The 66,310-nt window shown below is 42.1% G+C and overlaps 1 long non-coding RNA gene across 1 annotated transcript; it reads right to left on the reverse strand.

Annotated features, from left to right (window-relative positions):
- Positions 1-34,268: 34,268 nt before the first annotated feature.
- Positions 34,269-60,277, reverse strand: LOC306638782. Its single transcript, XR_013757559.1, has 4 exons — positions 59,689-60,277; positions 56,033-56,097; positions 55,483-55,666; positions 34,269-38,477 (listed from the first exon to the last, which is right to left on the reverse strand). It is a non-coding gene; the product is annotated as an uncharacterized lncRNA (long non-coding RNA).
- Between the last annotated feature and the right edge of the window lie 6,033 nt (positions 60,278-66,310).

Genomic DNA, 66,310 nt, shown 5'->3' on the forward strand with positions numbered 1-66,310 from the left:
CCAGAGCAGCTTCTAGGGGTGGGAGCGATTGCCTGTCTCAGCTGGGAGGGAGACGCGGAGGAGAAATGGGTCTTTTAACAACTGCGATGGGGCCGCCACCATCACTCAGACCCTCCTCCGAGCCCTGCGCACTTGCCAGGTGAAATGGAAAACATTTTGATTAGGCCTAACTGGATGATAAATATGGGAGTCCAGCCCACACAGACGCTAAATCCCCTTCCTGCCTCAAATGAATGGGCAGGCGGCCTGATCAAAATTTTCCTTGGCTGAAAGCGGAAATGAAGGCCCCTGTGCCATCGCCCACTGAACTCCTGGCAACGGCTATTTATTCAGCTTTTATGAGAGCATCCTGTCCTCTGCGTAGGCCCCCTGACTGTAGCTGCAACCAGGGTGAAGCTGTATCTGTTATTTCATGATGTTATAGAATCAGAGCTGAAGAAAAGACTGTGAGAGTCATTTAGACAATAGAGTTCAACTTGCTTTTGTTTTATAGCATTGGAAACTTTCTTTGTTTCTGTGGGGGTTTTCTTTGTTTTTTTGTTTTTTTGGTTTTTTTTTTTTTTTTTTTGCAAATAACTCCTTACCCAGTAGCTCAGTACAGGACAGGGGAAAATAAAGTTTCTCTGGATAAATAAACTTGAGGTTTGAAAAAGGTCTTTGAAATGCAATGTTTCATTCTAATCCTCAAGCATCAGAAGCATCTGTTCTCTAGACCTGGGAATGCCATCGCTGGCTTGATTAGTTCTGATTATGAGAAGGTCCTTAGGTTACAAGTAATATCACTTCCCCAGCTCTGATCTCTCACTGTGGGTTATGTGACAATGGACCCATTAATCAACCTCTCTGGACCTTAGCATCCTCATCTTGAAATGAAAGAGAACAAGAGCAACTGCCTGGTAGAAGGAAAAGAAGAAATACTTAAAACTCAAGAACTCAACAGGCACACTAGTGGAGCAGGCAACATCTTTAGGTGAAAGGACTAACTTGGAGTCAGCTCTTACTTCAGACTTGACTCTGCCACCTAGTAGCTGTTTGACTTTCGGCAACTTACCTAACCTCTCTGCCTCAATTTTATGCTCCATTTCATCATATGGCTCATTGAGATGCTTTGAAGATTGAATGCATGACATAAAAGGCACTTTATAAAGCATTAAATATGAAGATGATTATTATAGTATACGAACAGGAAGACAACCCTGGACACTTTGACTAGCTGCAAGGACAGTCCTCTGAGGTTGATTCCAGTGTCCTGGGGCCCAGTGCTGTGTCACAAGGGTAAGGAAAACCATCTTTGGGCACAATGCTTTGATCTTGATGTGCAGGAGATTGTTTAACTCCTGTTTGCAATCAGACCCTTCTTAGGTTTCTCTCCTCTCTATCACATGAGCCTAACCTCTGCAAACTGTATTTGCAAAGTCCTTGCCCACAGAATTTTCCTAGGTTCAGTCAAGGGGAGGCAAAACAGGGAGGCTGAGAGGAGGAAGGGAGAGAGAAGTCAGGATATTTCTCGCCTCTCCCCTTGGCTTTAGGGAGTCTCCAGCAGAAGCTGCATCTCCCCCAGCTTCCAGCAGTCAGCCTCTCACACCATGACCTGAGCTCCTGCCAGGCAGCCTCACCAGTGACTCCAGGTCCAGGTTGGCTTTCCTAGGACTGGTCATCCTCCAAGTTTCCAGCTCTCAAGTCAGGGCTCTGCAGTAGTGTCCCCTCTGTCCCTCCAGCTCTAGGGCAGGTTATGGGTCCTGCTAATCCTAGGATGCCTCACCTTTCTTGGTTTGCCCCATTAGTCCTTCTAGCACCTTGTGACCAATTTTTTAAATGAGCTTTCATTGTTTTGAACCATCCATCATGGATTCTGTCTCCAACAAAACCTTCATAAATATACCACCTGACAACTCTAGGAGGATATTATTTTTCCTATTTACCTTTAAATTAACTTAGTATTGGAGAAGCTAAACTATGGATTCAAAATTATAAAACTGTGCATCTGAACTGAATCCAGGCTCAGACTTTCAGGCCATTTTATGCTTTTTCCACCAAACCATTTACCTTTGAGTTTTTGGATAATGTGAGGCTGCAATTCTCTACATGCTGGATAAATCTATGTCTATGGTTATAAAAAATAAAAATAAAAAAATGACTGCTGATTTTGTTTCAGGCTTCAGTTTCTTGGTGCTGATAGCAGTTGCTCTGTTTGAGATGCACATCTGCTTTTAAAAGACAGACAGTGATGGAGTTAAAAGAATGTTGAGGGACTGGGGTTGTGGCTGAGTGGTAGAGTGCTTGCCTGGCATGTGTGAGGCCTTGGATTCAATCCTCAGCACTGCATGTAAATAAATAAATAAAATAAAAGTCCATTGACAACTAAAAGATATTTTTTAAAAAGAATATTATCAAGAACATAAGCAATAAGTGTTGGTGTGGATGTGGGGAAAAAGGCACACTCATACATTGCTGGTGGAGTTACAAATTGGTGCAGCCACTCTGGAAAGCAGTATGGAGATTCCTCAAAAAACTTGGAATGGACCCACCATTTGACCCAGCTATCCCACTCCTTGGTTTATATCCAAAAGACTTAAAATCGGCATACTACAGTGATTCAGCCACATCAATGTTCATAGCTGCTCAGTTCACAATAGCTAGTTTGTGGAACCAACCTAGATGCCCTTCAATTGATGAATGGATAAAGAAACTGTGGTATATATACATAGTGGAATTTTACTCGGCCATAAAGAAGAATAAAATTATGGCATATGCAGGTAAATGGATGAAGTTGGAGAATATCAAGCTAAGTGAAATAAGCCAATCCCAAAAACCAAAGGCTGAATGTTTTGTATGATAAGTGGATGATGATACATAACTGGGTGGGGGGCTAGAGAAGATTAGAGGAACTTTGGATGGTACAGAAGGGTGGGAGGGAGTGGGGGAAGGAAAGATAGTGAACTGAGACAGACAGTATTACCCTATGTACATGTATCATTACATGAATGGTGTGAATCTACATTATATACAACTATAGAAATGAAAAGTTGTACCCCATTTGCATGCACTGAATCAAAATGCAGTCTGTAAAAATAAAAATTTTAAAAAAAGAATGTTGAGGATTATGAAACTATGGCTAGGGTCTACCTCCAATTTAGCTATGAGACCCCAGGCAACACACTTGTTCGTTTTTGTCCTAGTTTTTCAATCTTTAAAAGAAGGTTTTGGACTCAGTAATTCAACATTCTGATTCTGTAATTCTAATTTTTAATTGTGTGGTTTAATAGTGATTTTTGCTTTACTTGACAATGAGATTTTATACCCATACTGGAGTTTTTTTTTTTTTTTTTTTTTTTTTTTTGCATGCAAAACCCTTAAATTAGAATGAATAAATGAAGTCACAGGCATGCCACTCCTAAAGGGTTTTTTGAGTTCAAATTGGAACGTGCAAAGGGAGGCTTGGCAGAATACCTCAGGAAGGTGCTCAACCTGGGAAGAGAGTTCAGGGGTCAATAGGAATGCCACGTTGTCTTTGTTGTGTTGTCTCATTTCAGACACGTCTCCGGCTGGCACAACTTGCATTTGTAAGGCCCTTCCTCCTCTGAATGCACAAGAATTGTTGATTTTTCTTTCCAGAAATCTCTATTTGACTCCTTGCGCTGAGGTGCCTCACCTGCCTCCTCTAACCTTCTGTGATGGAGATACAGTGAAGGGAAACAGTATTCTGAGTGCTCGTGCCAAAGTCTTCTACAAAATGCTGTGCTCAATATCCCATCCGCAGCTCAAACTTTCTATTAGCAATACTAATTGTTTATTGAATATTGAAAAACTGTTGATAAAGAAGTGGAATTAGTCACCTATCAATATGCTAAAATTCTGAGTAAACAGACATGAGGCATACATCTAACCCTTGCAGAGAAAGGGACCATCATTTAGAGATGAATGAAGTTTAAATATTTGATCAAGGGCAGCTGCTAATGGGTGCCATGTCTGATTCTGCACACTGCACCTTCTACCTGCATCCAGCACAGTAACAAGAGAAGCCAGTCTAACCAAGGCCAACATATAACAGTTCCAGGGCTACCATTCACTTTGCATTCTACTGCTATGGTATGAATGTGTTTCTCCTAAATTCTTAGGTTGAAATCTTAACTCTCAAAGTGATGATATTAGGGGGTGGGAGAATTGAGAGATGATTAGATAATGGGGCTGTGACCTCATGAACGGGCTTAGTGCCTTTATGAAAGAGATTCCAGAGACTCCCTACCTCTCTGCTAAAAGACAGCCTGTGTGAGTCAGGAACCAGGTCCTCCCCAGACACTGAGTCTGTGGTGTCTTGGTCAAGCACTTCCTCGTCTCTAGAATTCTAAGAATAAATTTCTGCTGTTTATTAGCCACCCAGTGTATAGTATCTTGCTTAGTCAAATAGACTAAGATATCTACATCAAAATCACGCCCAGGGTTTTGCAATGTTGCAAAATTAGCCCTACATCAAGGAACCCTAATTCCTCTTCCTCCAAAGTCATTTTTATTTGCTCCCTCATTATAAACTTTGTGTCTTAAAAGACTTAGTTTATCAAATAGACTGAATTTTTAAGGTGTAAGTAAATTATTTTCTATGGTTTTAAGTGAATCAAAATACACCAAAACATTCATCAACATTTTAATCACCAGGAAATAACAAAGTTTACTATTTTTAATTGATTTCATTCCAGGAAAACACACATGAATTTGACATTTGAATTAGCACATGAAACCTTAAAACAAGTATTTCTTTTCCTATCGGCTTTCTGACACCCTCAAAGCAACTAGAGAAGCCCCCTGCTACCATGACATTAGATGTTGTAGACCGTAGTCTACAGGATCCTGCTTTAAGAATGGCAGACTTCACCATACTGGGATGACAAGGCTAGTTGATTGTTTACTGAGTTTGAAATTAGTTAAAGGGGAAGGAAAAGAAAAACAGAAATCAAAGTCTTTGTAGAAAATCCCACATATTCAAAAAGACTTTCTATGTTTTAATTAGATTTAACATGAACAGAATAGAATGAAAAGTAGAGAAACACCGACAATTTTGCTTTCTTCTTTGTTAGTCAAAAAGGACAAAGTGAAGGGAAATGGAATTAAAATGCATTTTATCTACTATGTGCCAGGAAATGTAAAAGGATAATTATTGCAAGCATTTCCCTTGTTTAATAAAAAAGGAAACAGAAGTTCATCCAGCTAGATAAATCGCCACATATCTAGTAAGTAATAAAATCCAGGATTTGAATTCAAGATTTCCTGGCATAAAGTTTACCTCTCCATGAGAAAAATAATTCAATGAGCAATTTTCAAGCTCTTGTGTCCAGCAGCCATTTTTACTCACTCAACGAACATTTATTGAGCCTCTAGTATACCCCAGGCATGGTGCCCAGCATCTGCTAGTTCATGTGCTAATGGGAAAAGCAGCCTCACAGGGCAACTCATGGGAACACAGTGGAGGTGGGAATAAACTTATGTAGCTCTGCAAAACACACAGCTGTCATAGATCTTTTTATTTTTCCTTCCAGTGAAGGTTAGCTCAGTGTTCCCAGATCTATAGAAGGGATGGTTAAGGCCAAAGGATGACACTTGAGACATATCAACCCAGGCAGATTCCCCTCTTTCTAACATATTATAAAATATGGGGCACGTAAACTTGCCCCATCAAGGGAGCCAGCGTAATTGGTGCACCTTCTTTGGTAGCATTTAAGGTGTTATCTCTATAAATACGGTGCATTTTGCTTTAATAAAAAATGAATTTTCCAGAACAGTGACAGTATTGACCTTACATATTATCCAAATAGAAATTGTAATGAAACAAGTCGAACAGTGAGTAGTTATAATAGATATGCAAATATTGGTCTTTTCTTAAAGGTCTTTCGGCCTACTCACACGTGTCTCTTCTGAGTCTGGGAGGGTGGATTTGGCCTGTGTTTTTAATCTAGGAGGACATGGAGGAGGAAGAAGAAAGAGGAGGAGGGGAAGTGGTGTGGCAAACAATCACAGGAGGTGGAGTCCAGGAAGACTGTTTCTGAGCCCACAGCTTTGAAAACGCAGTTTGGCATAACTTCTGTATGTTCAGATGTGTGCTCTTTTGCTCTTTGTGATACAAGTACAGTCATTGCTGTGCTATGGGTGAGATGACCAAGACTCAGAAAGTGTGTGATGTGTCCAAATTCATACAGCTGGAGAAGAGCATCATTAGACTCAGACCTCTGATCTTCCTAACCTTAAGTTGGCGAGGTTGCTTATTTAGCTAAAACTCATTTGGGCCAAGTGGAGTTATAGCAGTCAAATGAAATCTATCCATTCATTTTCTCAATAATTCAATGGGTAGTTATTGAATGTTCAAACATTTTCTGTATACTCTTCTAGGTGTTATAAGAAACTAAAAAATAACTAAGAAGTGGTTTCTGATGTGAAGAGTTCACAGTTTGGTTTGGGAGATGTTGTGCAGACTCCAAAGACTTGACAATGAAAAGGAGGGAAGCAGATGTACAACTCGATTCTCCTTAATACAGCACTACACAAACCATCATCCAAACTCATTGGCCGGTGTCCATCTGTAAAGAGGTACAGTCCATTGCAGAGTTTTCGTGCAGCGGCTAATGTGGATTAGAAAGTCGTATTGTTCAATCCTTAATGATCTCTGGGTAGATTGCACATTTCGTGATCTCCCGCTGGAAATGTGTAGCTGATTTTTTTGACCAGAGGATTGAACTTGGTGAGATGCAACCATGGAAGTTTTATTTTTCTCCCATTTCTCTCTTATCTGAATCTCCCATGAATCTGTCTCCTAATAACATGTCTGGCAGACCTCTCAGCTTTCTTGTCACTTTCATGAATAAAAATGTCCAGTCCAGATTGGATGGGTTTAAAATTTAATCTCATCCAGTTGCATGCTCATTTCTCCCTCTCACTCTTGCCTTGGCAGGCCCAGGTATGAGGCCTCCTAGGTGAGGAGAAGGAAGTCCATTCCCTGGACACCTTCTCTGCCCACTTGTTCCCTTCCTTCTCTGGGAAGGTAGAGTACAAGGAGAGATGATGAAATGGGCTAAGGATCTCTTATTTCAGCTGTTTCCCTCATTTCCCATCAGATCTCCTTGCTATAAGAAGCCCAAGGATACCTCTAACACAGTCAAATGAAAAGTCTCAAGGGCACCTTGCTCAGATCAAGGCTGGGTCAGACCAGCTCACCTGAAAATAAGATGCCAGTGTTCCCTTCTTTAAAGCACCCCAATCTCTATAAGGAATTCTCCTGTAAAGCCCCTCACTTAGCTGGAGAACAGCCACTGGGGAGAGGAAAGAAAAGTCAATCTTCCTCCCAAGCCAACAACCTCTGACCCCTGGCCATCCTTCTCCCTCCTCAGCTGTGTATTTACACCAGTTTTGTGCACACAGTCGGAGGTGGGGGAAGCTATGGATGGCTGGGAGCTTTAGGGTCGGCCTTTATTTGGTTGGTTCTTTATTTCCCTGTGTCCTCAGTTTGGGGTTCCACTTGTGTTTTTGCTGCTGTGACTGAAAGACCCAACCAGAACAATTGTAGAGAAGAAAATGTTTATCTGGGTGCTCATCGTTTCAGAGGTCTCAGTTCATGGATGGCAGGCTCCATTCCTCAGGGTTCAAGGTAAGGCAGGACATCACGGCGGAAGAGTGTGGTAGAGGGAAGCAGCTCATGTGATGATCAGGCAGCAGAGAGAGACTCCACGCACCAGATTCAAAATATATACCCCAAAGCCACTACCCAAATCCCCACCTTCTCTAGTCACACCCTACCTGCTTTCAGTTACCATTCAGTTAATCCATCAGGTGATTAATTCACCAATTGGATTAAGGCTCTGGTAAACCAATCATTTCTCCTAGAACCTTCTTGCATTATCTCACACGTGAGCTTTTGGGAGACACCTTACAGTCAAACCATAACAAGGTGTAAACCAGAAAATTTGTAGTTGACAATCTACTTGTAAATTGATAGCATTGGCCTACGTATATCTTAAATAGGCAGGAAGCATATCTGTGCACTATACCACTATAAATGGCATAAGCATACTTTGCCACAGGGAGCTTAAATTTTAGGAAAGATAAAAATATATGCATGTATAAGTAGCACTAAACAATACAAAATCAATAATGTATACTGTGCAGATTATTATCATAGGAAGTAGAAAGCAAATTTAGATGACAGGACCAGGAAAGACTATGCTAAAGAGATGACGTTTGAGTTGGATTGAATGACAAAGAAAGAACCAGCATCATAGATCAGAAGGAACATTTCAGACAGTGAGAACAGCTCGTTTAAAGTCCCTGGGGTGAAGGACCTGAGGGTGGAGCAAAGTATAAATGCACATTTGGGTCAGTCAGGGAAGCAGATCCCACAGGAATTTTTCCTTAAAGATCATATTTAAGATGAAGCATGAAACTACTGGAAAAATTTAAGCATGGAAATGACAGGATGCATGTTTTGAAAAGATTTCTCCAGTAGCTTTTTGGCAAATGGATTGTATGAAGCAAAAGTGGAAGTGAATAGTAATTTGAACAAAAAATGCTGGGTGATGTGGGCTAGGAATCTAGCCATACGAATAGAATGGGAGAATGTGTGTACTTAGAGAAATGAAGCACAGGACTAGCTGGTAAGCTCAATGCTATAGTGAGGAAAAGAGAGAAATAAAAAATAACACACAGTCAATGGTGGCACATGCCTGTAATCCCAGTGGTTCTGGAGGCTGAGGCAGCAGGATCTTGAGTTCAAAGCCATCCTCAGCAACAGTGAAGCACTAAGCAACTCAGTGAGACTCTGTCTCTAAACAAAATACAAAATAGGGCTGGGGATGTGGCTCAGTGGTTGAGTGACCCTGAGTTCAATCCCCAGTACCAAAAAAAAAAAAAATAGAAGAAAATAACATGCACATTTTTGGCTTGAGGTAGTGTCATGGGAAAAGGAAAAACAGAAGGAGTTTAGAAAGTCAAGAGTTATCTCTTAGTCACATAAAATTTGATTTCCAAATAAGAAAGTCCATCAGGCAATGGGAATTTAGATACCTGAATCGAAAGTTCCTGCAAATATCAGAGTTAAGCATATTTAGGAGTGTTTAGATGGCTCGTGAAGCTTGTTATAAAGGATAAGAGTTTTCTAAAACAGTATGTTAATAAGCATTTGAGTCACCTGGGAATCTTGTTAAAATGCAGCTCCTGAGGTGACGGACCTGGTGGGAGGCGGATAGTGGGCGTATCTAATGCACTCCTGGTGATACAGCTGCCAAGGTCTGTAGACCTCATTTTGCATTGTACGTGTCAAGGGGGAAGGAGTCTAGATAGAGAAGTTGGTTCAGGACAGACACCTGTGAAATCCAAGATCTACAGCAGCAAAAGATGAACCAGTAGTGGAGATGGCCCTCCTCACCTCCCTCAATTCCTTCTAGCCTCCCTCCCTGCCACCATCACATTTATGAGTCAAAGTAGGTGTCAGGAGCCCCGTTGAACAGTTTTCTGTGTTCCTCTATTGACTGAAGGTTGCCAAACCTTAATTCAGTCTTTTATTCTGCAGGTAAATTTCCTACTCCCTGCTGTGAAGACCTTTCTACTGAACTCAAAAGCTGTTTACTTGTTTCTAGAACTATCCAGATTAGAAATTTAAGAATGTAAACACCTGTTTGGTAGGACCCCTCAGGAGCCTTAACTACCTTAACTAACTCTATGCAGATGGTGTAAGGGGAGTAGGAAAATGTGAGGATAGGATGCTTGGGCTAAGCTTGACCTTGGGGATGAACGCAGCTGGGGATTTAGAAGTTCAACCATTTTCCAAATGCAGTCAAGTGTAAAGTAGCCCCTTCTGATTTCAGGAAAGAGGAGAAGGATTGTTTTCTCCAAAGCCAAGCGTTATATCCTAACAGAACAAATTCTGACTGTGCTTGACAAGGGGAAGACAATGAAAGAAAGAAGGAACACACGGGAAACAGCACCGCCTCCAGCATCTAGTTAAAGGGAAACAAGGCAGACTGAACAGACGCACCCAGGAGCAAACAAGTCAATTAGACAACGATGTCTCCCAAGCAATCCTGTCCCCCTCTAGCCTCGCTACTAAATCGCATCTTGCTTACTCCTCAGCTCAAAGACAGAGAGGAAACAGAAGGTGGTGATGCAGGTTGGATTTATGTTTGAAGAAAGCGATGGTGATAAAAGACAGGGCTTTGAAAAGCAATCAGCGCCGCCAGCCTCCCAACTGAGAAATGTTTAAAATAGCACCATCAAATAAGAGCCGCATAGATACATGTCAGAGCTTAAGATCCCCTTTGGACACGATTTCCAGAATGCCAGAATAATATGGCTATGTCTCTTTTTCTTTACTCTGTCTCTCTGTCTGTCTCTGTTTCTCTCTCTCTCTTTTATACATACACACTATAATCTAGGATAGGTCTGAAAAGAGGAAAAGTGAGCATGAGATCTAGGATTTGGCCAAACACTGGGTAGAGTAAGGAGAGAAGATGTGTCATTTCATCAGCTCCTGAAACCATTCTTCCACTATTTTTTTCTTTTTTCTTGTTTTTATTGGTACATTAAAATTGATCATGCCTTGCCCTTGTGGAAGAATTCTACACATGGAAAGCAATTCCACACACATGACCCTGAGTAGGCCTTTATGCCACACCTGTAAGGGGAGTCAGAAACATTACCCCTCTTGTTTTCATATAGGAAGAAACAAAGACTCAGAAATATAATGGGATATAATTAAGAAGAATTTTAGTCAACTAAAAGTCTAGCATATAAACCAAGGGCTTTGAAGTTCATGTTTGAAGTTCTTTCCACGGCTACACTCACTATTAACGTAGTTTGCAGATGTGAAGAGCAACAGCTTTATCTGCAGGATATGGCCAAGCTTGGGCTCAACTCCTCTGAGGTGCACTGAGTTCTCCACTGTGAGCCTTTTCCTTAGTCTAGAACTTGAAGTCCACCAAGTCAATTCAGGGAGTCTATGGCTCACTGTTGATATGCCAGAACTGTGACAGCCCCCACAGAGGATGTAAAGAAACGTCAGATGCACCTAACACCCAGCATGCTTCAGTAGTCTGCACACGGTGACTCATGGAAGGAGGTGTAAGAGGAGTCACGACACAGGCCGAGAGTGATAATAATGATGATGGCCATGATGCATTTAGTATGAATATTCTTATGCTCCTGGCTCAGTGCTGGCACTGGCAAGATGGTGATGGTGATGATGAAGGTGGCGGGGGTAGCGATGGTAGAGATGATGGAGATGACTGTGACCATATGCTGAGAGAGCACAAGTTTAGAAGTTGAACTGACTTAGGGTCAAATCCCAGCTTTATCATATACTAGTTGAGGGATTTTCAGCAAGGTGATGCCTCTCTCCTTGTGATTCAGCTTACTCCTCTCAAATGGAAGCCCCGCTTACTGCCTTGTTTGTCCTTGAAGGGAACAAGGCTGCAGCCATTTCTCCCCTGATTCTGCCCCCGCCACACACCATTTTAACTTCCTCGTCAGTCATTGGTCTGATTAGCCCACAAACTTCCACTATTCTCTTTCTCTCTCTTCTCTCCTCTCTCCTTTCCCCTCTCTCCTCTCCCCTCTCTCCTCTCTCTTCTCTCTCTCTTCTCTATCTTCTCTCTTCTCTTCTCTCTTCTCTCTTCTCTTCTCTCTCTTTTCTTTCTCTCTCTCTTCTCTTCTCTCTCTCTCTCTCTCTCTCTCTCTCTCTCTCTCTCTCTCTCTCCCCCCCCTTCCTCCCTCCCTCCCTTCAGGGCAGACACTCTGCTCGTCTGCTTAATAAAATCTCTCGTGTGAGTTCCCACATCTGGAGTGGTTTTCTGTTCGTTTTCAGTCCTTACTGGGTTGTCTCCCCTCAAGTGTTCAAGTTGAACACTGTCCTACACTAGCCATAGTGTTACATGCTGAGTACACAGAGATGAGGAAGACTCGGTCCCTGCCTTTGAGAAGGTCATACTCCAAAGGAGAAGACAGAGCTATATTCTAATACCTACCTATGAAATGGCAGGCATGCACAATGTGTCCTGAGAGCATAGAGGAAGGGTTCGTTAGTCCTGTGAGGATTCAAGAAAGGCTTCAGGGTGAGGCACTTGAGGTGAAACACAGAACTTTTAAAGGAAGAGCACACAACAGCAAAGGCAAAGGCTCAGGAACTTGAAATCATGGCTGACTGCGGGAACCGCAAGCTGCTGACTATAAAACTTGTTTGTGGATGCGAAGGCATTCTGCAAGCCATAAAGCACCATCTCTGCACACTTAAGGGCATGTTACATTTATATGGATCCATGACCAGCGTGAAGCACCGAGACCAAGTCCTGTCTTGCAGCCTTTCATCTTTATGTCTGCTGTTACCCTGCTCTCTGCTGCAGTGTGGAAAAACACAGCCTTTCCTGCACAGCCATGGAGCAAAGACAGAAAACATGAGATGGTGTAAAAGGATGCAGAAGAATCACTCAGAGGCACACTGCAAGAAGACAGGCTGTGCAAGTTGCCAATAAGAACCACCCAGGGCATTTGCAAAAAATCAAATGCTGTGCTAACAGGAGGGCTTCAGGCTCAGGACCTATCATGACTTGTTATCTGATATAAAAGAATGCACATGCTTTATAGAATATTTGGAAATACAACACAATAAAAAGAATACTAAACAATCTCATCACTTAGGTAAATAACAGAAATTTCTTACTTTTTATTGTCTTACATACAAAACAGAAATTTTTCTAAATATATTGCTTTGTAACCAACCTTATTTCAACTACAACTATTTCATTAGTATTCTCTCTGTTGTTATCTTTTGGATCTGAAAAGTCACCCAAAGGCTTTTGTGTTGAAGGGTGGGTCCCCAAAGCAAGAGTGTTCAGAGGTTGTGCTCTTGGTAGGTGATTGGATTATGAGAGTCCTGGTCTTGTTTTAGTCAGTTTTTTCACTGCTGTGGCTGAGAAACCTGAGAACAACAATTAGAGAAGGAAATCCTTATTCTGGGACTCATGGTTTCAGAGGTCTCAGGCCATAGATAGGTAACTTCATTTCTTAGCTGGAGGTGTGGCTGCCCATCATGGCGGAAGGGTGTGGCAGAGGAGAGCAGCTGGGGATACTGCTTCAGGAAGCAGAGAGAGCTTCACTCAACAAAGATAAAATATATAACCCAATGGCACACCCCAGGGACCCACCTCCTCCAGCCATACCCCACCTCCCTCCAGTTACTACTCAGTTAGTCCCTATCCAGGGATTAATGCACTAATTAGGTCAAGACTCTCATAACCCAATCAGTTCATCTCTGAACTTTCTTGCATTTTCTCACACATGAGTTTTTGGAGAACACCCAATGTTAAGGCCTCATCAGTGGTTTCATTCATTCATATCATACATTGTCGGCATTATTGGAAGGAGTTGGGAACTGTAGGAGGTGGGGCCTAGTTGGAAGAAGCATATGTCATTGGAGGAACATGCCCTAGAAGGGTATATCTAGTTCCCTGCCCCATTTCTCCCTCTCTTTCTCTCTGCTTTGTGGCTGTCATGAGGTGAGACATTTTCCTCTGCCACTTCCTTCTGCCATAATGTTTCCATCTTGGAGCCAGCCAACCACGGACTGAAACCTCTGAAACCATGAGCCAAAATAAATCTTTCCTCCTAAACTGTTTTTCTTAGGTATTTTGTCCCAGTGATGAAAAGCTGACTAATACACCCATGTTGTAAAATCCCTCTACAACATGGTTTTTAAAATTTTGAAATATTTCAAATCTAAAAAATCATTTAGAATACAATATACTATGCTCCAAATACCCACCACCCAGTCTAGGAAGTGAACTGTTCAGATACAGAAGCCCCAGTGTTCATCATGATTGCTGAGCCTGCTGAGCTACGAAGAGGCACTGCAGTCCCTTCTAACACACCAAAGCCCAGTCTTTGGTCTTGCCTCCTGAGTCAGCCTGTCTCCTCAATACCAGGAGGCTCCCACACTGGCCCAGTCAAGGTGTATTGTCAGAAAGAAAATAGCTCTGTGGTTCACCCCAACATGGTAGGTGTAGGGTATCCCCACTATGTGTTTTCTGCTCTTCTTCAGATTGGACCATTAACAAAAAGTTCTCATTGTGCCTACAAACACCTACTATAGAGCTACAACACTTGTGTATACCTCTGTTGGACTGTTTTCTCTTTTGTGGGGGAGGGTAGACAGGGACCTAGACCTTCTTGTTTATCCCAGTACTTACCATGGGGGCTGGCAAAGGCTTATGAAGAAAGGGGATCAGGCATGTTCTGGTTGTGGACCTGACTTCTAACAATCAGACTCTGGCTTCTGGTCTCATCTTTACAACGTATTAGCTCACTCTCCAAGGCTTAGTTGTTTCATTAATAAAATGAAGAGATTGCTAGTGCTATCTGCCTTCTCTGCCATTTTCAATTTTTGAGTCCAACATCCCCATTCTTGTGGCCACTTCATTGTGACCTAAAAAGTCTCCCTTAAAAATGCACCCCTGTGTGACAGTCATGTATCTGCAGAACATTGAAGAGCCTCATCCCAGTCTCCATGGATACTAAGTGAGATTTGCTGTCTAAATTCTCTAGACCCCCCCATCACAGCTGATTGGTTCAAAGGTAGCATCTGAGCCCAGCTGGATTAGTAATTCTCTTCTCTGGAGTTTTGAAAACTTAAACTCAGAATACCAAGGTTAGTGCCTCAAAGATGTAAAACTCATTGTTTCCCGTTATGTCTCTGTTGTGGTTTAGATATAGTTTGAGTTTGTTCCCCAAGAGTTCTCGTTTGGACACTTGGTTCTCGGTGTAGTGATTTTAGGAGATGGGGATCTCGGTCCCTAGGTCATTGAGGCTGGGCCCTCAGGAGGCATTTAGGGGTTCTTGTGGGATTCCTAAGTTAGTTTGTGTGAAAGAGTTGTTATGAAAGACAAGCCTCTCCCCAGCCAGACCACTCTGGCTTCCTCCCTCATAATGCAATCCTATCCTCCCACATACGCTCCTATCACCATGATGTCCTCTGCCATAGGCTTTCACCAGAGCCCAGCAGAAGCAAGCACCAAACTGCTTTGTTACCCCTATTGTATTTCACACAGTAATAAAAAACCGCCTTAGTGAGGAAAGTGAAACAGGAGGTATCATAAGACCAGACCTTAAATTATATTATAGAGCTATAGTAAAAAAAACAGCATGGTATTGGCATCAAAACAGCCATGAAGACCAATGGTACAGAATAGAAGACACCAAGACAAACCCACATAAATGCAGTAATCTCATACTAGACAAAGGTGCATAAACATACATTGGAGAAAAGACAGCCTCTTCAACAAATGGTGCTGAGAAAACTTGAAATCCATATGTAGCACAATGAAATTGAACCTCTATCTCTCATCCTATGCAAAACTCAACTCAAAGTGGATCAAGGACCTATGCATATGACCAGAGACTCTGCATCTACTAGAAGAAAATATAGGCCCAGCTCTTCATCGTGTTGGCTTAGGAACTGACTTCCTCAACAAGACTCCTAAAGTGTAAGAAGTGAAAGTGAGAATTAATAAATGGGATGGTTCAAACTAAAAAGTGTGAAGAGAAAGCTTTTAGAATGGGAGAAAATCTTTACCTCCTATACCTCAGATAAAGTATTGACCTCCAGGATATATATAGGAACACGAAAACCCTAACACCAAAAAAAAAAAAAAACCAAATAACTCAATCAATAAATGTGCAAAGAAACTGAACAGACAATTCACAGAAGAAGAAATACAATTGGTCAATAAATATATGAAAAAATGTTCAGTATATCTAGCAATTAGAGAAACATGAATTAAAATTACACTGAAGTGCCATCTCACTCCAGTCAGAATGGCAATTATCAAGAATACAAGTAACATTAAATGTCAGTGAGAATGTGGGGAAAGATTATAGTCATACATTGCTGGTGGGACTGCAAATTGGTACAACCACTATGGAAGGTAGTATGGAGATTTCTAAAAATACTCGGAATGGAACCACCATTTGATCCAGTTATCTCACTCCTTGGTCTATACCCAAAGAACTTAAAATCAGCATACTGCAGTGTTACAGCCACATCAATGTTTATAGCAGCTCAATTCACAATAGATAAGCTATGGAACCAACCTAGTTTGCTTCCAGATGAATAGATAAAGAAAATGTGGTATATATACACAATGGAATATTACTCAGCCATAAAGAAGAATGACCTTACAGCATTTGCAGGTAAATGGATGGATCTGGAGACTATTATGCTAAGGCAATCTCAAAAATCAAAGTTCAAGTGTTCTCTCTGATATGCAAATGCTAACACATGGGGGATGAGGGGTGGGAAGTTCAGTGGATTAGGCAAAGGCAAATGAAGGGAAGGGAGGGGCAATAGGAATAGGGAAGATAGTAGAATGAATCTGACATAACTCTCCTATGTTCATATATGAATATAATACCCGAGAAATTCCACATCCTGTACAAACACAAGAATGGGATCCTAAAGAATAAGTTATACTCCATCTATGTATAATGTCAAAATACACTCTACTGTCATGTATATCTCAAAAGAACAAATAAAGAAAACTTGACTAATACGTTTCCCATCCCGTGGGAAGAAAGAACTCACCTACAGCAAGGGTGAACGGGGTAAGTATATGAAAGAAAGCAGAAGGAGGGACCAATGTTCTAGAAGTCCCTAAGGCTCAGCTGCTTCCCTGTCCTTCCTGAATGTTGACAGTTAGACCATTTCTTGGGTTGTCTGGGTTTGCATCCTCTCATGTTCAAATTTGCTTTTCTATCACCAGAAAGAGAGAGAGAGAGAGAGAGAGAGAGAGAGAGAGAGAGAGAGAGAGAAGAGAGAAGAGACACTATTACTGCAACTTTTTTTTAATTGAAAATACCCCTAAAAGAATAATGCATTCCATCAGAAACACCTTTAAGTAAACTGAAATAAGGGAACTTCAAATGTGGAAAGGACCTTTAATCTGATCTAATTTAATCCAACCTCTTCATTTACCAGTGAGAAAACTACGGCCTAAGGAAAGGAGAGGGCCGATTCACTCTGTTAGGCAAGGTCTTATCTCACAATTACAATGCACTAGCAGATTAGACTGCCACAAGAAAATATCACAGACTGCTACTTAAACAGTGGAATTTATTTTCTCACAGAACTGGAGGCAGAAATTCCACAGTCAAGGTGCTGCAGGGTTTGAGCTCTGACAAAGGCCCCTCTCTGGCTTGTAGATGGCTACCGGTGGCTGTGTGGTAGAAAGGAAAAGCACAAACTCTCTGGTGTCCCTTCTTATAAGGACACTAATCCCATCAGATTAGGGTCCCACCCTCGTGACCTCATCTACATCTAACTGTAACTATCTCCCGAAGTCCAATCTCCAAAGATCACATTGAAAGTTGGAGCTTCAGCACATACATGATAGGATACGATTCAGTCTATAACATATAGCTTTAGAATTCATAAGGTTAGAAATGTCCTTAAAGATAACCTGGTCCAAATCCCCTATTTGCAGGCAGTGGGAAAAGTGAGGTCTATGGAAATGTAGAGATTTTACAAAGTCCACAGTGACTTAGTGGCAGGTTTAATCTGCTAGGTTATTCCCTGATAGACTAAAACAGTCTAGGGACAGCAAGAAGCATGTGAGGCTGTAGGGGTACTACTGGCATGGCCTGGCTAACGGGGAGAGAATAATAATAATGAAGCACAGACAACTGAGTTCAGCCAATTCTGCAAAATTTAAGCTCTGTTAGGGAGCAGTTGATCCTCGCAAGTTAGTACAGTCACCCCTTGGAGTCCATGGGGGATTGGTTGCTTTATATAAAATGGCATAGTATTTGCACCTGTACCCATCCCCTTGCATACTTTAAATCATCTCTAGATTACTTATAATACCTGATGCAATGTAAATGTTATGTAACTAGTTATTATACTGCATTGCTTACAGAGTAATGACAAGAAAAAACATCTGTACATGTTTTCAGTTTGAGGCAGACAAGGACCCTATGCCTACAGAAAGCCAAGTGCTTACAGGAGAGAAGACGTTGCAAGCTTTGCCCTTTTTTCTTCTTCTTCTTGTAGGCAACTACCAGGCAGCAATTAGTTGTCTGCTTCACCTGGCCCTGAGTGTTTGGATATGCAAATCAACTGTGTCCATGCATAATTAAGACAGACACTGTGGAAAGTTTCATTTTCCAAGGGAAAGGCTGTCAGATGGCTGGAAAGAAAGGTCAGTACGGATCACCAACTCATCTTCTGTCCCGGACTGTGAGCTGAAGATAATGGCATCCAGCTTATCCTGCCCTTTGTTCTGTTCTGCTGAACACATTGGGGAGCCTCAGGGGGAGCCCTTGTCTTCCTCCTGGGCCTAGACAGACCCTGGGGTTTTCCACAGAACATACTGGGACTCAGTATTTTCTGCCTCAAGTAGGAGCAGAGGTGGGTAACCACATGCCTGGAGGCAGAAGCTTGCCCTCTTTCTGGAGTCAGCAGGCTGCCTTTATGATCCAGGAGGGAGGAGTTATTTCTGAAAGACAACGTTTGGGGAATATTTGTGTAGAATGTCTAAGTTGTTAAGTCATTGCCTCCTGACTCCAAATGCACCTCCTGCTTGCTGCTCTGTGACACTGAAATAGGACTCAAACCCCAGAGGAGAGAAGCATGTCCCATCTGGACCTGGTACCTCTGAGGAGGTGTGAAGCGGTTGACTCCAGAAGGTTGAAGAGAGTTTGGAAACTAAAACCAAATGCTACTGGAACCAACTGCTGACTCCAGGATAATGAAGTATGGCTGGGGGAACAAAGATAGAAAGTCCCTCAACCTTCTAGCGGGTCTAGCAAGAAGCCAGACAACGACAGCAGAACGCGTGTTCACACTCCCAGCTCCTGTGAGGCAGCACCCACATAAAAAAGAAGTAATGACAGCTTAGAAATTAGCACAGTCCACCTGTCAGCCACCCAGCATCCATACCCGCTCCTCCTCAGATATCTGAACTTACTTCACAAAGTTGGTCCCAGTTATTCCTGAGTATTCTGTAAACTGAACACTACATTGAAATGTTAATCACCAGCATCCACCCTTATGCTAACCAATAAGGGAAGAGAGAACAAGAAGACAGTCTCTATTTACATAATGTGTGTGTGTGAGTGTGCACGTGTGTTCATAACAAACAAGGGATTTATAATGACTGCTATGACATCTTGTTGCCTTGAGCCTCAGCCAGGATCTCACCTGGGTCCTTCCCCAGAAGAGTAGTGTGACCTAAAGCTTCCTTTTTGAAGATTCCAAATCATTTGTCCTGTTCTACATTTTTTTGCTATCATTTTCCATTAACTTTTACTCTTGGGTATGCACTTACCAAGAGGTGTGTAGAGAATTCCGACTTCCAGTCCTTGGCTTCATAGTCCTCCCTAGCCTCCTTGCACAATAATCACCCAATTTCTCTTTGGAGATTGGACTCGTTTATTCCAATCAGTACAATAACCCTCTGATTTTCTGGGGTTGGCAGCATGAGGAGACTAAAGTAAAATGGGTGGATTCAACTTCCAAGTCAATGAATGTATTGTCTTGACCCTTGGTGGAAGTATTTCTCTAATGGGAATAAAGACACCAGAACTCAAAGTACAGAGATTAAAAGAAGAGAGTCCACAGAATCATAGTAGTTCTGGAGCTATACCTCCCAGACCCCTTCAAGGAAGTCTTCCTGCCCAGTTGTGAGTACAGTCTGCAGAGTATGCAACTGTCAGCTTCAATAGAACCATATCAGCTACAAAAAACCACTTTATCAAATTTACACCCTGCGTAGGACTCCAGGTATCTGGGGAACAAGTGAAGTAGGGACACAAAGATCTGGCCATCTCTGCCAAATACAGAGCAATTCTGATGGACCATTCTTGCTTCAGAGTACCCTGCCTGGTTAGTCAAGGCTTTCTGAGGCCTGCACTAAAGTTTGAATTTTTCCTCTATCCCATCCTGCCTTTTCCTCCTTCTTTCCACAGCTGTTGATCTCATGATCCAAATTCCATCTCAGAGCAACTTTGAGAAAATTCAATGTCCTAGGACCAGATGAGGATGAGGCAAAGATACAACCTGCGGTACAAACTTTGAGGAGGTGTTCCCTTTTAAGTGCTGACCCTGCATGCACACGAATCTAAGATCAAGTACCTCCTTAAATTTTGTGCCCTAACCCTCTGGTCCTGATCATGTAACTTGTGACAGTTCATAGTGAAAATTGATTCCAGCAGGAGAGCAGATGAAGTTTTGGAGCTAGATCATTCATTGACTGGTCATAAGAACCCTATCACTGGGAGGAGGTGCAGCAGATAGTCCCTAGAAAAAACTAGCAGTGACTACAGCCAACATATGCCCATCCTGTCAGTGACAGAGATCAAAACACAGAGCTCTCAACATAGCACTGCTTGTTAAGAAAACCAGTCAGCCACTTGGTGGGAGGAAAATTGGTTATACTGGGTGTGTTTCTTCCCAGAAGGGCCAGGTTTCATCCTCATAGTGATAGATATCTTCTTTGGGTATGGGTTTGCTTTTACTTCTTGCAGACCCACAGCCAGATCTATGATCCAAGGGCTAAGTGGTGTTGGTCTCCCAGCATGAGATGCTACCTGTCATTGTGCCAGGACACGGAGAACACTTTAGAATAAAGTACAGGTAGGAAAGAGGTCAAAACTAAAAGACCCACTGGCCATGTCACGTACCAGAATCTTCTGGCCTTATACAGCATTGGAATGACCCTCTAACAACAAAGCTAGAGCACCAGTTAGAGGAAATGCTCTGTGAGTATGTGGTGCATCCTATAGAAGGTAACAGAGGCATCAATCAAAGATTTCTACATGCCTGTTTCTCCAACAGGAGGAATACATGAACCCAAGAACCTAACGGCCTTCCCAATGCCTCAATGGAGGACTCTGTGCTTTCTAACCCCACAACTCTAGGCTTTCAGAGTTAGAGGTCTTGGTTCCCAAAAGGGCAATATTTTTTCCAGTGGATGCAGTGAAAGTCACAAAGTATACACTATAACTGCTGCTTTGGTGCTTTGGACCCCATGTGTCCAGGGACCAGTAGGTAGGATGTAGTCACTGCCTTAGCAAAGACAATTTGCTTGAAACAAACAGAAGTGCATATTTGTAGAATTGCACCAAGGCTATGTGAACTTGCCTATTTTTTGACCTAATGCAGTTGGAAGGAAAGTTGATCATCTAGACATTTCACAGAATAGCACACTGGCCCACTGTGTTGATGACCTCTTGTTAATCCAAACTCCAAAACAGGAAATAGCTAGTAAGTAGGAGGTCCTTATGTGACTCATGCCCACTGTAGGGTAGCAGATAAATGTAATAAAGATTCCAGGCCTGCCACATCCCTGAAATTAAGAGATATAGTCAATTCTGCTATAAAGATTCTTTTGAAAACAAATTTGTTCCAATGTGTATCTAAGGATACTTTGAGCTTAACAGGAATTTCATATTTATTTATGCATGATTTTATCCTACAAGAAACACTGGGTGAACTAGAAGAACAGGTGGGTGCTGATAGGAATAAACAAACTGCACACATGGACACACCTCAAATATGTGCCCACCACCTCATTTCATGTTGTAAACCACACCCACCCATTTCTGGTGTACAACTTTATCTTAGTCCCTTTTCTATTACTATAACAGAGTACCTGAGATTGGGTAATTTATAAAGGAAAAAAAATTAATTTAGGCTGAAGATTCTGGAGGATGAGAAGTCCTAGGTTGGGTGGCTGCCTCTGGGGCAGGGTGGGGTTATGCTACTTCATAAAAATGAGGAAGTTGAAAGGGGAGAAAGTGCATACAAGCACAAGATGAAAGGTCCTGAACTCTTGAGAAAACCGACCTGTGCCTTCAGGAAAGTTATTCATCCATTCATGAGAACATAACCTCCATGACCCAAACACAAACTCCCAACAATGTCGCATTGAGGAATTAAGATTCCAACACATGAGCTTTAGGGGTCTACTCTCAAACCAAAGCAAACTTCATGTACAATTTTAGATAATCCTTCTGCCACTGCATAACAACTCACAGGCTATAATTTTTGAAGTCTACTTTCCATAAGCAAATTTCTTTCTTTTCCAAGTAAAGTTTCATATTAATGGTAGTAGTTAAGTCACCTACCTCTGCGCCACAACACCTCTTACTCAGCACCCTATGGCTTTTCTGGGAATTCCCCGTTACTAACAGAATAGGAAAAACTCAGGCCAGTTCAAGATTGGGCCAACTCATACCCTGGTGTAGGCTGAAAATACATTACTTCTGTAATATATTCGTTGACTCATACCAATGCCCACACAAATGAATTCACCAAAGAATATGCTCTGAGCAGCCATATGGATAGGACAATTTAACCCAGGACAGCAGCCAGCTTCTGTCCTCCGCCACCCAGCACTGGCCCAATGGAGTCATAAATCAAGTGCCCAAGTGTTGGAGTGGAGGTTGTGCCTCACAGGGTATCTTTCAGCAAGACTGACCTACCTACCGCCACTGCTAAGTGTCCAGTCTACAAAAGCAGAGACCAAGTGTGAGCATTCTGCATGACATCATCCCTTGAAAAGACTAACCAACAACCTAGTGGCAAGCTAATTATAACCAGTCTCCTTCCACCCTTAGGGGAAAGTCATTTGTTCTAATTGTCATTGATGTCTATTCCAGTTACAGGTTTGCCTTTCTTTCCCACAGTATCTCAACAGCTCCACCATCCAAGTGATCCAGAGCCCTTCATAATATTACCTTGAAACAGGTGCCTATTTTTTGTCAATGCACAGGCTATGTCACGTGATCTTGAACTCCACTGATCTACGAATTTCACACCATTCAAAGTTGCTGGCTTGATAGGATTTTGGAATGGCTCTTACAGGAGCGAAGGCCCAGGCTCTGGGATGACAACTTGCAGAGTTGGAGTGCTGTTGTGCTGGAATGGTATGTACTTTGAACCAAAGCCCATTACATGACACTGTTTTCCTAATAGGCAGCATTTGCCTGATCCTGAATATGTCTTGGATTTAGACATAGATCCAAGAGCAAAAGGATAGAAGCAATGGCCTCTGTCCACCATCACTTGGAGAACTTTTACAGTACTTTTGTTCTCTAGATATTTTTAACTCCTACGAAGATTTTTTTAAAAATGAGTTACTATTCTGGCAGGGGCAACTGACTATATTTATTTTAAGGGTGTTGTTTGGTGCTACTGGTAAGTGCATAGAGGAATACATCTGGAATTGGAGGGATTTATTGGGACATTTCTTAGTACTTCCATGCCCGGTGAATTCCAGTCTGAGCAAAGCATGGTAACAAAGAGTTCCAGCACCTCAGGGGTGAGTCTGGGTTACCCCACTAGGCAAGCAATTCAGACTAGAAGAAGAGCTAAGCAAGGGGAAATGAAATTTAGAATGGCCATTGGAAATGTCTCTGTTCACACTTGGGGTGGGCAGAAATATCAGGAGATGAGCAGATCCCAAAGTAATCCTCAACCAAGGACTAATAGGAGTTGATGCATGAATATGTTAGCTTCCTTGCACTTTGGGTAGAATAACTCTGAAAGTGTATATTCAATACTGGCTCCTAGAATTTCTCAGTGGAATTATGGTTCATTTCCCCACAAAAGTGACTTATTTGTTATTGGCTTTCTTTCCTTTCCTCTTTTACATCATCCTTCCCAACCAATGTGTTCTATATTGCCTCCCAAATAAAACATTAACACCTGAAATTTTGTCTCAAGTTATTTCTGGGAATCAAAACAGACAATACTATGATTGATTGGTTATAAGACAGATTTTTCAAACCACATTTTACCATTTCTGAAATTTTGATGAGTTTTACAATCCATGGTATTTCATCATTTAATGAACTGAACAGCAGTTTTCTTCCTTAAAGGTAAAAAGAAAAGTACTTCTTTTAATCCATGACATCGTAGAGTCAATGAATTACATATACTACTATATGTTCCAAAACTTCTAATATCATTTAGATAGTTTAGATGAAGAGAACAAATGTTTATTTATCCTGCCAAATGTCAAGCATGGCAAGAATTTTCATACTTAATTTAGTCTTCAAAATGACCTAACTGGAAAAGAAATATTTCTATTTTACAGACTAAAAAAGTGAGGAGAAATGAATTAAGCTATTTACTCACAGATTTGATGATGGTCAAGTTCTTCCACTGGACTATACAACCTTAAACCATTTAGCAAAATAATATTTATACACAGTGCATTAATGCAAGAAATGAGAGAATTTTCTTGGTTTTCTTCTTCCCTCAGCTCAGTAGAATTAAGAATATTAATAACAAATGAGCAAAAAAGTTAAAATATGATCATATCAATTATTAAAAGGATGTGGGAAGTGAGACTGCTAGTGAAAGCATAAGTTGTTACAGCCCCTTTGGAAAATATTTGACAGCAGTTAGTAAAAACTAATTTTTAACATGTATGCTTTAGGACCCAGGGATGCCACTTTCAGGTTTATGCCCCAGGCAAACATTATCAAGGGTACACAGAAAGGATGTACACTGCAGCATTATCTATAAAAGCAAAAACCTGAAAACCTTCCAACTTCCATCGATAGGGGAATGGATTTTTAAAATCTGGTAGGTGCATGGAGGAATACATCTGGAATTGGAGGGATTTACTGGGGCATCTCTTAGTACTTCCATGCCCAGTGAATTCCAGTCTGAGCAAAGCATAACAGTGTGCCAAACATAAAAAGAATTAAATCCACAGATCAGTCTTGACAGGTTCCCAAAACAAAACAAGTGAAAAAAAGTTATAGCATGATAGGGAAAGCAAAGAAGTATTTACATAAAATCTATCAATATGAAATGATGTTTTATGTCACTTATGACTACATATTTGTATGTAAATATACTTTAGGAAATGGACTTGAGGAATCTAAACCAGTCTCAGAACAATGACTGCCTTTGGAGAGCAGTGGGAAAGAATGGTTTAAGTGGGGAGTCCAGGGAATTATTAGTGACCTTTTGTGGTTTCTCTTTTTCTTTCCCTGTGAGAATCTATTAGGATATTATTCATGTAAACATACACATGCACACAAGAAGAAAGTCTGAAAGTAAAAATGGAAAAATGTTAACAATTCATAGTTCTCTATGGAAGGAATAGGAGTATGTGTTAATTTTATACTCCTCAGTTTTCCTGTTTATTAAAACAATAAAAATTAATGAAGTCTGCTAATGCTTTTCTAACCAAAAGTTTCCAACTATTTTCTTCCAGTCATGGGTATCTTGGAAGCAGCAGTGAATTGCTACATTATGTGTGAAATGCATTAAACACTCAGGTTGTTTAAATCAATAATTTTTAAATCATCTAGTATAGGTAGCAGTACAACGTGCTGCTACTAATGTCTCTGTGCAATATAAAATCCATTTGGTACATGAAACCACTCTCCATACCCTCTAGCCATGGACTCCAACCCACTAAAATGTATTAATATCCACTGGAGGTGTTCCCACTGGGAACTTTAATTAGCTAGCCTTTTATATCAACATATCAGGTCAAACTAAAATTCAAAGTTAACATTACACCTAATAACCACTTATTATGACAAATTATATGAAAATCAGCCAAATCCTTTATTGTTGGTTTACTTAGCAAATATGTTTTGAACAACTACTCATGCACTCACCTAGGTTCTTGAGATACAGCAGTAAATAAATGGATCTGTCCCCCTGAGCAGATACTCTACAGAGTGAGGACAATAGAATATTAACAAAGAAGCAAACAAACACATAAGGTCAAGCCTGATGAGTGCTATGAAGTATGAGAAGAGGGTGCAAAGAAGCTGGGGTGTGTAGGCAAGGTAGAGACTATTGTCCTCAGGACCCATTCTCCCATCTTCCTTTCAGTATAGAACCTCTGAGTTTGATTAACTAAGCTCAAGGTCACCCAGTAAGAGATGATATTTCCCAGTCTCTCTCTCAGTTAGATGTGTGTATGTACCATGTTTGGGCTAATGGATTGCAAGTGACAGTGAGTTCTATTGTTACCTTCCTGAGACAAAACCACTTGCCTTGGATTTCTCTTTTCCTGTTGGCTGAGAAAGGTCAACAATTACTGCATCCTTGGGAGACACCTGGAAGGATGTCAGAGATACCCCAGGGGTCCTGAATTTTTAAATGAAAAATAAATGTGTATTGTGTCCAAGATACATGTTGGCATCTCTTTGATGCAGTAGGCAGTTCTGTCCCTTCACTGGAACAACAGATATGTGTATTTTTGGAGTGAGTCATCAGGGAAGGCCTCTCTGAGAAGGTGGGCATTGGAGCAGAGAGTTAATTAAAATGAAGGAACGAATCATGCACAGGAAAGCATCTTAGGCAGAAAGGATGGAAGTACAGGTTCTGGGGCCAGGATGAGCTCCGCGATTTGAGGAGTATTAAAAAGATCACCATGACTGTTGTGAAGAAACAAGTTAGGAAATAAGGTGGGAGAAGTAGGTGAGAGTCAGTCAAGCAGGGCTCAGTTTCAGTGAGGATTTGGAGTTTGCTTTATAGGAAGAAAGTGGAGTTTTTGAAGAGGGAAATGATGATAATTGGTATAAACTTTTAAATCTAATCAGGCTGCTGTATGGAAGACAAATGATTGGGTAGTAAGAATGGAAGGAGAGAACCAGCTGGGAGCTACGGTAAATAGGGGAAAGACTACAATGTCTTTGAACAAAGTGGCAGATGTAAATGTGATACAGAAAGTTTCTAGAAGAATTAAAGACCAAACCACAAGAATTAATTAACCATAGGTCCATGATGTTTGGTCTAATAAGCTTGGTGATTACTGAGATGGGGAAGGAATAGATTGGGATGTAGGGTATTACAGTTCACAGGGGTTTTTTATTATTATTTGTTAGCTGTGGGCTAACAGTCAATAAATGAAAATGTTAAGCAGGCAGTGGGCTAACACAGATCTTAAGCTCTAAAGAAGGTCAAGGCTGAGAATATAAATTTATGAATGACTAGTTTATCATGGTATTGTCATCAAAGAAGACCACCAAAGAAGAAAGAATAGATAGATAGCAAAAATGGCCCTATGACTACTTGTCTTTGAATGTTTGATTTGGGGTCTGCTTCTAAGGAATTCAACAAAGATATGTGGATTGAGGGGCAGAAGACAACGTGTCAGGCAAGTGAAATCTTTCAAGTTTTTGCCACTAATCAATGTTATTCTCTCCAGGCTGGGTGCCACTTTTCACTAATATTCTGATTGGGAAAGGAAGTTCCAGAAGCTTCTTCTTGGACTTTCCTACTATAAGAACCCTCACTCCATAGATCAGAGAGCATAAGTGGGAATTCTGCCAGTTCCTGAGTATGTCTGTTTGATCATTCACAGCATGGAACAACTGTTGGTCCAAATTCCACCTACCTATCAGAAGCCTCCATTGTGACATGCACAAACCTTCAAAAGTCAAGCTACTCAAAGCCATCTTGAGCATCTGCAAGAGCTGTCACATATGGCTGAGTGGTTTGTGTCCCTGAAGGGACTACTAGTAAAAGAAGACAGTGAGGTTGAACACTCAGTGCATGGTCCACCTGTTGAGCTATGGCAGAAATCACTGGATTATCCTTCAAAATGCTGTTATGGGAAGAAAAAAAGAAATGAGTACACTAAAAATTAAAAGTCTAAAAAGTTCTAAAAACCCAATATGAACTGCTACATCTTTTAAACTTTTAAAAAGAAGCATGTAAATTTGTTTGTTGCTTATTTGGTAGATAGATATTTGACAAATTGTCTTCTGCAAAATGAGCTTGAGTTGGATGGTTTATATCATTTACACTTATCATCTTCTGGTGTGTTCAAAAGGACCCAGGGATTAGAAACAGTTCTAATCAGTTCTGTCACCTGACAGCTGAGTGACCATGCCCCTCCCCCAGCTTGCAATAAAATGAGGGTAAGATAGTTCTGTTGTAAGAATCCACACTAATATGTATGGAGGGCTTATTCAGTGCCTAGTGCACAAGAGGTACGTAATACAGAACCGAAAGAGCATAAGAACAGAAATAAGCCAGCAGTACTCTGACCCTGTGCAAAGAAGGATTCATAGATTTTTATTTCATCTAATCCCATATTAGCCCTCTTAGTGAACAGAGTGTTATGCCTTTTTTATGCAGATGAGCAGATGAGGGTGCAGAGAGTTATTTTTAAAAGGTAGCACATAGTAAGTACGTGACGGTCAACTGTAAATAGTTCATGCTCAGTAGAGACAGCTCCCACTGCCCAAGTACTACATCTCCCCAAATCCTTCCCAACACTCACACTGGCAAACTTAAGTGAGTTTTTAATATATCCCTGGTCTTATATGAATCATACCCTTTCCTGGCTTTCCATGAAGTTGTCCTTCCTCTTCAAATGTTCTCCAACAATAAATAGCATTTTCTACATCTAAAAAAATGGCAATGAAAATAGTACCATACAGTGTTGCTGTGAAAATAGAACCATACAGTGTTGTTGTGAACATTACTTGAGGTTCAGACACACATTTTTTAGTACAGTGCCCTAGGCATGACACTCGATAATGTTGTTGAAGTTAGCAACTACTACCTGTTAAAGTCACTATTCATGTTTGAATCTTAGCTCAAATATTTTCACTTTTTCTAAGTCTTTTCTGATCCTATTCTACATCCAGCTCCAAGTTAAAATTAGTCTTCCCATTTATCTGTCACTGTTTATTTGGGTTCTTTCTATCTTACCTATTGTGAATAACACCAAAATGAAAATGGGAATGCAGATATGTATATATCTTTGAGATCCTGATATCAATTCTGCTGATTATACACCCAGAGGGAATTGCTGGATCAAATAGTAGTTCTGTTTTTAATTTTTTGAGGAACCTCCATACTGTTTTTCTTAACAGCTATTGCATTTTATGTTCTTACAGGTAGTATACAAAGGTTTCAACTTCTCCATAAACTAATACATGTTATCTTTTTTTTTTTTTAATAAAAGCTATCCTATCAGACTTGAAGTGATATCTCATTGAGGCTTTGGGTTGCCTTTCCCTGATGATTAGCAGTCTGGACATCTTTTCATATAGCTGGTGGCTGTACAGATGGAAAGGAATATTATCCAACATTAAACAAGAAAGAAATTGTCCCATATACGACAGCATAGATGGACCTGGAAGACATGGTAGGTGAAATTTCAGTCACAGAAAATTAAAAACTAGTCACTATTTTTCTTATGTGATGTATCTAACAATAGTCAATCATATAGAAGTAGACAATAGAATTGGAGCTACCTGGGGGTGGAAGAGTGGCACACTGGGGAGTTGTGTTTAATGGGTACAAAGTTAAAGCTGCATAAGATAAGCTAGTTCTAGAGATCTGCTGCACAACATAGCCTATAGTTAAGAGAGAGTATTGTGCCTTACAAATTCATTTAGAAGGCTAAAAAATGTTGAGTGTTCTTACCATAAAAACAAGCAAACAACAACAAAACCACACAAGGACACAAGGAAACTCTTGGAAATGATCTTGATGGTGGGGATGATAACGTGAGTGCATATATGTACAGGCTCACCAAATTCTATACATTCCTATGTGCAGTTTTATACACCTATCATACCTCAATAAAACTGAAAGAACTGAATCTATTCTTTCCTGTGCTTTTGTAGCAGTTGGTTGCTTACTACCTTACTCTAGAGTTACCCTTGCATGCCTATGCCTCCCACTAGACTCCTCCTGAGCAGGTTTTATGGTACATAGCACATACCAGTTGAGATCGCATTTTTTTCTTTTCCTTCCATAACCCCTCATTTCACCACACTGCTAAGACCTCACAAAGAGATTATATTTCATTCAACACCAAGACTATTCCTCTTTCAGCAACAGGAAGATTTTATTAAATATGTGATAATACTAATAACTTCTAGCCAATAGAACTTTATAATTCATAAGGTGTTTTCATTTCCGTCATCCATTTTTTCATTCATTTTTTACGTCAGGTATTATTTTAATGTGCTTGCTAAGACTTGTACTGAGATGTCCGTCAGATTCTTCTGCTACTCCCAAAACCAGCTGACAAAAGACAAGGGAGTCAGATGAAGATCTTGGTACCAACACTATTGCTTGGACAGCTGCTTGGTAAACAGTGCATGGATCAGATATTGGAATGAAGCTTCCTCCTATGTCACCTTGACGCTGTCCAGCGGCGTCGATTTGGTGTGGGGGACAAATAAGTAGCAAGGCTCTTGAATTTGGAACGGTTTACTGTTGAATCAGGAAACCTGGGAACCCTGGCTCTCGAACTCTGAACTTGGGACTCCAAACTCCGGCGCTCGAGGAGAGCCGGTTTATATCCCCTCCAGGAGGTGAAGGGTAGGGCTGACGCCAATTACGCGAAGATTAGGCAAGGAGCTAGCTGCCTGATCATGGCAAAGGTCAAAACAAGCAGGCATGATCAGGAGCACTTGGGAACACTTGTGCACATGTTGTGTGTGTGGACTTAATTGAATACAGCCAATGATAAATCACCTGGGTGTGCTTATGTTAATCAACCTCCTCACTGCCGATGTGACCAAAACAACTTCTGGCTGGCTGCTAGGCACCATCTTGGCAAGTCCGCATGGCATAGCCCCCAACATCACCTCCTGCCTCTTCTACCAAGGACAGCCTTTGTGATCAGGCTTAGGAAAGAGTCTGTGGAATACTTGCTCAACCAACTGCGTGGAGAAGGCACCTGCCTCACACACAAAAGAATGGTTTATAACATATTAACTCTACCCAATGGAGACACTTGTCCATATTATCAAACTAGAAAAGAAAGAAGCAAGTAAGGCAAGGAGTTTTCATTCCTAAAAGTGGAGTGAGAGGTATAGGTTAGGTCAAAAGTATTGCTCAAATATGCCTCTTCCTAAGAAATGAAATGAAAGTCCCATAGTGAAACATGAACCCTAAGAAACATATCCTTCCAAAACATGACCTCAAGGGCCTCTCAGTTTAATGAGAAATACGTATCCTTTGTGCATTGGGAAAGTGTATGAATAGTTGGATGAATTCTATACTCAAGGTTAATAAGAAATGGTTGGTTGGACAAAAGGAACCAATTTGCTTTGGAGATGATCAGGAAAATGTAGTTGAGTTTATTATTCAATAGCCGTTCATTCTCATCTTTACTAAGAACTTGAGCAGTCCAAACACTTGGAGTCACTGAGTCCTCACATGACTTTATGAGGTTAGTAGGACCATTATTGCTCTTAAACAGGTGCAATAATAAGCAGAAAGAGTAAGTGACTTGTCTAAGCCACAGTATATCTCAGGAAACTAATCTCCATTTCAGATTTTACCATTTACTTGTTCTATGACTCTAAGTAAGTTTGAGCCTCAGTTTTCTCTTTTGTAAAATGGGAAATATGGTGCCAGACCTGCATAACTCCTAGGTAATCATACCTGCCCTGCTTAGAAGGTTGTCATGGAGATTAAAAGGGATAAAGCACATGAAAGTATTTTTGAAAATTAAAAACCTGGATCAATGTGAGGGATTATTGGGGTCATTACTGCACAGTCCAATGCAAATTGGTGCCAAACACTGCTAGCTCCTGTCCCTTATCCACCCTCCTCTCTTTATTATGTTAACGGAGCACCGATTCTACCTCAGGAGACCATATAGCTATTTAAAAATACAGATTTTCCTCTACTTACAATGAGGTTATATACCTTCAAGTCTATTATAAGTTCAAAATAATACATTTAATAAATCTAACCCATTGGACATTTTTGCTTAGCAACACAGCACACTGTAAAGCACCAACTATTTACCCTTGTGATGGCCTGGCTACTGGGAGCTGTGGCTTGCTGTCACTAGCCATAATATGTCATGAGCAAATATTATACCACACATAACTAGCCTAGAAAAAGATCTAGTTCAGAATTTGAAATACTAAATACATATTGCTTTCGTACCATCAGAAGGTCAGAAACAATCATAAGTTGAAGCACAGTAAATCAAGAACATCTCTACTCACATCCCAGATTTCCTTACAGCCAAGGGAAGCCATGTGACCATTTTCAACCAATCAGATATAAACCAGTCTACTGAGTGGAGTTTGCAGAAAGCTGTTGTTACCCTGATGGAAAGAGATAGACTCCACTGCCCTGTGGTTTTTAATCCTTCATCCTTCTTCCTACCCTGAATACAGACTTAATGCATGAAGATAAGGTAACCATCTTGCTGCCTTAATGACAAAAGACTTATGTTTATAATGTCAAAGCAGGAGGCTAGAAAGAGCCAAGTTCCTCCACTATTGGAGCAGTTGCACAAGCTCAAGTTCACTTCACTAAAATAAATAAATAAACAAACAACATTGATCTAGTTAAGCCACTGTGTTCAGATTTCCATCACAATAAGCCAAGGACAATTTTAGTTGATGGTAGGTGTTAATCGTAGCAACAAAAACATGTCCTGATGCTTTCTCAGGCTCTTGATTACAGCTCTATACCCTCAGGGGCATTAAAGGGTGTGACGCAGTTTGTCACAGCAGGAAGAGACAGACAACCCTTTTGAAGTAACCTATAGATCTAGAGGAGCTCAAGTGTGTATTTTACAACTGCCCCTTACTAGCTGTGTAATCTCCCACAGAATCTTAACTCTAAAGGGCAGTAGTAATATCCCTGCCACGATGAGGTCTAAATGGTGTATGTTAAGTACTCAGCAAGTGGCGATGGTGCTTCTGGAGGGGCCAGAGGATAGCTCAAGAGTAACCCAAGGTTCTGATCTGGGCTGAAGGGCCATCGCTCCTTCATGAAACCATGTGTTAAAGCTTGTTTTGATGCAGACTATAGAACAGTAAGAACTGACTGTAAAGCCACCAGGCCAGCACTTTAGCATCGCTTGCTTGAGGAGAAGCATGACATAGGATTAAGAATTCTGGCTTTGGAGCCAGAGGTCTGGCTTCGCACCCTGGCTGCACTGCTCTCTGCCCATGCTTACATGGCTTGGGGTAGATAATTTCATCACTCTGAGGCTCAGTTGCCTCTTCATCTGGCACACTTCCCTCACAGAGGTTGTCAGGAGGCTCAAACTAGACAACAGATGTGAGCATGCTCAACCTGCACAGATTCATTATTACCTCTGCTGGTCTTCTGCAGCATGTCCAGTAGAACACCAAACCCAGTGCTGGCGGGGGAGGGAGGAGAGGGGAGGAGAAGGGAAGAGTTGGTTACAGCTATAAATTGAATTCCAAAGATACGAAATTACTATTTACAAAAAAACAAGGAGGAGGTTGTTTAGGTCAATGCCAGCCTTGAAGCAGACCTGCTCTCTGAGTTTGTGAAGTGGTAACTGCCTGCTGGGCAGTAGCACTTGGGAGGATGGAGGGGCAGATGCAAGGGGAAGAGTTCAAAGTCCTACATAGCCCCCTGGCTCTTTTCCATGGTAGCCATTTCCCTAAGGGTCCCAGCAGGGCTGAAAATATCCTTTGCCTCCAACACAGCTCGATAGATTTCGGGCTGAGGAGGGGCTGGGGGGAAAGAAAGCAGAACTGGGAGCTATCTGTTGGTAATAAAAAGCTTCCAGAATGCACACAGCTTCTCTTGAAGGACACACACACACACACACATCACCATCACCATCATCACACCCTTGCCTCCCAGCCAGCATCTGCCCTCCTCCGTGACCCTCCAGCTGCCCTTCTGCTGGCCAAGGCCTCTGGAGAGACTTATTAACAGGATCAAGTCCATCCTGTTCTCCGGGCCCTGCACTGTTTTCACTTGGATTTAAATATAGAAACTCTAGAAGAGAGGGGGAGGGGAACAAAGAAGCTGAGACCTGCTCAATTCAGCAGTTGCTGCTGCTGTGTCTACACAACTGGAGGTAACCAACACTGGCAGGAGGGGTGTTGGGGGAAAGGCCCAGTTTTGGAGACACAGGGTCCTGGGATCAAGTCTTCATAACTTACCATCTCTGAGGATAAGCAAGTCATGTCACCTCACTGATCCTCAGGGCCCTTGCACTTTTTATAAAATAATATGAAAAGGCAATCATAACAACTTAAATCTGCAACAACACTGAGTAGTTAATATGTGCCAGGCTCTGTTCTAAACCTTTTATGCATAGTATCTCTTCCCATTCTTCCAACAACTTTATGAGTTAGGCATTCTATTGTTCCTGTTTTATAAATGAAGAAACTGAGGCATATAGAGGTAAAGTAAGTCACCCAGGGTCACAGAGATAGTGAGAATCATGCACGACAAACGAACGGTGTCTAGCCTACAGTGAGATTGACTTGGGGTGGCTCCCTCCAAGGGTGTGTCTAAGTTAACATAGCAGCTTCCTGCCTTTTCTCATATGCCCTAAGGACACATCTGTGGCCTCACAATAACCCTGGGACATAGGCAACATCTGTCCTATTGTGCAAACAAATGTTTCAGTCACTGAAATAAAATTCACTCTAGTATTTCAAGCAGAGGGAAGTTGTAACCAAAAAGGTAGTAGTAGCAGGAAATTGCTATCATTTCCAGGTCTTCTGGCTGGAGCAAGAACTACAAGGGAATGTCCAGCCTGCCAGAAGTTGGGCCCTGAGGAAGAGGCCCTTCAGAGCTGGAGCCATAGAGGAGATGCTGTGGGACCAGAAATCTCAGAGAGCCTGGCTTCCACCCTCCTCTCCTCCAGCTTTCTCCAAGTGCCATGCACTGACCAGGCTTATTTGGAAGCCAGCTGGGAGCTTAGGGAATGTAGTTTCCTGAAATGTGGAGCAAAGCAGAGGAAAGGTGAGAACTAACAGACAAATCATGGCCACAAAAAGGAAAACATGGACTTATTTAAGGCTACAGAGCTGAGGAAGTAGAGCTAAGGCTTAAATTCATGCCTCCTCCAGGCCACCTCCCAGTCCTTTGTCTTGTCCAACAACTGATTCTGTCTACTCTTTATTCCACTTATAATAACATGATTTCTAGAGCTTTTCCAACATTTTCAAGCTTCAAACTCTACCCTAACCCTAAATTTTTCCTGCATTTAACCTGGTTCCTGGTGTCTTCAAAGGACCCAAGACCATGAGACCAAAATTTCTTTGACATCTGCACTGTCTCTTTTCCTACACTCACTTCCAGGGCTTTCTCTCAGTCTGAGTAGGAATACCTCTTCAACCCTTATTAGTCATGGCTTGATTGGAAAAGTAGAAACTATGTGCATTCTGGATTGAAGGATTCATAGGAATAACTCACTCTATAACTATGGTAGAACTGAAGAAATAAGAGCCCAGAAATGGGAGTTGGAATATCAAGTAAAAGTCAACAATCAGTCCTTCTAAAATACTGAGATGGATAGGCAAATTGGATCTCAAAAAGGAATATGGGTAGCCAGGCACAGACCGCTATTGGAGTGGGTCTGCCAAAGAAAGTTGGTGGAAAAGTCTTTGAAAGATTGTTGTTCACAGGTCTGATTATCATTGAGGGTTCAGGCAGGTAGGAAAGGGCTAAGCACAGAGTTGAGAACAATAAATATAAGCTGGAATTTTCTGGCATTTCTGCATGTAATTTTCACTCCAATAGACTAAAAACAAGCTGAAGTCTGCCTGCCTGCATGTGTATCTTCTGCATGTGTATCTCACCATATGTAAGCATAATGACCTTTAGAGGCTGGGTAATGGCAGTTGCTTTTCTTTGGTCTCCCAAATCTCATGCACTGTCTCCTTTGGTTCACTCTAATCCATAACTATAATTGAAACATTGCTCTATCTCAGCCATTTGACACAGTATAACATCATCACATTCCCCCACCTAGGCTGATTCTATACTCTAGAAACCATTCATCCCTTCCCATTGTCTTAGGGGTCTTACACTCTTGGTTATCATCTACTCTCTATCAGTTCTGTCTCATCTGTATGAGAACATGCCTGGAATCACTCCCATACCGTAAAAAGAAAACCTCCCCCTTTCTACCCTGGAAAGAAAGCTACCATTTTCTCTCTTGAAAGGAGGGGAGAATAAAGTATATACTCCCCAAACCTGACCACCTGCTTACTTCTTAATCCCCTATCATTGGACTTCCTGCCCACCTCTCCATTGAAAGCACCTGCTCAGTGTCTAAGGATGCTCTCTGCTCTTAGCTAACACAGGGCTCACCTCTAGAGCACTGACATTTGTGTTAGCCAGTTTTCCATCACTGTGACAAAATACCTGAGTTAATCAACTTATAAAGTTGAAAAGTTTATTTGGAGTCACAATTTCAGAGGCTTAAGTTCATGGTCAATTGGCTTCTTTGCTTTTGGACCTGTCATGAGGTAGTACATCATGGTGGGAGTGTGTGGCAGAGGAAACTGCTCACTTGATGACATTCAGGAAGCAAAAGAGAGAGACAGGAAGGGGCTGGGGTCCCAATATCTCCTTCACAGACACATTCCAAAGACTTAACTTCCTTCTACTAGCCCACCTCCTAGAGGTTTTGTTGCCTCCCAATAGCACCTTTGGTTAGGGACTAAGCCTTCAACGTGGACCTCTGAGGGAAACTGAAAACCATTGTTAGTGATTCCACCAGCTTGAAATTTACTGATTCCTTGGTATCTATGATTCTCTTCTCTCCTGGCTTTCTTCTTCCTCTCATGCTAAACGATCTCCATAAGCCTCTCTTTCTTTGCCCATCCTTGGGGGCTTGGATTGCTCAGGTTTTCAGTCATGACCATTTCATCCCAATATATGTACCTCAGTGAGTTCAGCCAGGCTCAGGACTTCGGATGATAGCTCGATGATAATTACTCCCAAATCCTTAGTTCCAGTCCAGACTGCTTTCCTGAGCTCCAGTTATTTCCAGCTACCAGCTGCAGATTATATGAAGTAGTGCCCGAAAAGGACTGTCTTGAGTGAGCAGAAATGGAATGAATAAAAATCAAACAATAACAATCTGTTGATGATTTTCAAACTCTCATTAAGTTCTAGGCATTATGCAAAGTTTTACATGCACTATCACTTTGAATCCTCACTCTAAGATGTAGATCCATTTTGAGCACCAGTCTACAAATGGGAAAACCGAGGCCCAGAGCAATGATGGACTAACCCAGGTCTGGTCCTGATGAAGTAGTTCTGTCCTTGCCTTGAAAAGCTAAGCCATAAATTGGGAGAAAATATTTGCAAAACATATTCATCATAAGACTTGTATTATGAAATGTGATCTCACATGTGGAAAAAGCTGAACTCATAGAAATAATGAATAGAATGGTGATTACCAGGAGCTGGTTGGTAGAGGGAGGTAGAAAAGGAAAGGAGAGTTGTTAGTCAAGAGGTACCAAGTTTCTATTAGACGACAGGAATACGTTATGATGATCTAAGACACAGAATGATAACTAAAATAAATAATAATGCAATATGTGTTTCAAAATTGCTGAGTACACTTTACATTTTTTCAGCAACACACACACACACACACATACATACATACATACACACGAAGATATGTGAGGCGATTTGCTAATCAGTTAATCACCCCACATGTATTTACATTGTATTCCATTGTTTGCACCATATCCCAGAAATAAACATGCAATTATCATTTGTCATTTAAAAGGAAATTTTCAAAATAAAAAAATATGAAAATACTTGCAAGTTAGTAATAAAAATGCAACTAACCTGATAAAATAGACAAAAGATTTGAACACATACTTCACCAAAGAAAAGATGCTCAACATCACTAGTCAAACCATAATGAGATACTATTGCACCTCAGCAGAGTTAAAAATAAAGAGACTGATAATAATAAGTGTGGGCAGCAATGTGAAGTAACTGCAATTCCCATGCATTGCCAGTACTACTGGAAAACAGTACAACACTTTGAAACTATTTGTCAGTTTCTTTCAAGGTTAAACATATACTTAGATATGACATAGCAATCTAGTCCTATTTATTCAAGAGAAATTAAAGCATATAAAATAAAAGGACTTATATTTGAATGTTCATAGCTGCTCAATACTCACAATAACCAATAAGTAAAAATGTCCCAAATGGCAGTATATCTACACAATGGGAAAGAATTCCCATTTAATTAAATGGTGCTGGAACAACTGGATAACCATTTTAGTCTAAAAAGAATGAAGAAACTGTTAATACATGTAACAATGCTGATGAATCACAAACACACAATGATAAGTGAAAGTAACCAAATACAAAATGATTCTAATTATATAAATTCTAGGAAAAGCAAAAGTATAGCAGCTAAAATTGGATCCATGATTGCCTGGGGCTGGCTATGGGGAATCTACTACAAGGGAGTATGAGGATACTTTGGGCAAAAACAAAAGTGTTCTCTATTCTAATTGTGGTTTTTTATGGTACATATTTTCCCAAACTCACTGAATTGTACATATTAGTGAATTTTATTGCATATAAATTATATATCATAAAGTTGATTTAAAAACAAATATGGAAAGTTGAAAGCAAAGATATGCACAGGATCCAGGCAGAGCAAAAAAGGCACACTTTCCTCAGCATGGAGGAGTCCTGGAAGGCTTCTGATCCTCTGGTGGACCTTGAAGAATAAGCAGGCATGAGACCTCCAAGAAGCAGCTGTTGGCAGCTGGTTGTTTGCCTGTGGTCAGGCTGGGATGGCTCCCACAGGGACTGCATGTGGGAGGACGGGGAAGGTTAGGTGAGCTCCATTCCTCAGAGAATGAAGCATGGGATTCACGGGGCTTGCAGTCACCAGTGCATAAGGGCGTGTGGAACACAGACCAAGGATAATGTTTGATGAACTTTGAGAGACTACAGAACTCTCATCTCTGCTGCCCAACTCTCTGTCATAGAGACAAAAGTGACCCCTTTCTCTGGGCACAGTTTTACCATGTAAAATGGGAGATGATGAGTAGACTTGATCTCTAAGGTCTCTTGCTTCCTTGACTTACAATGATATCATATGTGCCCTCCTCTGCTGGCTTGGTCACATCCAAGGGGCCAGTGCTCTAAACTCCTGCTTGCATGACTCACTACCTTCACCCTCACCCTCCTTATATCAGGTGGCCACGCACAGAGACCGGGAAGCACAGAAAGGAAGACAGGGCTGCCCAGGAAGGACAAAGATCTAGGGTCTAGCCTAGAGCTCAAGTCTTGAGAAGTCAGAGACAGAAATGTGAAGCTAGCCAGCTACCACAGGTCTAGAAGCAACTAGGTTCACTTGCTGGATAATCACTTATGGAGCAACTAATGTGTCTGATATCACACACACTCATTAAGCACCTCCTGGGAGCTTGGTGCTGAAATGTAACAATGAAAAAGACAAATGTGATCTTTGGTACAGGAATCTAAGTTGTGGGGTTGAGAGCTGACCAAATTTGCTATTCAAAAAGAAAACTGGCTGTCTGAATGGATCTTAGGTATGAGAGTTTCCGTGATTTACACATCAGAAAACTGGAGCTCAGAAAGATTAAGAGTATTGATCCAGGTAGAACCCGTGTTTTTTTGCCAACCCTATGCTGGCTACAATCTATGCCCTGTGTATTACAGTTTCTCTTTCTATTCATCATATTCCTGAAGTAGTACTGAGGGGGTAGGTGAGGGAGGGGGAGTGGATGGAAATGAGGCACCCCCAGGTCAGATGTGCTGGGCTCACACTTCAAGTCTTCTGCGCTGTGATACACTCTGTTTGAGCCTGGTCGAGAGGCCAGTCATTCCCAGGGGCTCCGGTCAGAGGGAACTGCTGGCAGCCGCTGTCCAACAAAGATGTCTGGTTGCATCTTGTTCCTATCGATTACCCACCAAAGTGTCTCTCATTGTTAGGCATTCCCCAGGGGCAAGCAGGAGAAAAGGAGTCCTTTCTCCTTTTGTGCATTTAATGACATCCAATCCTACCCAGTGATCTCTGCCCTCTTCCTAGAGGCAGAAGAGGGAGAGGGAGGAGGGGAAGAACAGAAAGAAAATACAGAGGTAGGGGCACAGGCAGATGCAAAGAAAAGAGATGGGGAGAGACAAAGGCAGTGATGCAAAGATAGAGAGACAGAAACAGAGAGAAAAACCAGCACAGAGACACAGAGAAGCAGCAGAAGCAGTCAGACTGATAGACACAGTGAAGTAATCAGAGACAAAAGAGTCAGAGACAGAGGGAGAGATGGAGGCAGACCAAGAGAGGGAAGGAAAGAGAGACAGAGAGACACAGAGGGAAAGAGGAGGAGGAGGAGGAGGAGGAGGAGGTGGGGGAGGAGGAAGGTAGAGGAGACAGAGACAGTGGGACAGAGGCAGGAAGAGCAGCAGGAAGAAAAAGCAAGGGAGGAGGGGGGATCTGAAGCAGGTGGCTGCAGACTGTGGGTACCCTAGTCCCCCTAAGGCCCCGGTACTAAGAAGACTCACTGAGGAACCTGGGTCCAACCTGACACAGCCCACATACCACATTCCTGTCCACAGCTGGATGGGATTGGGTGTGCTGCCATTTCATGTGCAAACCATGGGAAGTCCTTAACTCCCCTACAGGTGGGAACTAGAGGTCCACAGAGGCACGCTTCCTGCTGGCTGCCCAAGCCTTCCTCCTTTCAGTGCAGGCACTAGCACCATAACAGGCTCGGAACCCTGAAGACAAGTCTGCAGAGGTCCATGTGCCCAGACTCACCCCGCACCACTCTTCAGATGCCTCTGAGAAGCTTCTGTCCCTCCCTGACTCCATGGTTCCCAAAATAGTGTGGAAGCTCAAACCTCCACATCCAGCACAACCTCTGAGCTCCACACACCTGTCCGGTGCACCCATCTGCCCCATGGTCCACAGCCTCTCACAGGCCCTGGTGTCTTCAACACACACACATAACTGATTCATCGCCCCACATCAAGTTAATATTGCAAAGCACTTGGAACCATGAGCCCTCAACAAATATCAGCTTGTGGTTAGAAGATGCAGAAGCCATTCTACAGCCTTGGCCCTCCTCCAGGCCACCATCAGCCCCCACCCATGACAGCCCCTAACAGAGCCCCTGCACTGTATACATGGGTTCCAGTCCATCCTCCGAGCTGCCAGGGTGGTCCCCTGGCAGGGAAGCTCTGCTGCACCTTACGTGCATGGGAGCATGCACCGAGTCCCCGCTGCTCAGAGTCCTCCATCATCCAGACCTTTCAGTGTCCTTACTTTCATTCCTGGCTCCTCATCCCTCCTCAAGACAGACCCATGCGCACCATGTTCTCAACTCCCCGCTATTGTTCTTGAACCTTGCCACCTCTGGGCAACTGCCTCACTCCTTACTGCATTTTTTTTTTTTTTTTACAGTGTTGGGGACTGAAGCCAGGGCCTCTTACAAGTCAGGCAAGCACTCACCACTGAGCTACACCTGCAACTTTACATTTCTTAAGTATCCACATGTGCCAAGTACATGTATCTATATATCTGGCTCCAGATCTTTCCAGGATAGGCATTTTCTATCCACATTATCAACAAGGAGAGAGGTTTCGTGGCCTGCACAAACAACACAATTCTAAGAGCCTGAGCCCAGACTTGATCCCAGGGCCTTCTACTTTCATGTCTTACCTGCCCACTGTGCCTACACCTTGGAGCAGTTACCATGCCTGAGGCACATGCTAAGTATTATATTACCTGTTTAATCCTTCTCACCACCCTAGGAGGTAGGTGCCAATTTGCAGGAGTAAATACCCCTCCCCCATTTTGCATATCAGGAAAACGTGGCACAGAGAAGTTGAGTAACTTGCCCACATTACCAAGCTAGTATATGGGAGCTTGGATAGAAACCACAGGCAGGCTGGCTCCAGAGCACACTTCTTCACCTGCTATAGGGGATGAATAGAGAATGACTCCACAGTTCCATCTCTCCTACTGCTATACCACCTTACATGGTCGCTTAATATCCCAGAGCCTCAACTTACAAGGCTATGAAATAGGCATAACAACACACTGCTTTAATTCCAAGACCAGGCTGAGGCTCAAGTTTAAAAAGCAAAAAGAAGGAAAAAAAAATAAGGTAGCAAACCACTTCCTAAAATCTAAAGGAGAAAGGCAAATCATCATATATTAGGTTACAAGGAAGTGCCAGACACTGGAATCATGTTTTCATCCTGTTACGGTGTAGATCTTAAATGTCCCCAGAGGCCATGTGTTGAATGAAGACCTGGTAGGCATCCTGTGCTATTGGCAGTCAGCAGAACTCTTAGGAGGTGGGGCCTAGAGGAAGGATGTATGAATATTGAGACCCGGGCCCCTCCTCTCTCTCTCTCTCTCTCTCTTCACTTCCTGGCTGCTGTAAGGTGAGCAGATTTTCTGTACCACACACTCACAGGCCTGATATATGGCCTTGTTATAGGCTGTGTTAGTCAGAGGAAGAGAAGCTTATTTGGGACTCTCAGTTTCAAAGGTCTCAGTAATCAGTCTCATAGATGGAAGACTCCACTGCTTTTGGCCCAAGGTGAAGCAGCATATCATGGGAGAAGGGGCCAGTAGAGGAAGGCTACTCAGACCATGGCAGGGTTCAGGAAGCAGCAGGGTGGGGAGGGATAAAAGGGGTCTCAGGGAAGATGCACCTTTCCAACAAATGCCCCCAATGACCACTTCCTCTGGCCAACCCTACCTGCCTAGAGGTACTACCCAGTCAGCCCATTCAAACTAGGATGGACTGATTATACTACAGTTCTTATAATGCCATCATTAATGCTGGGATCCAAACTTTTCATCTTTCAGGTCAAACTGGATACTTGAAGATCAGAATTGGCTAAAGCTTATGTGCTTGCATTGCTAAAGATGGGGAAATGGCAAATTTAGATGTGGAAACCATGTTTTTTATAAGTCGAATAACTCGTCCAGGTTGACATGGCCAGTAAATAGTTGAGTCTGACCTGGCGTCAGACTCTGCAGCCTGAACTCATTCATACATCAGCTGTCATACTGGAAGAAGCAAGGAGGACAGTGAGAATCATCTCTCCTTCCACAGATTCCATGACGTGCATCGGTAATAGCCACTGCCAAGTGCTGTGCCACAACTAATACATGTCATACCCTTTCTTTTAATCCTACGACAACCCTGCTAGGAAGACTTTATAATCCTTGTTTTCAGAGGAGGAAATGAAGGCTCAAAGTGGTGCAGCAAGATAAGCTGTGGAGCTGGCGTTTGAAGCCAGTTTTCACAGAATGCCACCCCGAGATCGTCCGGGATTGAGACACTGTGCTGGGGCCTGAGGTTATGCAGGTGAGCTAGACACAGGATTATTTAGGACTCCTGGGTTGTAAAGAACAGAAACCATCTCAAAATAGTAAAAGCAAAGAAAAAGGGAGACATTTATCATAAGAATATAAGGTTTTGTGGATCCTCAAGGCTAGAGTTCAACAAGCCCTTTGAAAGGCTAAACCCAGGAAATAGAGATCAGTCAGCAACCTGGACAGGGCTTTGTCTGCTCCAAGTCTCTGCCCTTCTCTGCACCTCACTTCTGTCTCAACAACCAGCTTTCCATTCTGTCCAGTCCACATGGCAGGCAGAACGTGGCCACAGCAATGCTCCCGAGTTTACGTTTCCTCTCTTAAGAGTCCAGTATAGACAGAGCCAGAATCTCTAGGGCCACCTATCAGTTCCAGAAGGTCATCTGAATGAGTTTTCTTGGGTCAAGAACCCATCCCTGGTCCAAATAACAGTGACACTATAATAGGGACACATTGTTCAAGTAGAGTGTGGATGAGGAAGTCAGTAAGATGGAAGAATCATTAGTTTCTGGGCTGGACAAACACCCCAAGGCTATTTATTTACCACTGATGTGATCCCGGTCCCTAAAGAGCCAGAGTTTAGCAAGCAAGTTGGGCAGATAGGTACACACAGAATCACAGTTGAGCCTTCTGAGAGTCCTGAGAAACACATGCAATTCTACAACCAAGGGGAGAACTACCAACTTTACCAAGAAAATCAAGAAAGAGAATTTTAACCATTGTACAAAAAATGATCAGAACCTCAGAGGTAGTAAAGCTTTAGATGATACATGTGTGTATAACAAAGACTACAAAGGAAATTTATAATTATAATTTTAGATTACGAAATACATAAGACTTCTTTGAAATTCACAATTGAGGATAATTATTTGGGTGCTTTTGAGAAAATTTCATTAATGGTTTGCTATAATATTGAAAATGAAGATATGCAAAGTAGGGTCTTTAACCATTCAACCCGTACCAAACAAGGCAGATGCTGGTTGAGGGAGGCAGTGTGGTCTAATGGAAAGACCACTGCCATCAGAAATATCAGTGTTTGAAACCCAACTGCAAAACTGACTAATTGATGCAGAGCAAGTTATATGCCCTCTTTCATCCTAATTTCTTATCACAAACCCAGACCAATAATATCAGATTCTCGGGACTTTTGAAAATTCGGAATGACACAACTCATGGGAGCCAAGTCATGTCATTCTACTCAAAAATTTCCAAATCAAAGCCAAAGTCCTCCCTGTGCCCTGAAAGGCCTGGCTTGATCTTCCCAGGACCCTGACCCCACTCCAGCTCATATCTGACCTCATCCTCTGCTCCCCATTTCCTGGATGACTCCCTTACAGGCACACTCCACACAGGCACTGCTTGCTGTCTGTCAGATGCTCCAGGCTTCCACATCTTCAGGTGACACCTGGTGTCCCCTGAAGACTCACCTCTCGCCTTCTTTAAGTCCTGGCAAATATGTCTGCTGACCACGCTATCCAAAACCACAAGTTGTCTCCCCAGTAGATCCTTTCTCCTCTCCTGTTTTTTCACTGTTACATATACCATCTTTAATTAGCTATAGAGTAAACTTACTGACTGCATGTATTGTCTGTTTTCCCTTCAGATATGTAATCTTGACACATGCATGGATTTTCTTCTCTTCAGTTCTTTCCACTGCTCTGTCTTGGCCACTACAATGCCTGGCACCTAGTGGTGATACCACCCTACGGCGAGGAGTTCTGCTCCCTCTAAGGTTGAAGTTTGAACACTAGAGAAGCACATGAGAGCAAGCATATTAAGCAGGTTTTATTTAAAGGTAATAATACGGATTTCTTCTGGGAGGAAGAAGGGGACGGACCATGGCTGATGTTCTAAAGTCCCAAAAAGTGAGCGCACCCTACATCTTTCATAGGCTGAGGTCTCTTTTGTCCTCCAGTTCTTTCCCCACTTATCTCTCCTTCCTGCCTATGTGATTAGACCTGGTTTTGCAGGTGAGATGTAAAAAGTGAGAAGCAGAATGGGCAGGGGGGAGGGCCAAAGTGATTCAGCCAGGCAAGGGCCCAGGGGGCATTAATTAGCAGCTCCTTGCTTGCAGTCCTTGATAAGGGCAGGTAAATTTGGCAATCAATGGGCTCCAGAGATCCTTGACATTCCATTCTCCCAGGGGCAGTCAGTCTACAACTTCCAGAGGCAGATGGCTTTCATGGCATCCATTTCCTGGATTTGACCAATCCCCTATTTCTACACTAACTGCCTGTCCCCAATTCTGGCTTCAGTGGCACACGAACACATAAAAGCTCCTAGGATAGAACTCAGTACACGGTGGGACTCACCATCGCTCCCTTCCTTTCTTCCACATCTTCTGAAACAGTTTCTTTCCCCAGGCCTGAGATATATATTAGTTATGACTGATGTCTTTTTAAAATACCATAGCGTATCCCATATTCAGACTATCCATATGTCAGGGGGTTTTCTCTCTTTTTTATTTCTATCCTTGCTTTTTCACAAGTTGTATAGACATAGAAGGTGCTCCATAAATATTTACTGAATTGACTTAATTATCCAAGTCCCAGGAAAGGAAATAAAATAAATGTTCTGCCCACAGATACCAAGCCTGAAATGATCAATTCATGATAGAGTCTCAATCATACTGAGGAATCCAGGCCACGAGAAAAGAGTGGAGATGACAGTGTGCCCAGGCAGCAGGCATGCAAAGAACCCTGTATCCCTCTGCTCCTGGAGGGGACAGCTGTTGGTTTAGTCTGCCTGGCTCCCTTAGAAGGGCTACTATTCTCCACTCCAGGCCTATCATTCTAGCAGAGCTGCCAATCTTAGGGCAAGTCCTTCACTATGGGACCCAGGCTGATGCCCCTTTCCTCTGTCTCAATAGTCCTACCCATTAATGTCTTCTCCCCCGCTTCCCAGAACACAAATGTCTAGCAGGGTAAGATTCTTACTGTTTTAAGTAATGAAGATGGAAGGATATGTACCAGTGACCACAGGTAGCCATTGTCCCTGCCTCATGGAGAAAGACTGTTCACAGTGGGAGAAAAAGAGAAATACAGAGAGAATTGATGAGACAGGTGAGAAGGAGAACGTAACTAAAGCCCAATCTGCTATATCCCAGTACCCGACACAGTTGCTGACACATGGTAGGGACTCAAGAAATACTTGCTGAAAAAATTGTCAAAGGGAAGAAGGAAGAGGAGGAGGAGGAGGAGGAGGAGAGAACGAACTGGTGATTTAATTTGTGTCCACATCCAAACAAACACCTTTTCCACACTTATTCATGGAATTAGTGCCATATGCCTGGTGCTGTCCTATGTGCTAATGTTAAAATGGTGAACACAGTTAGACTTCCTTCCTTAGGGAAATTTACATTCTAGTGCAAGAGGTAGACAACAAAGCAAATATGTTCGCCCTAAGTCGAACAGCCTGTGAGGAATGCCCCTGAAGCACATGGCCTGCCCACTTTCTGGACCTCGCCTGGAGAAGCTGCCCAGCTCACAATAGCTCCCCCACCCTGATCCTGCCTCCAGTTCTCAGAGATGTGTGCACAGAGGTGAAGTCAATGCCCTGTAATTATGTTGGGCCAGTCAGTATCTTTAGCAGGATCTGGGAATTTTGACCTGAGATACAGAGACTAGGGTTCATTGCAGCTGAGTTTTGCAAAAAAGGAATCTTTAGATCAAACCTTTAGAATTCCTGCAGCTAAGATCCAAGACTGGCCCTGGTCACTGCCCACCCAGAGGCTTAGTTAATTGATTCTTGTGGGTTCTTTGAGCTTCCCCATGACCCCTAAGTAAATTCCTTTGTTTGTTTAACCTAACTAAAATTGCACTGAAACAAAAATCTTTCCTTAATTTTCTGGAAAACAAAAAGAAAGGAAATAAAATAAGTAAATTTTTAAAAAATAAGTAAAATTTATAGTGCTTTGAGATTTTCATAAGACTTTTTGCCCATATCACTTCTTCTTAATGCCCACATCATTAAGAATCATTAAGGAAACAGTATTATTATTCATGCCTATCTATGGATGCAGAATCAGCAATGTGAACTGTTACTGTATTTCAGAACATTAAGATCAGAGAGACCACTTTAAAACTAATTGTTGCCACTAAGTAGCTGTATTATTTGGGCAGGTTAATTAATCTCTCTGATCCTTGATCTTATCATGTATAAAATGAGAAAGGGAAGTTATAATACTTTCATAAGGTTGTGAGGATGACATTAGATCTTGGACATGAAGCTCTGAGTATGAATTTGGCCCTGGGCAGCTTTCCAGGTGCTTAGGATCCTCTGCCACCACCCTTGTCCTAGATATATTTGCTTGCAAATGTTATGCACATGTGTACACACACACACACACACACACACACACACACACACATTTGGGTGACTTGAATGGCCATAACTGATTAAACAGGATTTGAATTTTTGTCTTCTGATTTGAGAATGATCACTCTTTTTATTCACAAACTGCTAATAGGAATGTAAGAAGATTCAAATTTATGTTATGAAGAAGTCTGGATTTATTTGATCTGGAGATGATTTCAAGAAATAATTGAAGGGTTATCCCAAGGAAGTGACCAGACTTACTTTGTGAGTTCTCAGAGGTTGCTATGGTTTATAAGAGTGGCCCCCAAAAGTCTAGGTATAAAAGGTTTTGTCCCCAGACAGGCACTACTGGGAGGTGTTGGGACCTACCTATTCAACATAGTCCTTGAAACTCTAGCCAGAGCAATCAGGCAAGAGAAAGAAATTAGAAGGATACAAATAGGAAAAGAAGAGATCAAATTATCTCTGTTTGCTGATGACATAATCCTATATTTAAAATACCCAAAAAAACTATACCAGAAGACTTCTAGAGCTGATAAACAAATTCAGTAAAGTAGCAGGATACAAGATCAACATACATAAATCAATCAGTTTCCTATGCTCCAATAATGCATCCATTGAAAAAGAAATTAGGAAAAAATATCCCATTCACAATAACCTAAAAAGGTAATAATAATAGCAATGAAGGAGGTGAGAGACCTCTACAATGAAAACTATATAACACTGAAGAAAGAAATTGAAGAAGACCTTAGAAGATGGAAAGAATTCCTGTGCTCTTGGATAGGCAGAATTAATAAAACAATAATAAATGGCTACACTACCAAAAGCAACATACACGTTCAATACAATCCCCATCAAAATACCAACGACATTCTTCATAGAAGTAGGAAAAACAGTCCTAAAATTCATGTGGAAGAATAAGAGACTCAGAATAGCCAAAGCAATCCTGAGCAAAAAGAGTGCTGTTGGAGGCCTCATAATACCAGACCTCAAATTATACTACAGAGCTACAGTCACAAAAACAGCATGAAATGGCACCAAAACAGGAGAACCAATGGAAGAGAAGACACAGACAGACACACATAAATACAGTTATCTAATACTAAACAAAGGAGGCAAAAGCATGTTGGAGAAAAGATAGCCTTTTAAACAAATGGTACTGGGAAACCTGGATAGCCACATGTTGAAGAATGAAATTTAACCCCTATCTCTCACCCTGCACAACTCAAAGTAGATCAAAAACTTAAGAATCAGACCATAATCTCTGCAAATGCTAGAAGAAAATATAGGCCCAACACTCTAAAATGTTGGCACAGGAACCAACTTCCTTAGCAAGACCCCTAAAGCGCAAGAAGTAAAACCAAAAATCAATAAGTGGGATTGGCATCAAATTTTAAAAAACTTCTGCACATCTAGGGAAACAAGTGTGTAGAGAGAGCCTACAGAGTGGGAGAAGATCTTTGCCACATGCTCCTCAGATAGGGTATTAATATCTAGAATATACAAAGAACTCAAAAATGGTAACAGTAAAAAACCAAATAACTCAATAAATAAATGGATAAAATAACTAAACAGACACTTCTCAAAAGAAGAAATACAAACAGCCATAAATATGTGAAAAAAATGTTCAACATCTCTAGCAATCAGGGAAATGCAAATCGAAACCACACTGAGATTTCATTTTACTCCAGTCAGAATGGGAATCATCAAGAAGATAAATAATAAGTGTTGGCAAAGATGTGGGGAAAAGGCACAGTATTATATTTTTGGTGAGACTGCAAATTAGTGCAAACACTCTAGAAATCAGTATGGAGATTCCTCAAAATTCGAGGAATGGAACCACCATTTGACCCAGTTATCCCACTCCTTGGTATATTTCCAAAAGATCAGCATACTACAGAGATGTTAGCCACATCAATATTTACAGCAGCTCAATTTGCAACAGCAAAACTTTGGAACCAACCTAGGTGACCTTCAACAGATGAAAGGATAAAGAAAATGTGGTATATATACATAATGAAATATTCCTCAGCCATTAAAAAAAGAATGTGCTGGGCATAGTGGCACACACCTGTAACCCCAGCAGCTCCGGAGGCTGAGGCAAGAGAAATGCAAGTTCAAAGTCAGTCTCAGCAACTAGCAAAGCCCTAAGCAACTAAGTGAGATCCTATCTCAAAATAAAATATAAAAGGGCCTGGTGATGTAAAAAAAAAAAAAAAGGAATAAATTATGGCATTTGCTGATAAATGGATGGAACTGGAGACTATCATGCTAGGTAAAATAAACCAGACCCAGAAAGTCAAAGGTTGAATGTTTTCTCTGATATGCAGAAGCTAGTCCAAAATAAGGAAGGCAGGAGGCGGGTGGAGAAAGGAAAAAAGGGAGGGGTGAATGCCATCAAAATAGAAGATCAGTGGAGTAGAGGGAGGGGATTGAGGGAGAAGGAGGAAGGACAGGATGAGGAAAGACAATGGAGTGAATTCGACTTTACTTCCCTGTGTACATATATGATATACCACAGTGAATTTCACCACCATGTGCATTCACAAGACACTAATTTAAAAAAAGCTACAAGTAAATAGCAGAAAGATCAATTGTGTGGAGGAAAGGGACGGGGAAGTACTGGGGACAGAATTAGAGCAAATTATATTCCATGCTTTTATAATATATCAAAATGAATCCTAATGTTATGTATAACTAAAAGAACCAATAAAAATTAAAAAAAAAAAAAAGAGATGGATCCTATGGTTCTTAAATCACTGAGATTGTACCCTTGATGGGGAGTTGGGACCCTGATCTGGTCTCTTATTCTTTCTTTCTGCTTCCTGAATATAATTAGTTTGCTCCCACCACATACTCCCCACCATTGCCATCTGGTGGCCCCAGATCAATTGAACTACCTGATCCTGGACCTCCAGAACATCTGCGAGTGAATATACTGTTGTCTCAGCAGCACACGGATCCTTCTCAAAAATAGACCATATCTTATGCCACAAAGCAACTCTTAGTAAATACAAAAAAAATGGAAATAATACCCTGCATTCTATCATATCATAATGGACTCAAATTAGAAATCAATGATAAAATAAAAAACAGAAGCTACTCCAACACATGGAAACTAAATAATACACTATTGAATGATGAATGGATAGTAGAAGAAATCAAGGAGGAAATGAAAAAATACTTAGAGGTAAATGAGAATACCGATACAACAAACCAAAATCTCTAGGATACTATGAAGGCAGTACTAAGAGGAATGATGATTGCATTGAGCTCATTTATTAAAAGAATAAAAAGCCAGCAAATAAATGACCTAGCATTACATCTAAAAGTCCTATAAAAGAAGAACAAATCAATACCAAAAACAGTAGAAGAGAGGAAATAATTAAAATCAGAGCTGAAATCAATGAAATTGAAACAAAAGAAACAATTGAAAAAAATTGGCAAAACGAAAAGCTGGTTTTTTGAAAAAAATCGATAAAATTGATAAACCCCTAGCCACACTAACAAAGAGAAAAATAAAGAAAACCCAAATTACTAAAATACATGATGAAAAAGGAAATATCACAATGGATGCAACTGAAATACAGAAGATAATTAGAAACCATTATGAAAATTTATACTCCAATGAAATAGAAAATTTGAAGATGTTTGATCTCTAGAGACATATGACCTACCTAAAATGAGTCAGGAGATCATACATGATTTAAACAGAACAATTTCAAGTAATGAAATAGAAAATGCCATTAAAAGCCTAACCATTAAGAAAAGCCCATGACCAGAAGGACTCTCAGCTGAGTTCTACAAGACCTTCAAAGAAGAATTAACACCAATACTTCTCAATTACTCCATGAAGTAGAAAAGAAGAGACTCCTTCCAAATTCATTCTAATATCACCCTGATACCAAAACCAGACAAAGACACATCAAGGAAAGAAAACTTCAGACTAACATCCCTGATGAACATAGATGCAAAAATTCTCAATAAAATTCTGGCAACTTGCATTCAAAAACATTAAAAAGATAGTGCACCATGATCAAGTCAGGTTCATCCCAGGATGCAGGGTTGGTTCAACATACAGAAATCAATAAATATAATTCATCATATCAATAGACTTAAAAACAAGAATCATATGATCATCTCAATAGATGCAGAAAAAAAATTTGACAAAATATAGTACTTCTTCATGTTCAAAACACTAGAAAAGCTAGGGATAGTAGGAACATACCTCAACATCATAAAATACAAACAACTTACAAATAGGTAAAAAAGTACTCAAACTATCATTATTTGCCAATGGTATCATTCTATATTTGGAAGATCCAAAAAATTCCACCAAAAATCTTCTAGAACTAATAAATGAGTTCAGCAAAGTAGCAGGATATAACATCAATATCCATAAATCAAACACATTCCTATGCATTAGTAATGAATCCACTGAGAGAAATAAAGAACACTAGCCCGTTCATGATCACCTCAAAAAAATAAATACCTGGGAATCAATCTAACAAAAGAGGTGAAAGACCTCTACAATGAAAACTATAGAACATTAAAAAAAGAAATTGAAGAAGACCTTAGAAGATGGAAAGATCTCCCATACTTCTGGAGAGGCAGAATTAATATTGTCAAAATGGCCATATTACCAAAAGTATTATACAAATTTAATGAAATTTCTATTCAAATTCCAATGACATTCTTCATAGAATTAGAAAAAACAATCATGAAATTCACTTGGAAAAACAAGAGACCCAGAATAGCCAAAGCAATCTGTAGCAAGAAAAGTGAAGCAGGAGGCATCACAAGACCAGGCATCACTATACTACAGAACTATAGTAATAAAAACAGCATGGTATTGGCACCAAAACCGACATGTAGACCAGTGGTACAGAATAGAAGACACAGAGACAAAGTCACATAAATACAGGTATCTCATACCTGTAAACAAAGGTGCCAAAAACATTCACTGGAGAAAAGATAGCTTATTCAACAAACAGTGCTGGGAAAAATGGAATGCCATATATGACAAAATGAAATTAGACCCTTATCTCTCACCCTGCATGAAACTCAACTCACTATGGATCAATGACTTAGGTACTAGAACAGAGATCCTGCAACTACTAGAAGAAAAAGTAGTCCCAAATCTTCATTGTGTTAGATTAGGACCTGACTTCCTTAACAATACCCTTAAAGGACAAGAGGTCAAACCAAGGATCAATAAATGGAATGGATTCAAACTAAAAAGCTTCTTCTTAGCAAAAGAAACTATCAGTAATGTAAAGAGAGAGCCTACAGAATGGGAGAAAATCTTAACCACATGTACCTCAGATAAAGCATTAATCTCTAGGACATATAAAGAACTCAAAAAACATAACACCAAAAAACAAATAACCCAATCAATAAACGGGCTAGGGAACTGAACAGATGCTTCACAGAAAAATATATACAATCAATCAATAAATATATGAAAAACTGTTCACCAATTAGAGAAGTGCAAATTAAAACTACTCTAAGATTTCATCTTACTCCAATCAGAATGACAATTATCGAGAATACAAGCAACAATAAATGTTGGCGAGGATGTGGGGAAAAAGGTACACTCATACATTGCTGGTGGGAAAGCAAGTTGGTACAACCACTCTGGAAAGCAGTATGGAGATTCCTCCGGAAACTCAGAATGGAACCACCATTTGACCCAGTTACTCCATTCCTCAGTTTACCCAAAGGACTTAAAATCAACATACTACAGTGATGCAACCATATCACTAGAGAATATCATGTTAAGTGAAATAAGCCAAACCCAAAAAACCAAAGGTCAAATGTTTTCTCTGATCTGTGGAAGCTAATTCACAATAAGGGGGGAAATAAGGAAGAATAGATTACTTTATATTAGGTAGTGGGGAGTGAAGGGAAAGGAGGGGAAGGGCTATGGGGGTAGGAATGATAGGAGAGTGAAACAGACATTATTACCTCATGCACATGTATGACTGCATGACCAATGTGATTCCACAATATGTATAAATCAGAAACATGAGAGATTATATTTCATTTATGTATGATCTATCAAAATGTATACATGCATTCTACTGTCATGTACAACCAATTAGAACAAATACAATTTTAAAAAATGTAAAAAAGAATTAAGAGTTACCAGGTTTCTGTTCAGTATACAGAACTTTCTCTGAGCCAAAGAGAGGGTTTAAAACCCACATCACTGGCACTGAGCCCGTTGACTGATCTACTCAGGGGCCCATCAAAAAAATACAGGTACCAGACCCAAGTTTGTGCAGGCCTGAGCCTCTAAGAGTGTCTTTGGACACAAGATGTATACCTGAGGTTATCTGATAGAAACCACACCAAAAAGGGATCAGGTTTCATAAGCAGAACCTGCTGCAAGACAAAGGCCTTAGTGGACCACCACAAAATGCAGTGCAGAAGCCATGCCCTGGGTCCTCTTTGCTGTGAGTCCTGGAAGCCTCATGTCTCATCTCTCTAACCTTCAGGGACAGTTGTATGATCACTTCCCAGCCCCCAAGACACCTGGGGAGCAGCAGGACCAGCACCTTTCGTCAGCCCTGAGGGCTGCACAGATTTCCTTCAGACCTTTTCTAGAAGAGAGGCTGACCCCAGCAGACTGTCAGAGAAAGTCAGTCCCCTTTGACCAGAGCCACGGCCTTGAAGCTGGCAGCAGAGGTGGGCAACTTTGCAAGCTCACTTTGAGCCTAAGTATCCAGGTTCCGATTGTGCTTTACCTATGACCCAAGCAAGTCAGCAGACCTCTCCACCATTAGCTCCTCATCTGCAACACCCAGAGGTGCTGAGAAGATGAAATGAGATCCAGTGCAGCGATCCCAGCACCCAGGGAAGAGCACTGTTGAGGAAGAGCATCGCTTCCTTTTCCTTGGCTCCTTTTCCTTCCTCCTCCACTTTCAACACTCCTCTGCCCAGATTAATCTCTAGTTGAGCTGGGGGTCCCAGCCAGGCCTCTTAGGTCTGCAGCTGTGTTGATCTCCTGACTTGCTGCCACTGTGTATAAGACATCACATCCCATGGTCCATGTGACCCTGGCCCCAGAAGGCCTGCCGTCTATCCTCAGACTCCCCACCCCTTACCACCTCAGGCCTTTGCACCTGCTTGCCTCTGCCTAGGCACCAGGCCCTGCTCCTTGCTGTCTCCTCATCTTGAGGGCTTACTCTGAAGTCATACCTCCAGGAGGCCTTGCCTGACCACCCTGCTGAAAGCAGATTCCTCCCAGTTACATTTTGCATATCATCCTATTTTAATTCTCTAAAGTAGTGATCATAATAATCTACTCCTCTCCTGTGATTACTTGTTCATTGTAAGGCCTCCCTTCAGAGTGGAAACTCCAAGAGGGAAGACCCTCATCTCTTTTGTTTGCTGTTTCCTTCTAGAATCTGGCAGAGCAAGAGCATTCAGGCATGATGAATGAGCACATGAACAAATGAATACTGTCATCCCATTTTATGGATGAGGAAACTGAGGCTCAGAGGAGACTTGCCCCATCTCACACGGTGACTGCCTGGCTCTTTTCTAACATTCCCCATGCACACTTTGTTTTGCTGTAGGATCCTGGGGACTTATCATGTCCCAGGGAAAGAATAGGCCGGATCTTAGGGGAGCATCCCTGGCCTGGAGCCTCAAGAACACAGTAGCTTTTTATTGCTTTTAAGTGCCAAGTTCTACTCTGCATGCTTGACATGCATGATCTTGCTTAATTCCTCCTGGCAGTCCTCTGTCTCAGAAAAGGAAACTGAGGCACAGAGAATATCAGTGCCTCGTGGAAAGTCATGAAAGAGCAAGCCTGCGAATCCCAAGCCATCAGGGCCACAGTGGGTGAACCACCCACTACACAACATGGCCTCCTCTCCTGAATGCCCCCTTCCTTTCTTCTGTCTCAGCGCCTTCTCTTGAGCCCTGAGGCCCGCCACAGACCCTATGAGAACAAGATGTCCTTTGAGTCTAAATGGAACCGGATCTTAAAATCTCTGAAAGCAAAAGAGGACGACTTCTTTTGAGAGGCGCCCACCTGTAATTGGCATGGCCGGTCGCATCTCCCTCAATGTGTAACATGGCAGAAATCCTGTTGAAGTCCCTGGAAGGCCGTCCCTCCTTAATGAGGACACGATCCAGCCCTGGGCGGTTCCGGCCGCTTTCAAAGTCGCAGCCCAGAGCCAGTTTTAATGATCACGGAAGGAACTTCTGAGAGAGTCCTGAGAAGAGGATGGGATAATTGCACTAGAAATACCAGCCACCGTGACAATGGCCTGTGGGCCCGGGCTCTTCAGGAGACAAGGCCTTCAAGGTCAGCTCCTCCAGCACCTGCTCTGATTCCCTCCGACTCTCTGCTCTGAGATAATTATGAAAGAGACAGTAAAATACCACCAGCACCCTCTCACCGACGGCTCCCTCCCACCCTGATGAAGCTGCAGCAAATAATGAATCGTAATGGTCGAGTTTAATGCGTTTCCCAGCGCAAAGCTTGACCACGCTGCTTATCAGCTGTATGACCTTAAACTGGTTACTTAGCCTCTCTGGACCCATTTTCTCAGCTGGAGAAAAAAAAAATCAAATAATACTTGTCCGATGGGCCTCCTAGAATGTCAGTAACAGTGGCTGGCACAAGGCATGTATGCTGTTGTCACTGCCAGGAGCAGAGAAATAGAGGTGTGGCATTTTGACCTGGTGTTGTACAGTTCTAGTCTCCCGAAGTTCACTGTGTCTGATGCAAAATGATTGCTCTGTGAGTGTCCAGTCTGTGCCTCCTCTCCCTCCCGGGCCTCACCCCTCTCCACTAAAGAGGGCTTTGTCTTTGTACATTCACCCTCCAGGGAGAGTTCTGCCTTCCATTTCCGTGCTGCAGATTTGAGAGAACAGCTACTACTGCAACAGACATGCCCAAGGGCTTTGGTCACCTTCCCCCTCTTCCATGTCACTACTGGGACCACAAGCTCATGCAGATAGGAGCTGTCTGTTTTGTTCGTTGTCATCTCCCAACCCTATCACAATACTAGCATGTAGATATTTGTTAGCATCAATAGATATTTGTTGAATAAATGAAAGAAAGGTGAATGAATCCCCCAGGTGGAAGGTTCTCAATCAGGAATGCTTTTGCACTTTCCTCAGGAGATATTTGACAATGAATGAAAACACTTTTTGGGTGTCACATCTGAAGGGATGCTACCGGCCTCAAGTCGGCTGAGACCAGGAGGCTGCAGAGTATTCTGTGCCTGTGGAGGCACAGGACAGTCTCCATGGCAAAGAATCATCCAGCCCCAAATGTGAATAGGGCTGAGGTGGAGAATCTGCTCCCCTCCGGCTGCTCCTCAGGAAGCTTGCCGTTAAAGACAGGAAAGACGCTCTCCCGCCAGCCTCTGTCCTGCAACCACCCGGGGCCACTCACTGTCATTTCTCACTTGTTACTCTGCAACAACCTCCTCTGAGACCTCCTGTTTCCACTCTTATCACTTGAAATACACTCTCCGTGGGGCAAAGTAACATTTTTTTAAAAATCAAGTTAGTTTCCCACTAGAAACCTTTCTAGAACCTATGACTTCCCATGGCCCTTCGAAGAAAATCCTAACTTCACTGCGTCTTGCAAAACTGTATGCACTCTGGCCTTTGCTTCTCAATTTCTACTACTTTGACTCCTCACTCAGCTCCAACCATACTTTGTTTCTCTAACACAGTGGTTCTCAAAGTGTGCTCCTTGAGCCAGCAGCATCAGCATCACCTGAAATTAGTTAGACATGGAAACTTGCTAGGTTCCACCTCAAACCTGAATAGGAACTCCAGAGGAGGGGCCAGCAATCTGTGGTTTGACAAACCCTCCAGAAAGTTCATGCTTACCTAACAGAGAGACCCAGCTCTACCTCAGGGCCTTTGCACTTGCCCTTCTCTTTGTTCTCTACCCTGATCTGCCAGTCATCAAATCCTATTCGAGTCTCAACACAATTGGCTCTTCCTCACATAAGCCCTCTCTGAATATCTAGAGTTGCCCTCTGACCCAAATTAATGGCACACTACTTCATTACAGTAGTAATTATTATATTATATTATATATATATTATATAATATATTTCATTATTATATTATATATATATTACTTGTTTGTATGTTTATCTTTTCTCTCTCATCCGCTACAACACAGGTGTCATTGGAGAGCAGGGAGCTTGTCTATGTTGCTCATCAATATCCCTCGTGTGCAGAGAAATGTGTCTATGATACTTACCAAGTGAATGAATAAGCAGTGGAAAGTGGTTAGAGGAAGCAGAAGAGAAGCTGAAAGGGCAACCCACAAGGTGACAATTTACATTGTACTTAGATGTGGGGGCAGGGAATAAAAGAAAGGAAAATAACATTTTCAAATTGGGGTGCTCAAGAATTTTGGCCCTAGAGGAGGAAAGGCATTAGGAAGGAGGAAAGGGACCAATGAGAAGAGCTGATGTTGGTGCCTGAAGACACATGAGGACACTCAGTTCCCACAGCACGGCTGAACTCTGCTGTGTAGAAGGTGACCTTCTATAGCGGTGATGTGGGTCCCTGGGCTAAAGAGGTTCACACATGAGCTTCCTGCATTTATCAACCTATACAGAAGTCCCACAAAAAACCAAGTCCCAAATACCACGGTTTCTTTATCCATTCATCTGTTGAAGGGCATCTAGTTGGTTCCACAATCTAGCTATTGTGAATTGAGCTGCTATAAACATTGATGTGGCTGCATCACTGTAGTTTGTTGATTTTAAGTCCTTTGGGTATAAACCGAGGAGTGGGATAGCTGGGTCAAAAGATGGGTCCAGTCCCAGTTTTCTGAGGATTCTCCACACTGCTTTCCAGAGTGGCTGCACAAATTTGCAACTCCACCAGTAATGTATGAGTGTTCTTTTTTCCCCACATCCATGCCAACATCTATTATTGTTTGTGTTCTTAATAATAGCTAATCTTAGAGTTGGGATATATGCACAATGGAATATTATGCAGCCATAAAGAAGAAGAATATTATGGCATTTGCACATAAATGGATGAAATTGGAGAATATCATGCTAAGTGAAATAAGCCAATCCCAAAAAACCAAAGGCCAAATGTTTTCCCTGATAAGTGGCTGATGATATATAATGGGGTGGGGGTGAGAGAAGAATGTAGGAACTTTAGATTACTTAGAGGGAAATGAGGAGAGGGGTATGAAAAATGTTGGAATGAGACAGACATCATTACCCTATGTACATGTATGTTTACACGAATGGTATGAATCTACATTGTGTACAATTACAGAAATGAAATGATGTACCCCATTTGTGTACAACAAATCAAAATGTAGTCTATAAAAATTTTTAAAAAATTAAAAAAAATAAGTCCTGGTAGGAACACAGAGATGAATTAGGAATGAACCCTGTTTTCAGGAAGCTTGGTCTAGCATGGGAGCTAAGACTCACACAGAGGTGATCATGAGAAAAGACATAGTGCTAAGAAAGGAAATATATTTGTCAGTACTTCTTTTACATGAAGCATCTCCTTGGTGCTTTACATAAACTATCTCATGTGATACCCAAAAACCTGTTAAGTAAGTGTCTGAGTCTGTTTTATATTGCTATAATAAAATGCCCAAGACTACACACTTTATAAAGAAAAGAGGTTCACATGGCTAATGATTATGGTGGCTGGAAAGTACAAACAGAAAGGCACTGTATCTGATGAGAGTCCTTTGTCTGTGATAGTTCGTGGCAAAGAAGCAAAAAGGAAAACAGCCATGTGCAGAAGGGACCAAGCACATGGGCTGGACTTGCTTTATAATAATATAGTTCTCTTGCAAGAACTAACCTAGTCTTCCATTAATCCCTACAGTAATCCCTTCCTGGGAGTGGTCCCCCATGACCTAATCATCTTCCACTAAGTCCCACCTCTTAAAGACCCACCATCTCTCAGTATCATCACCTTGGAAGCCAAGCTTCCCTCACATGAACCTTTGTGGGACACATACAAACCACATCTAAACCACAGCAGCAAGTATCTCCATTCCACAGAAGATAATAAAATGAATAACATTTGTGAGCATTGGGTCTGTTTCAAGCTAAATGCTTTCTAAGAATTCTCACAGAATTCTCACAATAATCCCAGGCAGTGTTTACTATCATAATCCCCTCTGCAAAGATGAGAAAATTGAGCCTCAGAAAGGCAAATGCACAAGGAGATAGAGACCACTTGCTCAAAAGAGTATTAATTTAAAAAACACGAGTACCTTCATTCTTCCTGTATGCGACCCTTTCCTCTTGACATCACACAGGCGCCAGGCAGCTTTACAGAGGAAGGGGTTTCCACCAGCATGGCAGCCTGGCTGTGTGATGGGCTGTCCGGTGAGAAGGGGAGCGCTCTGTTGCTATGTGCATGAAAATGGAGGCCGATTATTTGGGAGAATGACACGCTTTCTATGAAGGTTGGTTTCAGGATGGAAGAGCCTGTGATTCTGTTCCTGTTGCACATCTGTAGGACTGTCCTTCCCCTCTCCAGACCAATTTTCACTGCATGGGATTATATGACCATTAAAGGCCCCTTTGCTCTCACAGGCAAAGGTTCAAAGTTGAAGGGCAGATACGGAGGCAGGGGCGCCAGGCACTGGCTGGGATCTTGGCAACCCTCACTGAAGGTTCAATTTAGCCAAGGGGCCTGGGAGCTTTGAAACTTTACTTCCTTCCCAATTTTGCCTCCGGCTGACCACAAGCAAACCCATACTGTGGAAAATTCCAGGCAACAATATATATTGGTGTGATGATAAACTCTTTGCAGTCATTCCCACAGCCAGCTTGGACCCAGCACCTCCCCACACACTCCCTCTACCCCCACAAACCCAAAACACCTCGTTTTATTAGAATTCCAATTATGCTCCAGTGATTTTGAATCCCCAGAATTCCTTTATCCCAGAGCAAGAGTAATTGGATTTTTCTCCCTCTGAGCCTCCGCCGCCCCTCCACTTCATCAGCATGCTGGGCTCCTGGCCCACCTGGCCCGTGAAGGAATTGAAAAGATGCCATGCAGCTTTATGAAATCATATATAAGATCTTTAAGGATGCTTTCTGCAGTGGAGGGGGAGTTTTTATTTTTCGATAAATCACTTCCAGCCTTCAGATAACAATTTTATAGTCTGCTAAGATAGAATTTATGATTCGGGGGAATTGCTCATTCCTCCCGGTGTGTCCCTTTCTTGTGCCTTTCCCCACCTCATCCCTTTCTGGGAGGATTCAGGAATGGGGCTGGAGGGGAGGGAGCAGAACTGATTGCCATGACCTCCTAGTGTGCACAGTCCCTCCTCGCACACTGAGCTTGACATCCTCAGAACGCTTTAACATCCATCAGGCCACTTCATCCTCTCAGTGAGGCTGGAAGTGGCCTGAGCAGGGTTAATAACAGTCCATTTTCCAGATGAGGAAACTGAGGCTCCCAACAGAGGCGGGAAGCAAACTCACTTCTGAATTCAAGTCCAAGGCCCTTTGGAACATATTACAATATTCCCCTAATTATTAGTGGCCTCTTTTATCTTTCTGAGCTCAGAAGTAACCCAGGTAGGGGGCTGGGAATATAGCTCAGTTGGTAGAGTGCTTGCCTCACGCACAAGGCTGTGGGTTCAATCCCCAGCACCGCAAAAAAAAAAAAAAAAAAAAAAAAAAGAAGTAACCCAGGTTGGAATGGTTGAACTTCTCAAATTATAGTCTAAGAGAGTTACTTAAGACAATGGGGGTTAACATCTGTCCTTCCCTAATCCACAGATCGAGGTGGTAAATTTTGAATTTGTTTGCAAACCCAATTAATCCTCCTTACCTAACAATCCCGGAGATATTTCCAAAGATGACTGTGACTAAGTCTCATCATCATTCAAAATGTCTCTTATGCCTAAAAAGAAAAATTACAGTGTTGGTAAGAATTTGGAGACCGTCTCATCCAGTATTCCAAAATTACGCAATAATACACTCTCCCACACCGGGACCCCCAGGCCTCTGCTTGAGAAATCCAGCGACCGGGCTCTCACGGTCCTTTCCTATCCCATTCAATCCTCTGTTCATTCACTTCTTTTATCTGAACCACAGATATTTATGAACAGGAAAGACGTTAATGCTGGGAATACCATCCTGAACATCACTACTTAAACAGGAGTAGTTGAAAGAAAGTTCTGGAATCACATTACAGAAATTTAAATTCCAGCTCCATCCTCTCGGACAAGTGCTTTCACTCCCCCTTTGGCTCAATTTCTCCCATGGAAAATGGGGATCAGAATATTGCTAAGTACTAGCTACATGGGAGCTAGGGGTATGGATGAGAAAATAGGCATCCACCGTATGGAATGCTGAGGAAGCATCTACTCCATTTAGGGTGGTGGTCAGGGAAGGCTCCCTGGAGGCAGTGAGCTCTACGCCAGACATCACAACCAAGCAGGAACTGTCTAAGCAAAGAGAGAGGAAACCATTTCAGTAGGAGGAAGTGAAACTGTAGGTCCTGTGCTCAAATCAAGAAAAGCACAGTCTTCAATGAATTCTGAGTTCAGTGCAACTGGAGAAGAGAGGGCAATGGAGAGACCTGAGCTAGACGCTTCCTTTCAGGGAGCTCCGTGCGGGAAACAGTTTCTGTCCCCTCGGTGCGGCACTTAAAGGCTTCTGTAATTTGACCCTAACCTGTTTGTGCAAACGTAACTCTTGATTCTGTACTGTTAACCTGTCTATCAATAAGACATATTTCCCATATCCCGGCCTTGGCTTCTGCTGTTTCCCCTCCAAGGAATGCTTTCTCTAATGGGCATCTGGGGGTGGGATTTCTCAGGACCCCTTGGTGCCATCTTTGGGTAGCAGAATCCTACCTTCTTGTGGGGCAGCCATTCCACATGTCCAGGTGAGGTCATCCTGATCTAAACCTGCCTCCCAACTATGTCCCACAGAGGATAAGCCAGCCCTTGGCCGTCATGACGGGCTGTGAACGGATGCATACCCATGCTCAGCTGCCCAGTCCCCCTGGACTCTTCCACTGGAGCAACGATGCCCTTGGTGCTGCTCAGCTGGGAAGACGAGTCTGGAGCTGCCACACCATCTTCCCTGCCCCAGAAAGGAGGCCTTCTGAGGAAAACTGCCCAGAGGGAAAAGTAGAGTCGCCAGATAAGGAGAGTCAGGTAAGAGGTCATCTGAGCCCTGGATGGACACCTGCCTGAACTGCTGCATTCCCGGACTTGTCAGTCACACAGGCCAATATTCATTCCCCGCCCCACTCTCTCTGTTTTTTTTTTTTTTTTTTTTTTAATTCATTTTTATCGTAAACAAATGGGATTCATCTTGTTTCTCTGTACATGAAGTAGAGGCATACCGTTTGTGTAATCACACATTTACCTAGGGTAATGGTGTTTGATTCATTCTGTTATTTTTTTTCCTTGCCCCCACCCCTCCCACCCCTCCTATCCCTCTATACAGTCCCTCCTTCCTCCATTCGTGCCCCCTTTCCCACCCTCTATATGTGTCATCATCGGCTTATCAGTAAGATCATTCCTCCTTTGGTTTTCTGCGATTGGCTTATCTCACTTAGCATGATACTCTCTGTTTTGAATTAAGTTTTTGTCCCCTCAAGCTGACAAAGGTTCTGATGACTCTCCCTTCTGCCTCCTTTGTGCCCCACCATGACCTAGCACAGACACCAGCTCTTCCCTGACCATCTCAGCCAGGAGCACCGCCCACCCCACAGACCACGCTGGTTTTACTCATGGAGCCTCAGGCTGCAGTAGCCCGATGGTGCCTGTCACATCCGTCCTGAACCGTGGCACATGTTTCATCTAGCATCTGAGCGGAGAACTCCTTATGGGAAGGCAGCCTTGCATCTCCCTGTGTCTCTGGCGTCACAGCAGCCACCACGGGGAGACACTCAGTGTCTGTGGGATGTAAGTAAAGGCACATGGAGAAAGAACATAGGCTGGGAGGGTCAAACCCAGGTCTAATATTTCTTAAATTGGTATCCTGGAAAAGTCACTCATCTCCCCCAGACACCATGTCTACACTTCTTTTCTTCATCTATGAAATAAGAATGATATTTATTAAAGTCACTTCAGGAGAGAATAAGAGAATGAATATTGCATGCTTTGCAAATAAGAGACCTATTTACATCAGCTAAAGCATCCGTTTCTAGCACGGTCCATGGGTAGGGAGCCCCGAGTTTCTGAGTTCAAGACATCTCTAAGAGTAATGACCTGCTTGGCAAGTAGGTGTCCTCAGCGGACTCCATTCACGGGGAGGGAACGGGTGAGCTGTGTGAGCACTGCATGATTCTATGACAACGTCATTTCTCATCCATCGGCACCTGGCAAACTCCATCTTCCCCACGTCAATGCGGGCAAGACGTGACTTCAGCATCTAAAGAGGGGCAGGGTCCCCCTTTTGTCATCTCTTCCCGTTAGTATAATCTTTAATTGGTGACAAAATCAGCAGTTTCCATGCTAGGTAATTAGCATCCATTATCTCATGTATTTTTTCAAAATAACTCGATGAGGTGGACTTAATTATCCTTATTCTAAAACAGAGAAACTGGGGCACAGAAACATTAAGTAACATAGCTAAGCCCCACAGCTAGAAAGTGGTAATGTCATTCAAACCGGGGTGGAGGGGTCCACTTCCAAAGCTCAGTTCTTAACCACTGCACTGCACTGCCTGCCTGTGAGTCCCACTCTCTCAGTTGACAACGGCAACAAAGAGAGGCCTGTGTCTGCTCCGATGGCCTGCAGTCCCAACTGTGCTAACAGTCCAGGGTGCTGGGGGCTTGTGTTGAGCGGGAATGCCATGCTGCTAATGGAAGAAAATGTAATTATAGAGCATAATTACAGTGTATCGTATTCTGTAATTACACTGATGGTATTTAATATAGAACATATTCTGAAGCTAAATGGAATGGAAACACCCCCCCAAACAGAACAGAGTCAGAGCTGCTAAGAACCTGTTCCCTCAACCATGCACAATTGCAGGACCGCTACATACCATTCCTCTTCTTGGTGGAAAATAACCCCAGCCTCCCTATGGCCCGTCCTCCCACTGGCCCCTTGCTGGCCCTCCTTCCTGCATCCTGTAGCCCTTACCGCCTAAGAGTTCCCTGCCCTCTGAACTCCACACTTCTTTCCTACTTCAAAATCTGTCATCTCTCCCCTGCACTGTCTTAAAATTTGCCTGCTAGTCTTTTTGTTTCCAGAGACGCCCCATGGGACTTCCTCCACCTGTCCATGAGCAATCTATTCTAGGATGCAAATCTGACCATACCAGTCCCCTGCCGAAACCTTTTCAGTGACTGCACACTGATGTGCCCAAATCCTTTGGCTCAGCACACAGAGAGTCCTTGGTGATCTGGCCTCTGCTTGCTCCCTAGCCTCACCTCCTGAAGGCTGCCCTCCACCCTGCTCCAGCTTTTCTGAACCGTCCATGTGGGCTCCAGTTTCTTCTTCCTCCCCAGGTTTGTGCACATTCCCCTCTGCCAACAGTGAGAATCTTCACTAACTCTCAGTCATCGTTCAGAAGCGACTCATGTGACATCTCCTAACAAACCCCTCACCCCAAGCTAGGTGAGGTTCTGCTAAAATGTGCCCCTTCAGCGTCTCCTGGCAGAGACTCTTCCCACCATGCTCTGTTGGTTTTCTTCTCAATCTCTCCTTCTAGACTGGAGCAACTAGAGGGCAAGACTGATTTTGCTTTGTTTTTGTTTCTGTATTCCCGGTGCCTAGAATGATTTCTGTCACAGATCAAGTGTTCTTGATCTGTTTCCTCAATACCGAATGAATGAAAGAAAACTATATTCATATTGTATGCAAGCAGTGATGTTTTGTTTTTATGACAAGTTATAAGGAAAACACAGAATCATAAAGGGTCAGAGATTAAGAGTCTTTTAACTCTTCCTTTAATTTTAAAGATGAGGAAGAAAAGAAAACCCAAGAAGTGAACAAACCTGCCCAAGGTCACAGAGCAAGTATATGGTGAATAAAATGAAAGAGAAGATCTTTCCACTGGAAGTTCAATGTTGCTCCATAATATGGCAAAATATTTAGCTATTTATACACAAATATATAGGCCAAGGAAAAAAGGTGTTTGAAAAAATTTTTAAATGTTAACAACAGAAAATATTCAAATAACCAATTTGTCATGAGGCTGTATAGATGCAGTGTTTGGTGCTACGAACTACATGTTTGCATTCCCCAAAATTCATGTTGAAACCTTAACCCCTGTGACAGAATTTAATGATGAGGCATTTGGGAGGTAATTATGGGTAGATGAGGTCAGAAGGTGGTTCTCATGACAGAATTAGTGCCTGAATAAGAAGAGGAAGAACATTCTCTCTCTATCTCTCTCTCTCTCTCTCTCTCTCTCTACCACTTTTCTCTCCCTCCCTGCCTCTCTCTCTCTCTCTCTCTCTCTCTCTCTCTCTCTCTCCCCCCCATTTTCTCTCCCTCCCTGCCTCCCTCTGAATGCATACACAAAGGAAAGGTCATATGAGAACACAGTAGAGAGAAGATGACCCTCTGCAAGCCAGGAAGAGGATCTTCACCAGAACCCCAGAATCTAACCAAGCTGGCACCCTACACTTAGACTTCCAGACTCCAGAACTGGGATAAATAAATTTCTGTTTTTAAGTCATCCAGTCTATGGCATTTTATTATGGCAGCTAATATATTTCATATCACAACTTTCATGATTTTCCTCATCAGGTTTGAGTAAAAGAAAAGAACTATATTTCTACTTAGGTGCAATCTCCACCAGGCTTTTCCAGAGTCACCAACTGCCCTCAAGGATACATGAATGTGCTAGAGAGGAGACAAAAAAAAAAAAAGCAAATACAGCAAATGCAGAAATCATATCTCTACT

The sequence above is a fragment of the Sciurus vulgaris genome, assembly GCF_902686455.1.
Source record: "Sciurus vulgaris genome assembly, chromosome: 1".
NCBI lineage: Eukaryota > Metazoa > Chordata > Mammalia > Rodentia > Sciuridae > Sciurus > Sciurus vulgaris.